The sequence below is a fragment of the Cajanus cajan genome, chromosome 1, assembly GCF_000230855.2.
Source record: "Cajanus cajan strain Asha chromosome 1, NIPB_CcT2T_4, whole genome shotgun sequence".
NCBI lineage: Eukaryota > Viridiplantae > Streptophyta > Magnoliopsida > Fabales > Fabaceae > Cajanus > Cajanus cajan.
Window position 1 is genome coordinate 30,932,467 of NC_138517.1, and position 72,089 is coordinate 31,004,555.

General features: G+C 35.0%; 2 protein-coding genes and 1 long non-coding RNA gene across 6 annotated transcripts in view; 2 read left to right on the forward strand and 1 right to left on the reverse strand.

Annotated features, from left to right (window-relative positions):
- The first annotated feature begins 9,577 nt into the window (after positions 1–9,577).
- On the forward strand, positions 9,578–31,840 carry LOC109806005 (naringenin 8-dimethylallyltransferase 1, chloroplastic-like). Of its 2 annotated transcripts, XM_083077731.1 has the most exons (12): positions 9,578–9,707; positions 20,275–20,552; positions 20,744–20,827; positions 20,932–21,006; positions 27,149–27,232; positions 27,885–27,974; positions 28,253–28,354; positions 28,886–28,981; positions 29,071–29,142; positions 29,231–29,329; positions 29,799–29,903; positions 31,648–31,840. In XM_083077731.1, exons 1-12 carry the CDS (start codon positions 9,656–9,658, stop codon positions 31,687–31,689), a joined length of 1,179 nt encoding a protein of 392 aa, XP_082933857.1. In that variant the 5' UTR covers positions 9,578–9,655; the 3' UTR covers positions 31,690–31,840. The 2 variants fall into 2 exon arrangements, with proteins under 2 accessions (XP_082933857.1, XP_082933858.1); XM_083077732.1 differs by lacking the exon at positions 29,231–29,329.
- LOC109793896 (uncharacterized) lies at positions 11,153–16,281 on the forward strand. The gene is made up of 4 exons (XM_083077728.1): positions 11,153–14,519; positions 14,596–14,915; positions 14,996–15,097; positions 15,180–16,281. The coding sequence occupies exons 1-4, from the start codon at positions 13,658–13,660 to the stop codon at positions 15,258–15,260; spliced, it is 1,365 nt and encodes a 454-aa protein (XP_082933854.1). The 5' UTR covers positions 11,153–13,657; the 3' UTR covers positions 15,261–16,281.
- A 30,782-nt stretch (positions 31,841–62,622) lies between the features above and the next one.
- LOC109792921 (uncharacterized) overlaps positions 62,623–72,089 on the reverse strand; it is a 9,473-nt gene continuing 6 nt past the window's right edge. The window contains exons 1-6 of one of the 3 annotated variants that reach the window (XR_014434913.1): positions 71,791–72,089; positions 71,476–71,715; positions 70,677–71,086; positions 70,062–70,241; positions 69,906–69,987; positions 62,623–62,867 (exon numbers count right to left, since the gene is read on the reverse strand). The exon at positions 71,791–72,089 is cut by the window's right edge and continues 5 nt beyond it. This is a non-coding gene — a long non-coding RNA (uncharacterized LOC109792921). Of the gene's footprint in view, positions 62,868–69,039; positions 69,492–69,905; positions 69,988–70,061; positions 70,242–70,676; positions 71,087–71,475; positions 71,716–71,790 lie in introns of those variants that run through there. The other 2 variants (XR_014434915.1, XR_014434914.1) reach the window with 2 other exon arrangements.

Sequence of the window (72,089 nt, forward strand, 5' to 3'; positions counted from 1 at the left end):
TTAAAAATACTAATAAAAATACTTATTTAATACGTACAAAATAATTGTCCAAAATAATAATTATTTAAAACGTACAAAATAATATTTCTATATAATTATTAAAATAATTATGATCAAATACCATATAATAATAATAATAACAATAACCTTTTTGAAAACTGGGGTGTTACAATAAGAACTAATTGCCACACACAAATCTTGTAATTAACACTATGCCATGCTCACGCCACCACTATAGCATATCTCTTGCCCAAGGTCGTGCCACGCTGACATACGTGATAATTGCCTCACACATCCCACACTATGCCATGCTCACGCCACCCTTGTAGCATCTCTTGCCCAAGAACGTGCCACACTGACATAAGTGTGAGGAACCACAATGACATTTCATCCATAATCATCACAAATCTTGCAATTAACAAGATGTCATGCTCACGCCACCCCTGTAGCATCTCTTGCCCAAGGTCGTGTCACGCCGACATACGTGTTAATTGCCTCACACATCCCACACTATGACATGCTCACGCCACCCATGCAACATCTATTGCCCAAGGTCGTGTTACGTCGACATAAGTGTGAGGAACCATAATCACATTTCATTCATAATCATAAAAAATATTACAATTAACACTATGTCGTGCTCACACCACCCCTTTAGCATCTCTTGCCCAAGATCGTGCCACGTCGACATAAGTGTGAGGAACCACAATCACATCACATTCACATTCAACATAACATCTCATTTCATGCCAACATACTCACATCATAATTAATTGAACAATTAAGCCATAACATACCATTCTCCACATAATGCTATCAATTCAATACTAAAATGGTAGATACAATATGTATACATTTGTGCCAAGACATCACACCACAGTCCATAACTCAGTTCCACATCACATGCACAATATAGATAAGTCCACACAAAACAATGTTTCACATACCCTTTAAGCAATTCACCATGAATCCACATCTCATCATTATACATATATGAACTAACCTCGCATGGCTGTTAACATGAAACTTAATCTTTCGTTCACTAGAATGGAGACTGAACTTATAACTCGCATAACTCCAGCAATTCTTAACATTTTTACACGATTTAAGAGTATAAATTATAGTCCCAAGTGTTTACTTTCTAACCCAACAAACGAAAATTGATTTGGATAATCACCCAAAAAGATACCACAAAAATACTAAGGTATGTCTACAAGGAAAAATCTTCCAATTACTAATCAATTCATATAATTAAGGGTACTCATTAATTTACAAGAACCCTAACTTATAGAGCACATTCCAATGAATCCAATTATCATCTAAATCATCAATTTTACTAAATAATATTACAACCAAATTTATAAATCAATATGAAACCCAATTGAATAATCAATTTAATAGAATCTTAACTCAATCTGTAAAACCCCTATTTTTTCCAGAACCTAACTCACATGTACTTTTCTACAATTTCGTTCTCTCTCCTAGATCATCATTTTTACAAATTGTTTGCATATTCCTAATCCTCAATACATGCAAAATTTAATGGGATGATCAATTCCTCAAATAGAAATAATTATAAAATTGCTCATAATCCTACAGGATTCCACCTTTACCCAATTCTCTCATGTAACTTTGCATACAAATAATTCCTTTTTCCCCCGTACTTGATTGTGTTAATCAGAATACTCTTGATGCAATTTGAGATTCTTCTTGAGCACCTCCTAAGAACTCTTCCTTAAAGCTTTCTATTTCTCCTCTCTTTCTTTCCTAACCCTTCAGAACACAAATGAGGCAGATAGTGTTAACTCTACCTGACCCCTTTCGTAAAATTAATTCATTGGGTTGGGTTAACTTAACCCATTTTCCTTTTCTTCTGACCCGCTTTTCTTTTTCCCAAAATAATAAAATAACATAAATACATGTATATTATAAAATATTTTCCTCTATAATAATAATAATAATAATATATTTCTGACCCAAAATATATTAATATAATTTCAATATTAAAATATCATATAAAATCAACCTTTTAGATCTTATAATAAAATATACAATTTATCAACTCCCAAATTATCCCTTAAAACATATAAATAATTATTTAAAATGTTAATAAAAATAGTTATTTAATACGTATAAAATAATTATCCAAAATAATGATTATTTAAAACGTACAAAATAATATTCCTCTATAATTATAAAAATAACTCTGACCAAATACCATATAATAATAATAATAATAATAATAATAATAATAACCTTTTATGAAAAATGGGATGTTACTCCGAAATGAGCAATTCCTTCAATTCAACCATTGATCTCAAAACTCATGCACCAATTGAGTTTCTAAACTCACGTGCAACTAAACAACCTACATTCTAGCTTCCCTCACCTGAAGGTTAGCTTAGAACAGCCAAGAAGAGGAAGAAGATGAAGATTCTCCCCCCCTCCCCCGAAGCTCGACCCGTGGACTTCAATCCTCCAAAACAAGCTTCCTAGCTTGAATTCCAAGAAAAGATAGAAGGAATTAGTGATCTAGAGAAAAAAAATGAATCAAACAGAGAAATTTGGGAGAGAAAGGGAGCTCACGGACCTAGAGCCCTTCTCTCCAAAACTTTATTTGAGATTGAGCTTATGAGGCTCTATTCTCAGAGAAAGCCTTATATACTCTTCTTTCTAGCATCCACTAAACTCTGAACCAACTTACTACATTACATATATGAACTAAACAATGAATTTTCTCTCTTCTCTTTAATTTTTTTTTCTTGTGTTTTGCTATTGTTATCTCTCAATAATGAGTCACTCTTTTCTCTTTGGAGCATAAAAACATGAAATTTAAATATGAAATGTGTGAGGCAACCCAAGCTTACTATTTTATATATAGGAAACTCTAAAAATCCTTACCTATGTTTAACCTATTGGTAAAAACAATTTTAACTATAGTTAATTACTCCCTTCTTGTAATTAAATAATAATACATAACAATTATTTAATTTCAAAATATTTACTTTTAGATAAGAAAATAAAATATTCTCAATTACCCTCCCCCTAAATCTTATATATTCCGATTATATAATTATTAAAAACCTAGATTAATTTATTCTAAAAATTTTAGGATGTTACAAATTCTAATTTTGTATATTGCCTTATCGTGTATGGTAAACCTGTTATATCTTACACCGATAGTCAGAGTGAAATGTTTCTCACTCCTCTTTTGTTTATCTTGTGTTATTGATATGTTTTGCATGTTAGAATCATCTTGTTGACAATACTAGAGATGAAGCTTAGGTCTTATGAGTTGGTGATGTGTTGAGTTCTAATAGGATGTAACATTGTAACAATAGTTAGGATTTCTTGATTTCCTTAGTTTCCACCATAAGTGTGATTGATGTTAGTTCTAGTTGTAATGACTTTGTTGAACCCATGTTTAGTTGTTTCTTGGTTTTTGGTTATGTTCTTTATGTGATACTCCTATTCAGTGAAATTTGTGAACCTTGTTTATTGAGTAAATTTTATTTTTGAACTCTTATTCCATTTTGTTATTTTACATGTTTATGTTGGTATATGGGGTAAAGGATATCACACAATATTTGAATAAAAATGGAAAAGTATAGATAAAAATTAAAAGAGTAATTAATAGGTGTTAAGGACTTAATTACAATATTAACAATTTAATAACATTAAATGGAATATTAAATGACATATCAATTAAATACATGATTTTATACACTAATGGACAATAGTAGAGTGGGCACCGAAACATATCATTTATAACATGCACTGAAGTAATGACCAAAATTTGAAAAATGAACTTAAATAAGAGTATATTTGGATGAGAAGTTTTAATGGACTACAAGAAAAATGCAAATTTTTTACAAACATAATCTGTCAGTAAAAAGGAATATCCATCGAAAAAAGAGAATTTTCGACGGATGCAAATTTGTAAAAAAAAAAAAAGGGGTGTTGGAAAAAAAAAACCCATTGGAAATTTTCTGTTTAATTTTAATAAATTTATTAATGTAGCACCTCTCATATTTGACCTCTTAAGGACTTCATTTCACGACACTTTACTTTTCAGTGTGCTTTGTCCTTACTAGCACACTTTCTAGGAAACTTCCTAGAAGGTCATCCTCAAATATACAATCTCATACTTGTACTATCTCTAGATCCCTCTCACTTCGATGTGTCCGGACTGTTATAAAAATACAATAATTATATTATATTTCATTATATTAACCAATAATAATAATTATATTATATTTAATTAATCTTTATTTGTATATATACTTACTTTTATAATTAACAATCTACTTATTTCTATTTAAAATTAATATTACGATACAATTTAAATTATTTATTATAAATTTTAAACTTTAAATAATAATTTATATATTTTAAAATATTATTTTGTAATTTATAATGATAATATAATTTATAGAAATATAAATATTTATTTATTACATATTTATATATTAAATTTTAATATTTTAAATAAATATTAATTAACTTAATATATTTATTTATCTTAAATCTAAGATATTAAACCAAAAAATGTATTTATCCATATTTTATTTTCTAATTATCAACCATTAATAAAATACTAATTTAAAATCTTATCTAATTATATCATAATATTTTCATATCAAATTTAAAACTAGATATTAGTTATACAAAAATATCTAGATCATATAGTAAATTGTCAATAAGATTCTAGTTAAATAATTTAAAATAATTAATTTTTCAACTATATTTTTAGCAAATAATTTATTCTAAAGCTAATCAATTTTTCTCTGTATTAATTATCAGTAAAATTTAATAACTTTTAATTTAACAGTTGGATTGATGAAATTCAACATACACCATGAATTATTGAGCGAAGTAACTTTACCAAAAGTTACTTTGTGAGTTACTTTGTGAGTTAATTGATTTCTCCTCTTTCTGTCTCTCTCTCTCTCTCTCTATATATATATATATGTATATATAGATAGATATTTAAAATTTTATTGATTTTTTTTAATATATGATTGTCAATTTTAATCATCTTTATTTTTACCAAACGGAATATTAAACATTTTCGATGAATTTAATATCCAATAGAATATTAAACATTTTTGACAAATTAAATTTTTGACAAACCATTATCCATTAGTACATTCCATCGAAAAATTTTGACTTAAGCATCTACTAAAAATTTTTGTCAGAAATTCTTACATTTTCGACAAATATAAATTTGTCAGAAATATTTCGTTGATAATATAACTTTTCTTATGATTTTTTTCCATCGAAAATATAAATTTTCTGAAAAATTTATATTCGTCGAAAATATAAATTTTCCTATAGATTTATATCTGTAAGAAATTACCGACAAATATATCTGTCAGAAATAAATGTTTTTTGACAGATTTGTATCCGTTAAAATTTATCCATCGAAAATATAAATTTGTTTGACAAACTTGTATCTGTAAAAAATTATCCGTCGGTAAAAACAATCGAAAATATAAAGAATTTGAAATTCAAACATTTGAGAAATTTCTTAAAATTAAAGAATTTTAATTTCTTCCAAGAAAGTAAATTTTTTTAAATTCTTCTTTCTCTTTTTTCTCCTACCTCCCTATTCTCTCTTTAAAAATTGACATAAAAAAATAGAAAAAGTTTTTTTTTATATAATTATTGAATATTCAAAATTATTTTTTAAATTATGTAATATTCTGTAATATTATTTTTAAAAATAATAGTAAATATTTATAAATTGTCTAATATTTAATTTTGTAAAATTAAATCTTAAAATTTCAATACACACATTGTTTAAATTTAATTTTACTCATTGTGAAAATTAAATTGGCTTATCCAAGCTAAGAATTTAAATTTTAAAACATTTGAATTGACTAGTTCAAACAAGACATTTAAAAAATTATGAAAATTAAAATCAAAATAATTTAAATTCTAAGAATTTCATGTTCTATGAATTTTTAAAATTTTTCATCCAAACACATGGTACAGATGCATAATTTAAAATTCTCCAAAAAAAAAATGTAAAAATTTAAAATTCTTCTTTCTCTTTTATTCTCTTATATTCATCTTCACTCATTCAAAGTTGGCATAGAAAATATTTATTAGTTTTTAAAATAATAAATATTATGCAATAGTAATTTTTAAAATTATTAGCTTTATAAAATTAATGTTTATAAAAATTTACTAATGTTTAGTTTTATAAAATTTAATTTTAAGGATTTAGTTTTATCCATAATGAAAATTAAATTATTCTATCCAAACTTAAAATTTAATATTTTAAAATTTTTACTTGACTTATTCAAATAAAATATTTTTAAAAAGATGAAAATTAAAATTAAAATAATTTAAATTATAAAATTTTTAATTTCTAAAATTATTTATCCAAACATAAAAATGGAATTGTGCCGGAATTTTCTTTTAGCTTTTGTATTAAATAATAGTGGCTACTATTAATACGTAATATATGGAATCATTCACAAATAATATGTTGCCAGCCTAGAATAATAAATACCCTAGTACTTTACAGAAATTACGTATTCACAAATAATTGCTTTTTAATTACGTATTAATGGCTGCAGAAGATTCTTTAATGAAAATTACTTTAAATGTATATTATATTAACGTGAATTCGTCTTTTAATTCACATATTTATCTCTACTTATATAAAGTAGGGTTCTTGTGGGGAGTTTTTCTCGGAAAAAAAAATGTTTAAATCATGTTTTATTTATTTATTTTATCAACTAAATAAAAATACATAATTATGCTAGATAAGATAAATATAACAATTATATATCATAGTATATATAAAAGTATGGTGCTACAGTAATTTTTCCGGCCGACTGAAAATAAGGGTAGGTGAGTCATTAAAATTTGTAGGCTATTCAATGTATTTTTTTTATTATTAATGAAGAAAGAGATATATTAAATTAGTAAGTACAAAAACTCATTCAATTCATAAGTCAAAAAGGGTAAAAATAAGGGTAGGTGAGTCTATCTAACTAGGTATAGCATTGTAACTTAGCCCCGTAGGTACTCGTTCGAATTACATCAATTTGGATAGGAAAAATTTATATTGATTCAGTTTGGATTCGGGTTCAGATTTTTTTTTATTGGTAAAATTGGAGATCGGAATGTTAATATCTGTCCCGTCTCCATACCCACCCCGTTCCTGCCTCGCTTAATAATATAATTAAAAAAGTATCCATATATATATATATATATATATATCAGAATTAGAAATCTTTATATGCAAAAAATTTGTATTATTTTTTTAAATTTTTTTTCATATTTATTAGAAATAAAAAAAAAAAAAAAAAAAGTTCAGAAGTGAGAATGAGAGTGAAGTGAGAAAACCTGAACCTGTCAAAAATGAGAAAGAGTATCTTGATTTTATCCCCAACAAATTTCAGGGACGAACCATACCTATATATATATCTAACAATATGGTAAGTGAGAAGAAAAAGGAAGACAAAAGAAAATGTGTGAAAGTGAATTATGATAAAATGTTTGGTAAAAGAGAAAGTAAACATAATAATTAAAATGGGAACAATCAAAATTAAACTTCCCCTTTTATGTCAGGGAAAGTGCATGGAAATTGCACAAAATATTTATGTATTTGCTTTTTTTCAACTACGCAGCAACGACTGTTGATATGGTTTATGCCTTTTTTTCATTTCTTTTTCTTTCATAGTTTTAAATTGACTTAAATATGTTTTTAGTCTTTCAAATTTAAAGTAAATTTTTTTTTATCTCTCAAATTTAATTGTTGTTTTTAGTCCCTGTAATTTCAAAAAATCTTATTTTAGTCCTTATATTCAAATTTTGTTAAGAAATTTATCAAATATTATTGCATAAAATCTACCTATTGATGTTTTTATTAGTGAAAATATCACATTTAATCAGGTTGATATTGCATAACCGTCTTAATTAGTCACTTTCAAATATGTTATTGGTGACCTAAATGACTAAAATAAAATTTTTGAAAATTATAGAGACTAAAAACAACAATTTTAAATTTGAGGGACCAAAAACAAATTTGTCTTAAATTTGAGGGACTAAAAGCATAAGCCTTTTAAATTTTATACTTTTTCTCGATGTTTTTCATATTTTATTTTTATTTTTTGTTAAAAATTTTAATTTATTATTTTTAGTTGTATTTGGAACTTTTTATTATTATTTTTATGTATAATAATAATAATAAATAATGAATATAATTTTTATTTATTATATATATAACATTAATCTATAACTACCTAATATATTTATATGATTTTTATCAATTTAAAATAAATAATTTAAATATAAAGCTAAACAATGTAAATATAATAATAATAGATAAACAAAATAATAATAATAAAATATTAAATATTTTAAAATTTATTAATTTAGTATTTTATTTTATTTAATATAAATTAATTTAAAAAATATTTTAACTCTATTTCTCACATAATTCTATTTTACCAAACAATTACAAATTTTACTTTATTCTATTTTATTTCTTACATATTTCTTATTAAACCAATTCTCATCTATTCTCATTCCTTCTATTCCTCCCCCTCCTAAACAAAGCTTAACTAATTACATGCTTTTTCTTGATTTATGTATAGAATCAAAAGGAATAACCAAAATTTGTGTAGAATTACAAGAGAAGGTGTTAAAATAAAAGAAAATGATATTAATTTATATTTGATTGTACTTATTGTTTTAATTACGTATTAACGATTAATATATATATATATATATATATATATATATATATATAATATTTAATGATTAGTCTTGATAGTAGTTTACATTACACTAGTATTTTTAGTAAGTGCAATACACAAATTAAATATTTATTATACATAACTAAAATTTAAATTAAATTATGTATATAAATAAATATTATATATAAATATATAAATTACAATTAGATTTAAATAAATAAATATTTTAAATATATAAATAGTATTTATATTTATAATAAATAAATTATATTGTAACACAAATTTATTTTTGAATTTTGATCATTATTTTAAAATATTAAAATTTATTTCATAATTAATGATGATAAACAAAAATTAAATTAGATATAAAGTTAAAAAATTCTTAAAAACTTTCTCGCGCAAAATAATAGTTCATGTTTTACATGGACAAGTTGATTGTGAATTGGATGATTATTATGTTTGAATGATTTTTTATGTTTTTAATTACATATTAAAGAGTATCATTAAATTTTAAATTAATCAACTCATATATTAAACAATAATTATTATCTTACCAGAAAGTAATTTTAGAAACTTTCCTTTAACAAGAGAGTTTGTTGAGATTCTTTCAACAACTTATCTAATTTGATTTTTTTTTATCATAATTATTTATAAATTAAATATTAATATTTTAAAACCAATTATTAATAAAATAAATAATTTTATACTACAATGAAAATTATTTATCATAAATTTACATGACTATTATATAGAAATGTAGGTTGTAATTAAATAGAAGGTATAATTGTGTTTTGGTGACTGTCTACAACTATAATATTAATTAGCATTTGACTTTCAAATTCAGATATTTAAAAGGTTCACGTTACATAGTTTCTTTATATATATATATTTGGCGAAACTGAGTGACACACAAGCTCGGTGAAAAGTTAGCGTGGATAATGGCTTCTATGCTTCTTGGCTCTTTCTCTTTAGCTTCTTCCCTCACCGCTGGTAAGCCTTCCAAATTCGTCCATTTTATTTCAGCAATATTACTGCAAATTTATGTTGTTTATGCATTTTTCTAAAAAAAAATTGATGTGAAAAATGCTATATTATTTTATGGCTTCATGGTGTGCATGCTGATAATTTTATTGTTGAGGAACCTTGTGATCTGAGAAAAAGCATATAAATGGGTGTATTGAAGGGAAGGGTGTGGGGGTTCAAGCCAGGTTGTGTTGAATCGAGTTTGAATTGAATTGAGTTTGAATGAATCTGATATTTGATTTAATTAAAGTTTAATAGATTAAATTGAGTCAAGTTTGTGTAATATTTTTTTTTGAAATTTAGCTTAATTCAACTTGATTGTGAGTGGGTTGGATTGTATTGAATCAATTAAGTGTATATAATTAAATTTATTTAGTCTTATTGCAAATGTAATGTTAACAAGGTATAAAATAAATAATGATAGAAATTAAATTCTAAAATAAGTTTATTTATTTCGCTACATTATTATCAACTCAAACAACTAACATTAATATATATAAAAAATCAAATAAGTATATTATATTGTTACAATGCTTTTAACCCAAAAACACAAAACTCATTATTGAACAAGATTAACAAAGAGTATTATCCTAAGCAATGATCATCCAAATACTATATTATTATTATTACTATATTATTATATTTATTATATTATTATTATTACTATTATTATTATTATTATTATTATTATTATTATTATTATTATTATTATTATTATTATTATTATTATTACTACTACTACTACTACTACTACTTCTACTACTAGTAGCATACAAAAGACACTCCATACTTTCGTGAATTATTTTTTTTAAAATTATATAATAGTGGGTAGTTATTAAAAATTTTGGCAGTTATAGAATGAAATTTATAAAAAATAGTAATAATAATTTTGTAATTTATAAAAGTTTAGGGTAAAATTGTCCAAAAATATATGAATACCAAATGGAGCAATCCTCTTAAGTAATAGTATAGATTATATATGATTAGATTGGGACACGTGTCAAAAGTACAAAATTCGTAACCTAATATGTATGGTGTCTTATTTTGATTGGGTAGAATCTAATCTAAACACTAAAAAACTCTATTCTAAATCATTGAATCAATTTGGATCAATTTGGGTTTGTGAATTACCGTGATCACTTATACCTTTAGAAGGGTGAATAGAAAATACATCAAAGTTTTTTTTTTTTTTTTTTTTTTTCCATTATGTGTGTGTTAGTTGTTGCTTTTGTAAAAAATAATAAATAAAATGAAAATTTGCTCTTAGAATTTATTTTTATTTTATGAAGTATTGATAACTATTTAGTTTATACTTTTTAAAATGTTATTGATGGAGTATTTTTCCTTATTTTTATTATATTTCATATTTTATAAAAAAAATTATAATGTTATATGTAAATATGTATTGTTATTTTATTTTTAGATTCCTTTTTCATTATTAATATTTTTTAGCATGTCAATATATCAAACTAACATTTTTATTTTATTTTTCTATATTCATAGATTGAAAATTAAATTCAAAATTGCATGTAAAAGAAATATTGACTCTGTTGCACCACATTTGGCCCTAACTCAAGTAGGGGTGGCAAAAAGTGCCAGCTCGGCCCGTTTTAGTTCAGCCCGCCAATGGCATGCCCAAAACGGGCCGGGCTGCCAATAGAAAACGTGTTGGGATAGCTAGCCCGCCCCGCCTAAGGACGGGCTAGCGGGTCAGCGAGCTAGCCTGCATACCACAAAAAAATTACAAAAGAATAAAAAAGAAATATTTTATGTTCAAATAAAAAAAAACTGTTATAAATAAATAAATATAACCATATGAAATTAAAAATGCATACATATTATACATAATATATATTCAACAAAAGAAAATTACAAATTTATAACAAAATCAACATAAGTCAATGTATAAGTTAAATTTTTTTAAAACACTAATATGAAAGAATTTTTAAAGATTAGTTTATCCATAATTTTAATTTATGGAAAAAATTATTTTATATTTTCTTCTCTTATAAATGATTATAAAAATACTTATTGGAAAAAGACTCTTAATTAATTGTCTCATACTTGTCAATGTATTGCAAACAAGATTTGTATATATAAATAAGCAATTAGTGATTTTGTTTGTGCTCTTTCCAAGAATATGAACAATAGAAATCATTTAAATGTTATAATAATTTTCTTACTAAATTTTGCTACATATGTTTTATTTTTTAATAAACTATTAAATTTGTCCTCCAAATATTGTTCTCTTTTCTAAATGGTTGTTAATATAAAGAAACTATCATTTTAATTCCTAACATAATGTAATTTGGAAAGAAAAAAAATTAGAGATTGTTCTTACCGGAAATCTGCTGTAGAGCTGATTTGCCAGGTAAGATCGGTGAGCCTCCTTTGTTGGTACGCTTGATGCTCCAAGATGGGGGTGGTACCTGCAAAAGAGACTCTGATGCTAAAGTTAGTCTTTGTGTGAGTATTAGTCTCGTATATGTAATGCACGTACGTTGGTGTGATTTAGGGTTGCTTTGGGCCTTGGGCCTGAGATGAGATGTAATATGATTAGATAACGGACCTCGTCTGGGGCGAGATCCTCGGGAATCAGTTATGATTCACTTAAATGCCGAGCTGATCTCACGCGGTGCGCGTCCGAGGTCGGCTTGCGTTATGGTGCCGAGCTCAGAGCTCGGTTATGCAGTACAGATAGTACACTAGCCCCCCGAGCTCCGAAGACCGCAGGTCGAGGAGTTAAGACCGAGCTCGTCAAGGAGCAATGGCCTTTCGCGCATGCTTGCCTATCAATATGCCATATGTTGCAACTGCCGCCTCGTTCTCGGGAACGTGCAAGCGGCGTGGTAACAAAATTGTATTTTTATCTGATTGATGACGTGGCCTCTTTGGGCCGATGTCGCATTCCGATGTCCATATTTCATGGCCGAGCTAAGGGGCTCGGTAATGGTGAATTTACTGCTCGGTCAGGCTGGTAAACCTTTGATTGAGTCAATAGATTGGTGAAGGACAAGTCGGCAACTTGGCTGGCCGGTACACTTGCCCCCCAAGCACCGAGTGATGTAAGAGCGAAGGGGCTTCTGAGGAGCTCCCAAATTTTTTGTTTGAGGCTTCGAGCTTGACCTTGGTTAAGAAAATGTGATCTCAAGGTTCGGACTCGACCTTGGCATATCAAGGTTCGGACTCGACCTTGGTTAAGAAAATGTGATCTCAAGGTTCAGACTCGACCTTGGCATATCAAGGTTTGGACTCGACCTTGGCATATCAAGGTTCGGACTCGACCTTGGTTAAGAAAATGTGATCTCAAGGTTCGGACTCGACCTTGGTGTATCAAGGTTCGGACTCGACCTTGGTTAAGAAAATGTGATCTCCAGGTTCGGACTCGACCTTGGCATATCAAGGTTCGAGTAGTGCACTAGCCCCCCGAGCTCCGAAGACCGTAGGTCGAGGAGTTAAGGCCGAGCTCGCTGGGAGGAGGTGACCTCTCGCGTACGTTTGCTCGTTGTGGTGACATGTGTCGCGACTGTTCATTTCCCGGAAACGTGCGAGTGGCGTGTCATGGGAAATGACGGTTACATAATGATGAATTTGTGATTAATTGCGTTGTCAGGCGTGCCCTTAGGTTGACACGTGGCATGGCCGTTTAGAATTTTGGGAGAAAACTTTTCTTTTCTCTCGTATGCGCCTCTTCGCTTCTCACTTTGCTCACTTTTCACTTTTTCAGCTTCTTGCGTACGCTGTTCCTCTCGTTTTTATGCTCATCTTCCGTCTCCGTTTTCTCCGTTTTCGCCGTCGTTTCCGCTAACCCAGTCACTGTTAGGGTTAATTTCTGAGGGAGAGTACCAGGTACTTCCTTTCTACAGTCTTCTTTTTCCTTCTTCCCCAACCTTCTTCAAGTTTTTCTTGTCTTTTTCATGGTTGGGGGAAGTAGCGCCGGTTCTTCTGCGCCTTCTCGGGGCAAGGCGCGTGGTAAGGCGGTGGCTACCGGGAAAGCCACCGCCGAAAAAAGGGATCCGCCCCGGGGCCCGGAGCCGGGCATTCTTGGCTATGACTGGGTCAAGTGCGAGGTGGGGGGCATCCAAAGTGTCTTTCGGACCTTTCTTGAGGTCAATAGGATCGCCAGGTCATGCAGGGTTTGCGACCCTTCTATCTCCCGAATGATCCGGCTTGAACCCTGTCAGGCTGGTGAGGGTGTGTACATGGGGAAATCTACCGATTCTCCCCATTTCTATATGTACTATTGTTTCTTTAGGGATTTAGGCGTCTGTCTTCCTTTCACTCAGTTTGAGTGTGATTTTTTGAACCATGTCAACGCGGCTCCTTGCCAGTTGCACCCCAATAGTTGGGGTTTCTTGAGGGCTTTTCAAGTCCTGTGTACAGTTTTAGGGATAGAGGTATCCCTTCCCGTCTTTCTTCATTTTTATCAGTTGAAGTTAGGCGTTCCGCCATATGGCATTCTGTCCTTGAATAGGAGTAGGGATGGGGGTTTGTTTACCCTCTACTCCCAGTCATATAAAAATTTCAAGCAAGAGTTTTTCCGGGTTGCTCTTGTGAATGTTGACCCTTTGGAGGATGGGGCGTTTTATTTCGGCGGGCTGCCAAAATTTCCTTTTTACTGGTGCCCCAAACCGTCTAGGTTTCATGGGGTAGGCCAGGTGAAACTGACGGCCTCGGAGGTGGCCGCTATCGACAACCTCGCTGCACTTCCTCGCCCACTGGATTGCAAGCTCGTTCTGTCGCTTGCGAACTCGGCATACAGGGAGAGGGGTTTGGAGAGTGAGTATTTTATTTTTCGGTGGCTTAGGGTTTGTGTAGCTTTCTTTTGCTGATGTGTTTTGCTTCTTGTCTGTAGGTATCATGGGGAAGAATTTGTGGCGCGAGCTCAAACATCGCTACAATGTCACAGAACTCGAGGTCCCCGAGCCTCAAGAGGAGGATGTTCCCCCTCTAAAGGTCATCCGAAAGAGGAAAAGGGGAGCGAAGGAGGTCGGGGGGACCTCTGACCCTGCGGACGCCGAGGAGGTGACCTCCACGGCCGCTGATGCGAGTGCGGTGGACCTTACTGAGAGTCCACCTCCCAAGGAGGCCCCTCAGGTGGCTTTTGAGGAGGTGGTTCGGGCTGCCAAGGTGGCTATTCCGGCCACTGAGCAGGTCACCCAGGCTTCCGAGGTGGTGAGAAACCTGTTACTGTTGCTTTTGTAACGTAACCTATTGTGTTTTTCTGTGTTCTGACCTGGGGCCGTCTGTCGCAGGAGGGAGATACCACTGAGGCGGCAACGGAGGTTGCTGGGCGGGTCGTCCCAGCTGCCGAGGTGGCGGTTCCGGCCACCGAGCAGGTTGCTCCTACTGCTGAGGTAAGTCATATTCCCTGACTTTCGTGGTTTCCTATTTGTCATCTTATCCCTTTTTTTTTTGACATGGGGCTGGTTTCCGCAGGCGAGGTCGGAGGTTCCCTCGTCCCCCGCTGCGGCTTCGGCACCGCCGTCTGGCTCGTCACAGGGGGTTTCCCGGAGCTGATACTTGGCCCATCGCTTCGGGGGGGCCCTCTCAAAGGTGCGGCTCGACCATGTGAGCGCTTCGGCCGACCTGGACTCCCTGTGGAGCGCGGGGGTGACCGCTGAGAAGTTCTTCCCTTAGGGTTCGTTGAGCTCCGAGGACCAGGGGCTGATAGAGGAGGTCGGCCCCGAAGATAGTTTCGATGCTGCTTAGGTCCTGCTGTAGAGAGCTGTGGGCATCCTAGGCCACTGGAAGCCGAGGTGGGTCAAGCAGCAGGAGGACCTGGCCAAGCAGCAAGAGGAGCTGGCTAAGCTGAGGGGCCGACTTCAACCCTGGAAGGATGCGAATAAGATCCTGAGGGAGGAGAACAAGGATCTCAGTGTTGCTGTAGGTGAGGCGAGGCGGCAGGAGGTGGAGCTTCGGTCTGCGCGGAGCGATCTTACAAGGGTGCAGAAGTCTCTTGAGATCGCTTTACGATCCAACGAGGCTTATGCTTCCCAAGTGGGGGAGTTGCAAGAGCTCGTCGCCTTCTCTCGGGGTCGCGCTCGCTCTTTGGAGGATGAGGTGACGTCTTCTCGCAACCAAGTGCGGGCTTTGGAGGACGTTGTGACCTCTCTTAAGGGGGAGTTGGCGGCGGCGGCTGAGGAGCGCCTCCGTAGCGAGGTCATTCTTGGTGGCCGTGAGGATGAGATTGCCACCTTGAAGGCGGAGCTCGCGGAGCTAGCGGCGGGGAAAGCGGCCACGAAGAAGAGGCTCGCGGAGGTCGAACGCTCCATTGTGATGGAGCACAAGAGGGGCTTTCAAAAGGCTACTCGTCAGGCACGTCTCCTGGCTCCCGGGTTCGACTTCTCCTCCTTGCATGTGGAAAAGGTCGTCCGCTTTGGGAGGCTGGTCCAGGAGGATGATGTCGATGACAGTTCGAGTGGAAATGCCTCAGCCTAGGCCATTCTTGTTTTCTTTTTTGCTTTATGTTTTCCTTTTCTTGACTTGATGTATTGAACCTTGGAAACTTTGCTTCTATGGATGTATGTGTTTTTCTTCATCTGCGACTTCGTCTGATTTTCGATACTTGCGTGCTTTGAGACATATGTTTGATGTCCCTCGGTCTAAGTTTGAGTGACCCATTGAGAGTTCGCACTCGTCGTTAGATTAATATGTTAGGTTTGTATCCGATCATAGGTGGGGGTTTTGGGGGTGGAACTCGACCTCAACTTTGAGGGAAAACGATTGAGTTGCGCTTGTGCTCGATTTCCGTTGTGTATGCATTCTGATGTTTGTTTTCTGAAACTTTCATGAGGGTGCGGATTTGACCTTGGTAGTGCGAGGTTCGAACTCGACTTTAGATTTTCGTGAAGGTTCAAGTTTGACCTCCAATTTGAAACGATTGAGCTGAGGTGCGTACTCGACCTAAATTTTGAGTGAAATGATTTGATTAAGGTTCGAACTCGACCGTTAACGAGAGTGCCGAAATTCGTATTCGACCTCGGATTATGTGGTTCGGATTCGACTTTAGATTTTAATGAAGGTTCAGACTTGACCTTAATAAACCGAGGTTCGAATTTGACCTTAGATTTTAATGAAGGTTCAGACTTGGCCTTAATAAATCGAGGTTCGAATTCGACCTTAGATTTTCGTGAAGGTTCATACTTGACCTTAATAAACCGAGGTTCGAATTCGACCGTAGATTTTAATGAAGGTTCGGACTTGACCTTAATAAGCCGAGGTTCGAATTCGACCATAGATTTTAATGAAGGTTCAAACTTGACCTTAATAAGCCGAGGTTCGAATTCGACCTTTAGATTTTCGTGAAGGTTTATACTTGACCTTAATAAACCGAGGTTCGAATTCGACTGTAGATTTTAATGAAGGTTCATACTTGACCTTAATAAACCGAGGTTCGAATTCGACCTTAGATTTTAGATGGACTATTTAATTACGGGTCGAACTCGACCTTTAGCGAGAGTGTTGAGGTTTGTATTCGACCTCGGAATTTGCATTTGCGCGTTTAAGGTTCGTTTTCGTCCTTTATATAAGCAGAAAGATAAGAGTATGGGTTGAGCAAAATGAGTAATTTTATTTATTATGCCTGTGTGCCTCGTTAAAAACCCTCACAGTCAACGACTGGGGTGGGAAAAGAGTGCACAACTTTGTTCAATACTGAAAAAAGAAACGAAACTTAAGAAGCTGCGGTGGAGGGATCCTCCTTGCTTTGCTTGCTGGACGAGGAGACCTTCAGACTCTCGGCATAGCATTGCCGAGCCGTTTTCTGATTAGCCTTGACGGAGATGATTTTACCGTCCTTGCCCGGGAACTTCATGGTGAGGTGTGGGGTTGACACTACCGCTCCGAGTTGGTTTAAGGTGGGCCTTCCGATGATGATGTTGTAGGAAGTGTTGGCTTCCACGAGGAGGTATCGTACCATGACCCGCCTTGTATCCGGTGGTGTTCCGAAAGTTGTCAGTAAGTCTACGTACCCTCGAGTGTGAACTCGCTCTCCTGCGAAGCCGACTAGGGGCTCAGTGTGAGGTTGTATGAGAGAGTGGGGGACGTCTAGCTTTAGGAACGTTGGCCAGTACAGGACGTCGGCCGAGCTCCCTTGGTCGATGAGTGCTTTTTGCACCTCCCAGTTGGCTATTTCTATGACGATGACCATGGGGTCATCTTGGTTAGGGCTGACACCAGCGTAGTCCTCGTCAGAAAAAGAGATCGGCGGTGAGCTTTGGTGCGGGGCCGAGGTGGTGGAGTGGACGCAGTTGATGCTTCGTAGGTGTCTTCTTCGAACCGAGCTGCTGGCGCCTCCCCCCGCAAAGCCACCCGCAATTGTGTTGATTACTCCCCGTAAGGGAGCCGACTCTGTCTCTTGGCTTATCTCGGCTTGCACTACGCCGCTAGTATTTTGTTGGGGACCCGGGTGTGGGTCAGTGCGAGCTCCCGAACCACGGCCTCTACCTCGTCCCCGGCCGCTGTAGCCGCCTCGGTTACCCTGCTGTCGCTGGACGTACTGGCCGAGGTGGCCTGCCTGAATGAGTTCTTCGACACGATCCCTGAGTGTGCGACACTCCTCCGTGGTGTGACCATGGTTCCTGTGGTACCGGTAGTGCTTGGACTTGTCGGCGCTGTTGGGAGTGTGGCCTGGTGGTGGAAGGGCGAGCAGGTTGCTATTGCTGGCTTCCTCCAGGATGTGGACTCTAGGTGCGTTTAGGGGAGTGTAGAAGTCGTATCTCCCTCCTCTGTTTGCCCTAGTTGACTTTTTGAACTGGCTGTCGTTGTTGACTTTTATTTTGTCCTTATGCCCTTGTTCTGATTTTGCTGGACCTTTTTCGCGAACCTGGTCACGGAAAGCGGAGTGTTCCTCCATCTGGATGTACCCGGCCGCGCGAGCGCGGAGCTCGTCCATATCACGGGGGGGGGGGGGGAGGGGTTCGGCATAGGCTGTCGACGAAGGGGCCAGCTTTTAGGGCCATGAGCATGGAGTGCAGGGCGACCTCAAGGTTCAAGTTTTGGATCCGCACCGAGATGCTAGAGAAGCGTTCCATGAAGGTTCGTAGAGGTTCATCGTCATTCTGCCTGAGGTTGGCCAAAGCGGTCGAGGTTGTGTGATGAGGTCGGCTTGTGGCGTATTGCGCCATGAATCGCCAGACCAGGGTGCTGAAACTGTCGATGGATCCGGCGAGTAGCTGAGTGTACCAGTGGAGTGCGGTCCTTTGAGCGAGGTCGGAAAAACCCTACACAGGATAGCGTCACTGTTAGTGTAGAGGTTTACCTGGGTTGTGTACAGGTCAATGTGCTCATCGGGGCCGTCGTGCCGTCATAGCGGTCGAGGTGGAGAGGTTTCCATCCACGGGGGAGTGGGGTCTCCATGATGCCGTCCACGAAAGGATGTCGACGGAAGGTTTCTTGGCCTTCTGTGGCATGAGTGGGTGCCCTGCTGGCGTCTGGGCCCGACTTGTGCGTCGATACGTGAGATCGGTGCGTGGCAGGTCGTGAGGTCGGTGCCCTAGTCGCGGTCCGGGATTGAGAGGCCGAGTGTGCCTCGTCTTCATGGATGTTGCTCTCGTGAGGAGAGTGATCAGAGGGGCGTCGAGGGAGTTGGGCGCGAATGCGCTCGTTCTCGGCGCGTAATGCCGCTAGGTCCGCTTCATTGACGGTTCTCATCGCCGCTAGGTCAGTTTCGTGCTGAGCACGCATATTGCGCAGGTCAGCATCGTGTTGTTGCCGCATCTGTTCGACCTGATCGATTAGTCTCCTCAACGCTGCTTCGTTATCCATGGTGGTTGCGTGGTTTGCGTCGTCTGTTGTGCGTCTACTATGGCTTCTAGTGAAAACCATACAGGTGGCCGATAAGAGCTGTCTTTATCGGCCCCGCGGTGGGCGCCAAATGTTCTTACCGGAAATCTGCTGTAGAGCTGATCTGCCAGGTAAGATCGACGAGCCTTCTTTGTTGGTACGCTTGATGCTCCAAGATGGGGGTGGTACCTGCAAAAGAGACTCCGATGCTAAAGTTAGTCTTTGTGTGAGTATTAGTCTCGTATATGTAATGCACGTACCTTGGTGTGATTTAGGGTTGTTTTGGGCCTTGGGCCTGAGATGAGATGTAATATGATTAGATAACGGACCTCGTCTAGGGCGAGATCCTCAGGAATCAGTTATGATTCACTTAAATGCCGAGTTGATGTCACGCGGTGCGCGTCCGAGGTCGGCTTGCGTTATGGTGCCGAGCTCGGAGCTCGGTTACGTAGTACGGATAGTACAGAGATCAATTTGAAGACCTTTTTTTCTTCATTTTTTTAAATATTTAGGAATTATTTAATATATGATTTCTGATAGTTCTAGAAATACTTATATATATATATATATATATATATATATATATATATTAAAAAAAATTAGTTCAGAAATCATTTGGAAAATAGAATGATACTACTTCAAGAATGAAATTGATGGTTTACTCTTTATATTTATCCTAAAAGTAAATAATAATAAAAAATCTCTTTCCAATCTCACTGCTACTAACGTTCCTTATTTGATATTATAGGTTGTTACGTAACTAAAGCTTCATGGTGTAAAACTCAGAAAATCCATAATGAATATAACATTGAGAGGCGTCAACAACAACATCATATGAAACATCATTATAGATGCATTGAGGTAGGATCCTCAAGTCAAGAATGTGCTAGAAGTTTTGTTGTGAATGCAGGAGAATCATTTGAATCTGAACCTCAAATTGCCAATCCAAAAAGCTTTTGGGGCTCTACCAAAGATTTCTTGTATGCTTTTTACAAATTTAGTAGGCCGTACGCAACGATTTTTACAGTTAAGTCAAACCTTGTTTCTTGCATTAATCTTTTATATAATATTAATCTAATTCTTTTGTATGAACCTATACCTAATTTTAGGGGAAAAAATTAGAACTATTTACTTATTCCGATTTTAGGGGGAAAAAAAAAACTGTTACATTCTGAATCTTTTAGAATGATTTACTTAATTATTTTTCGTGTGTACAGGTACTGAACATAACTTCTGTATCTCTCCTTGCAGTCGAGAAATTATCAGATATTTCTCCAATATTTTTTATTGGTTTGTTGAAGGTGGGGACTCAAATTTGTTGGTTATTTGAAAATGTCCAGCATAAGCCATTTGCCTCTACCTAACATCATTAATTAATATTTGTGAATCATTAATTCTATTTCAGGCCTTGGCAGTTTTCTATCCCATGCACGTATACAAAGTAAGCGTGAATCAGTTGTCTGACTTTGAAATAGACAAGGTATTAAACTTACTAGAAATGAATAACATGCTTATAGTTCATGATTTTTTTTTCCTCTTTTGGACTTTTGTATATAGGTATACTTAACTCAGACCAATTTTGAGTTTTGAAGATTAAACTTGGTGTATTTTTATATTGAAATTAGTTCACATTCAAAATTGAGCTTATACTACTCACTTTTGCTTAATATTTTGAAACCTGTAATTTCTTTTATAAATTTTATTTATTGCTTAATATTTTTAAACCTGAAATAATAAATAAATTTTATTTATTGTTTAATATTTTTAAAATATAAATATGAGTCAATTATAGCATTACCTAACTACAAATCTTCAATTTATCTAATTTGTGTGTTTAGTTTTTGAAATAATATATAAAAAATTAACCATTGGGTCATTAAAGTTTAATATATTAAAAGAGTTATTGAGACAAGTAATTTTTTTTATATTGATATGATTTATTTTGAAAATGTAAATTTCAAAATATTTTTGGTTTCATTTTTGAATACTGTGTAATTTCATTTGAATATTTTATCTAACTTTATGTTAATTAAATCCCAACTTGGTCACCAGACGAACCTTGGGTGGAAAAAAAAAATGTTCGTGTACAGATAAAATCCGTAATATATAGATTCGATTTAGATAGTTAAATAGGTAGCTATGAGTAATTTAAATGGATTTTCCTTGGTGATCACGATCATCCCCTGGTTCTTTCTTGTTGAAGCTAACGCTGCCCAACAAATTTCTTGGCCTTCATCGAGTATATGAGGATAAAATTTGTAGAGTTACTTTAGTGGGTGTTGGAGTCGATATGAATGACACTTCACTTGCATCTACTGTGAGAACAGGCACAGAATAAGGATGAGTAACCAAAATTCACTTTTGTTCTATCTAAGTATCAAGAAAAGATGCTTAGGCTAACTAAAAATGCAGCGACGATAGCAGTTCATCAACCCTAAACCCGTGCTCGGGCAGAAAAAGGCAGTTTTGCGTTTGATGAGAGCCAACTCATTTTTCTTATGCATATTTATGCCAAACTCAAACCTAACCTCTTGTTTATTGGAGAGCATTGGGTGAATCAGAATGTTATCTCACCTCGTTTTAGAAGGTCTTTGGGATTCAAATTGTTTGCAACAAATGAAAGGGGAGATAAAGTTCCTAATATGTGGCCTTGTTGCATGAATTTTTTGAAGAAGTTGGGATGGAAGTAAAATCCTACATCATTTAAATAATAGGATGAATATGAGGATAATAGTTTATATACATACGATTGTCTCTATTGGTAGAGAGACATTTTGGGTATCCAAAAGCAAAACCGTGAGGGCTGAGGCCAAAGCGGATAATATATATCTTAGCAATGTGGAGACATGTGTATATGTGTGGTAATCCTCGGACCACAACAAGTGGTATCAGAGTCTATGGTCTGATCAAGTATAATGGTTGGATGGTGGATTCAAGTTTGGAATTCCTTGTGTTGAAAGTCTTATTAACGGTGTGTCCATGTGGAAGAAAGTATTTCTGGTAACATAGAGGCTTAGGAGGTGTGTCTCGCTATCATGAGGTCATGATGGAGCGACAGTGCAGGCACTTAGAGCATGAATGAGCTCTATGGAACCATCTGATAATACTCGTGAATCAATAGTTTTCGTTGTAGGAGTTAAACCGTGGTCCTTTGTTTGAAGGGAGAATTGTTGGGATGCAAGCAAAGTCTCACATCATTCAAACAATAGGATGGACATAGGGATATGAGTTTATATACACACGATTGTCTTCATTGGTAGAGAGGAATTTTAGGTGATATTTAAAAGCAAAATCGGAGGGTTGGGTGCAAAGCAGGCAATATCTTACTAATATGGAAACATGTGTATGTGTGTGGTAACTTCTGAATCACAACAAATTTGATATAAGGATGGAAAAAAGCGAACTGATTTTGATCTCCCTTTACATATAAGGTGGAGTGGGTATGAGTTCGAATTTTATACTGACAAATTTATATTTTTAAAATTCATCTCTATTTTCACTTGGTTTTTGGGGGGTTGGGTAAACCTACGAGGAACCAATCACATTTTTTTTTTATAAATTTAATATACTTATATTTTAAATGAATTAATTTTTAAGTTAATAACTATATTATAACATAAATTTATACCTATATATAAAAAATATTTCCTATTTTTTTTACACAATTTTTGAATTATTTTATTCTTAAAATTTTAAATAATAAAAAATAATATTAAAAATTAACTATTCTTACAAATTCGAGACTTGAACTTGAAATCTCAAGGTTTGAAGGCTAAATATAACACTAATTGATTCAATAAACATTAATAATTCTTAAACATTTTTTTATAAAAAATATAGAGGTACAGAGTACCTTGACCCCACTAGTAATATATAAGAAATTTAAATATATTTTTAGTTAATGTAAGATAAACATGTTTTGATTTTAGTTTCTATAAAATAAATTCTTTGTTTTTCAACCTCTAAAATTTTGAATGTTGTTTTTGGTCCTTAAAAAATGAACAAATTTAGATTTTGATTCCTATAATGTCTTTTGACTTTCATCTTTCTAAAATCTGAAGTCATTATTTTTAAGAGTTAATTACTTATACATTACCAGTATAAAATTTTTTTTACACTGACAACCAATTATATCTTTTAATTGTGTCATGTCACTATAAACACATTTACTTTTAACAGTAACATGACACAATTAAAATATATAATTGGTTGCCAGTGTAAAAAAACTTTACACTGGCAATGTATAGGTGATTAACTCTATTTTTAATCCTAAAGTAAATTATAAAGTAGATAAATAACATTTATCTTATGAATTTATAATCTTTTAGAGGTGTCGCATATATTATTATATTGTTTGGTGGACATGGTTGTTCCTTCCTTAGTTCTCTAGAAGATATTGTCATGTTGTCTAATGTTTCTAATAAGGAAGAGGTTCAGTTGGTTGTTTCCAGTAGGAATGTAGATAGGGTTGTTGGCCCCGATGGATTTGGAGGCTTTTTCTTCTAGAGATATTGGGATGTTGTTGAAAATGATGTTTTCTTGTTTGTCCATTTGTTTTTTTATGGAGAACTGGATTCTTCCAAATACAAACTCTAATTTGATTACTCTTGTACCAAATACAAACTCTAATTTGATTACTCTTGCACCAAAAGTCTCAGAAGTGGATACCATTGAGAATTTTAGCCAATTGCCTCAACTAATTTCCAATTTAAGATTATTACCAAAGTATAGTAGATAGATATGCCCTTGTGGCTCCCAATATTATTTTGCCTCTACATAGGGGTTTCATTAAGTAGTGTAGCATTAAGAATTGTGTTTGTGTAGCTTCTAAAGCCATCAACATATAACCTTGTCATTCTTTTGGAAGAATCTTGTTATTAAATTTGATATTCAGAAGGACTTTGAAACTATAGGATTTTCTTCTTGTAAGAGGGTTGTTCATCAAGGAGATTCACTCTCTCCATTTTTGTTTTGCTTAGCTGAGGATGTGTTGAGGGATAACTTCAATTATTTCAGGGTCTGAGAGGTTCCTTGGGTTCTAACCATGTACTTTTTGCTGATGACATTATGTTTTTTTGTAGTAAAACCAAGCATTTTCTTCTTTCTTTGATGTCTCTTTTTCAAGAATATGGTGAGGCTTTTGGGAAATGTTTTAGTCTCTCCAAAATGTCATTTTTATTCTGGTCATTTATCTTTAACTTGAGCCACTGCTATTAAAATCTATTCGGGGTTCTCTTCATGGAGCTTTCCCTTTACATATCTTGGGGTTCCTTTGCTTTAGGGTCGTCCCAAGTGTTCACACTTTCTACCTATTGTGGATAAAATCAAGATTAAATTGACCAAGTGAAAAGTTAAATCTACTATTCAGGGGATGCTATTAAGCTTTTTTCATGTTTATTGGTGGTCTATCTCTTTGTTGAAACGAGTAACCAAATGGGTGCGTAATTTTATATGGACATGATGATCAGAAGCTTGTTACTATGGGTTGGAAGAAGATTTGTTTGCCCATCTTTCAGGGTGGTATTTGCATTAAAGATTTTCATTCTATTAATGAAGCATGTATGCTTAAATTAACTTGGGATTTCACTACTTTTGATGGTGATTGTGTTTCCATGTTCCGTCATAGATGCTTTCGCAATGGACAACCTATAATTTCCTACATTCTTTCCTCTATTTGTCTTACAAAAGTTGTTCTTCTCTATCACATGTTGATTACAATTCTATGTTGTAGCTTGGGGATGGTTATTCTATTAATTTTTGGATTGAAAAATGGTTCTCTTAGCCCATTATTTACCTTATTGGCTTTCCTGTTCGTTTTCATTCTAAGCTTCATGCAAGTGTTTTGGATTCTATACCTCAATCTTTTCTTAGGATTTTCCAAATGTTGCTCGTTTAATCCAAGATATTGTTATTGCTTTTTTATTAGAAAGAGGATGGTGCAGTTTGGCATCCATATGTTTTAAGTAATCTATCTTTTAGGGATGTTTAGGCCGAGATCCAATATTGTGGCTTAGCATAACCTATATGGCCTTCTTGCATTCCTCTGCCTCGCTCTTTCTTGGTTTGGTGGCTTTTCTATGGAAAATTTCCTTTTGATGATAACTTAATGAACAATTAATGATTGCATTTTTGTCTGAGTTTGTTCCCAGTGTGGGATGGCTTGGGAGACTTTCACTCATCTATTTATAAAGTGCTCTTTTGCGAGGACACTTTGGACTTGGCTTGAAGACTTGTTAAAGTGCCAATTAAATTTTATATATTTCCCTTTGTTGGTCCAGGCTTGTATTTCTGTCAAAGCAAGCAGGTTGATGTCATTGCCTCTTTGACAGTTAATCTACTATGGTTCATTTGGAAAAGTCAAAATAAAGCTAGATATAAATGACTCTTTGACCATTCTCTCTGTCCACCATAATATAAACAACACAATGTTCAATTCCATGAATGATTTTGATATTCTCCAAGTTTTTCATGTTCTTTGTCACCCATCTTGGGCTCCTTAAGAAGTAATTTTTTGGGTTGATCAAATGAAATACCGATGGAGTTGCTAGGGGCTTTCCTAGTTTGGCTTCGTTTGTGCAAGTATCTTTATAAAAAACCTAGGTTTGTTAATTGGAAGCTTTACCTTACCTCTTGCTAATTTGCACTCTCTCAATTTGAAATTGTTGGTTGATATTACTACAATAGAGATCATTGCCCAAAAGGGTTGGACCACGATTTGGTTATTAGAAAGTGATTCTCTATTAATGGTTTGTGCTTTCAATTCCATGGTTGGCGTGCCCCAGTCCTTCAGAATAGGTTTGGTGTTCCTAACTATAGATTCTCAGAGTTTTCTTTTTCATGGCCTTCGATTTTGTCCTTCTCATGTTTTTGTTATTTGTTTTATTCTATTTTTATCAATAATACTTTGTTGGACATGTAATTTTTCGGGTGCTAACCTAATTGGGATGTTATAAGTTATAAGAATGATAAATTGATAACTTATATATATAGAGGAGAGATCCACTTACTCTAAGAGTAAATCTAACTAAAATTATTTTACTCAATAACTCATATTTTATATAAAATTTTAATAATCAAACTATTAAATTAAAAAAATTTAATGCATATATTTAATCAACAAAATTTTAATATATTTGAAAATTATTTGGTACACCATTTCATTAATTTAAATCAATGTATAAAATATTTTTATGATTATCCGTTAATTTAAAATACTACATTAAATAAGTCTTAAATAAGAATGTTTTGCAAAAGAAATAAAGTATATCTTAACTAAGTCTTTTAAGCTATTTATAGTAATTACTAAAAAGAAATGGATGTTTTGAGTTGAGTTGAGCATCCTTCGCATGTATTCTTTGTAGAGGTAAACTGGTTGTTGGTTGTTGAGACATTTAATACAATATTTAATATCTTTCAACTCATGAACTTGTTGAGAAAATTAAAATATAAAATTGACATAAAATTACTGATAAATCTTATTACTTAGTATATCAAGCATACCCAAAAAATTCTGCCATGTAATATATATAATAAAAAAACAAGTAACTTTTTTCTTTAATTGTGTACTAATCTATTTGTTGAGGAAATAATATATTTATTTGTGCCACATGTACTAATTGCAGATAAACAAGCCGCATCTTCCACTGGCATCAGGGGAGTTTGCTCGTCGAACTGTTTCCATTATTGGTGCATCAAGTTTGATTTTGGTATTACATTTATATTTGTCCTTTCTAGAAACTTTGATGTAATTCATGTTTCATTCTTGATTTTCATTGTTATTAACATAAATTATTTTATACTAATTTTAAGAAATCAATTCGTTATTCTATTGTTGCCCAATCACTTGGTATAAATTTAGACATGCAAATACGAATAATTATTTACATTTATTCCTTTTAAATTCTTTTTAATATCTGAAATTGTATGTGAATTTAAAATTTTTCATAAAAAATATTGTTTCTTTCTCTATGTTTAGGCTTTGGTGATATTACAAGAGTTTCCCTAGCTAGAGATCGCTACAAACTGAGAATTCAAAGCAATTTCATTTAATCATCTTCCTTATTTTTAGAAAAGATATCCCATTTTTTATAGTTGACTAATGTAATGACTATCAAATCATCTAATATCTTTACAGGGAATCTTGTCCCAAAAACATTCCATCAAAATAATAATTTTCTTATTTCAATGTCCTAGAAATTAAACTAGCACAACATGGTTTGAGTGGTGAATATAATAATTAATGACAAAGTATGATAGTAATAATTTTAGTTTTTATGTACTTTTTCAAGTTACATATTGTTCAAGATAAGCTTCATTAACAAGGTTTAATAAGGTTTATGATTTTATTCTCCTTATCAGAGTTATGTGCTTGGATGGATTGCAGGCTCACCACCATTAATTTGGATTATTACCTCTCATCTTATTTTTGGAACTGCTTATTCAATGAATGTAAGTTCATTTTGATGGCATTTAAACCTTTTCCCCTTAATATAATTTAAGGCATGATTATTAGGATTCATTATACAATTTGTTCATTTCAATATCAAAAGAGTTACGTTGGGCATTATCAAATTGTGTATGTTAGAGGAAGGGTTAGAGAATTCAAACTACGTGACACTAGTTTTCTTTTTCAAATATTTGACTTGAATTTTAACTTTTTGGATTTCTTAGTTTTGAAATGTTATTTGATAATGATTACATTTATTTGTGTTTATGAAATTTCTCAGTTGCCTCTATTAAGATGGAAGAGATCTTCAATACTTACAGCCATGAACTTTGTAATTGATCGAGGAATAATATCTCCCCTTGGATTATTTATTCACATGCAGGTGATATTATCCATAAATTATAGTTGGAATACATAATTGCAACAACAAATCTTTCATCCAAGTTTATTCATGGATTTTTAGGCTTTTGGCTAAAGAGTACTCCTCAATTTCGAATATAAACAGAAAACGTTTGTTGATCTCAAATAAAAAAAAAAATCTCAACTAATTTCACTCTATTTAATGTTACCATCTCCAAAATATCTTTTCATTTATTTGATATTGTATTTCCAATTATTTTTTTATTCTTAATACCAAGTTCCAAAGGATTTTAGAAAATAGGCTATTTTTTTAATTGATATTATTGAAATTAAATGATGATAACTAATATTCTTAATTAGTTAGTGTGAATTAATTTAGTTTTTTCTTTGCTCATATTCAAAACGAAAGGAAGTATTAGTTTACATAACTTATTTCCTAGAAGATATATCTTAGTATTCTATATAATAGAGCTACCTTGACTACTAAGTCAAATGTTCCTTTTTTTTTCTTTCTAATATATATATATATATATATGTAAAATTAAATGTGCAGACCTATATATTCAAGAGGCCAACTACGTATCCAACATCATTGATCTTTACTATAGTATTCCTGAGCATCTCATCAGTAGTTGTAGCACTTTTCAAGGTAAAAAGAATAAAATCTTATGTTTTCTAAAAATAAGCATGTGTCCATATTGTGAAAGTAAAATATACCTTTTGGGGACTTTCATCAAGGATATACCTGACGTTGAAGGAGATGAAAAGTTTGGCATTCGATCTTTAGCAGTACTTTTGGGTCAAAAACAGGTGTGTTCTTCTCATATATATAGCATCTTTTAGGATTTAGTTGTGACCTCCTATATCTAGGTTTCCCCTAAATATGTTTATTTTTCAGGTATTCTGGATTTGTGTTTCACTACTTGAAATGACTTATGGAGCTGCCATTTTATTTATGGCAACGACATCCTTTTGCCTCTGGAGCAAACTTATCCTGGTGGTGTTTTAATTACTTTTATAGATTATCCATATTATGGTGTTGGAATATTCTTTGTAGTATCTTACCAATTTCTATAAGTGTCATGTTTAAAGGACTTAAATGTGATTTAGATTAAGTTTATGAAATATTAAGTTCAATTATATAGGTCAATTATCAAAATTTAGAAATTGTCTACTTTTATGCAATTGTCATTTAAAGTCTAAAAGAGTACTCACACACAATATGTAGTGTAATATAATAAGAAAATTGTCAACCTTTGTTGCATATAGTATCTTGCCTTTATATCAATATGGTCATGATAATTGGTGTCAAATTTGTTGTTTGAAGGTGGCATTATATGAGAAAGCTTGAGCAAATCCATAAATTTTCAAATTATATTACATTGTTACATAGATGGATAGTGAATGTGACATGTTTTGGTTATTTCAATAAAATTTAAAATTTGTTCTCATTTTCAATGTGTTAGGGTTTGGGACATGCTTTTATGGCATCAATCCTTTGGTATCATGCCAAGTCCGTGGATGTCAAAAACAAAGCAGAAACACAATCCTTTTATATGTTTATTTGGAAGGTAATAATTAATAACCTTATAAGTTGTTTATCCTTATATAGGAATGAATTTTCAAATCTAATATATTTAGCTTGATAAAGAACTTTATATGATAATTCTTGAAAGTGAATAATCATCTCATTACTTTGGCTTTCTATTGAGAATCTATATACATATACATATATATGATGAGAGATTCGTTTACTCTAAAAGTAAGTTTATTTAGACTTACTTTGTTTAATAGCTTATGTTCTACATCAAATTTTAATAATTCAACTGTTGAATTTAAAGTTCTTAATGCATAAATCAAGTTTGCAAATTTTTAAAAAATTTAAAAACCATATGATAATTCCTTTCATTAACTCAAATCAACGTATAAAATGATTTTATGATTATCTGTTAATTTAAATTAATGAATTGAAGTACTAAATCATTTTCATTTAAAAAAAAAAATTGGAGACTTGATCTATGTATTAAAAACTTTAAATTTAATAGTTGGATTCTTGAAATTTGACGTAAAATATGAGATATTGAATGAAATAAATGTATGTAAACTTATTCTTGAAGTAAATTAATCCCAATATATATATATATATTAAAATTAACGATAAATGTCACTTCTGTAGTCAATTTTCTTTTTGGTACTTTAGCCACACATTTGTGTGGCCTATTTCTCCTCAGTATGTCATGTTACTACCTTCATCTAAAGTTTTTGGTACAAAAATTAAGAATGTAGTTATTATTTTAAATTTATATAATATATCATTTAAGAATATAATCGAAAAACTATTTAATACACTATTAATATTTTTAAATAACAATCAAAATGGTTCAATTTATTTTTACTAAAATGTTAAACAAAATGGGACCAAGAGAGAGATTCCCCGTCTTATTGAGAAGCAAGATAAAAAGGAAAGATGATAGAATTGCATACTTTATCTTGGTAAATTAAAGTTCTTGGGACACTTAAATTATATTACGTACCCTCCTCTGTAGTTTGAAAATTACATGTTCTTTCTCTAAAAGATGAAAATGTGTACACTTAATTTTGTTTTAATGAAAGTTAATCTATAATGGTGAGTGTTGAGCAACTTTGAATTCATGGGGCATTTTCTTTTCTTTAGACTGCCAATGTTATCAATGTACAACTAATTTTGAATATCATATCACTAATAAAATATCCTATTACTGATTTTAGGACTTTATAGAATGAAATATATTGGGTTTGGAACTTCCCTCAAAGTCTTCATCACGTCAAATAAGGTTCTTAACAAATTGTAGGAGTTCAAAATTGGCTAATGACAATAATAAAAGTTAAGGAGATGGAATAAAAAAACTACACTTTAAAGTACTGTTCATATAGAAGTGGAATATTTGTCCATATTAAGAGATAAATAACTTTCATTAGCTATAGTGAAATTTATTTTAGTAGAAAACCAACTCATTTCCTTTGGACAAGCTCCACTTGGGTGCTAGACTGATTAAAAGTAAAATATTTGGTGGACATGGAGTGAAGGAAAAGAAGATAGAGGAGTGTGAAAATCTATATCAATTATTACTTTTAGTATTTTGATCATTAAAATAAGAGTTAAGAACCACTGAGATTAACGATTAGGACAAAACCTATAGTCACTTACTGACCTCTTCACAATAGTCATTTAAAAGAAAATATTTTATGGTAAAATTAAGTTAATTTTTTTTTTAATTTACTTCCTTAATTAGCTTTTGTTATTGATGCTTTGTTTCCATTGTTTTCTTCTTCCAGTTATTTTGCGCGGAGTGCTTCATCGTACCTCTAATTAGATAAGTAGCGGTGACATTTTATACTTCCTTTGTCAGATGTCTGACCTACTACTTTAATTTTCATGATTGTAAAGAACTATGAATGTTCAATGACAGTTTGTTTGTTATGAATTATTGATGTTAAATTTTTAATTAGATGATGTTGTAATATCAAAGTTAATTGTGTCAATTTCTTGTTTTTAATAATAAGGGAACAATAAATTTCAATGGCAGGTCGGGTGGCCAGTGGGATGAATAGACTCCACTATATAATAAGAGACTAATCACTTATGATATCACCAAACATATCATAAAAATATTTCTTAATATTATATTTTTTTCAATATTAACGAACTTTAATATAAAATTTCATGTAAAAAAAATTCGGTTTATTGTATTTAGAAAAACACGTTACTTCTTAAATACTAAAAATCAGTAAACATAAAAATGATTTTTTTTAAGACTAGATTTTTTATTATTATTAATAGAGTCCTTAATAATGACATGTTTGAGATGTATTCTCATTTCTCTTGATATGTTGTTCTTTTTTTGGTTGGACTAAACATCACTTTCAAGTTTTTTTTTTGAAACAACAAAATTCAATTAATTTTATGGCAGACTAGGGGTGCCACAACTCATATTTACAATGCGGTGGATATTTTACTATAAAAAAGATCTTTAACAACATTTAAATAAGGTCTTTAACAATACTTTTTATGAGTTGTGAATACTTGTGCTATTAAAAGGGGTCTACCTTTAACAACACACTAAAATTGCTATCGTAGGACATAAATAGATAACATCTGTAATAAACAAATGTTATTGTACGACTCTTTTAGACAACACTTATTTTACAACGTGTTATCATAAGCCCTTTTTTAAATAACACTTGTTTTAAATAAATGTTGTCGTATGACCCATTTAGATAACACTTGAAATAAATAAATGTTGTCATAGAATCCCTTGTTGGTTAGAACTCTTCATTGGTCAGAACCTTCCGTGGATAACCCTTTTTGAGATGTCCGTCCGCTTTTAGAATCAACGGCTGACCCCACAAATCAAAACAAGATTTTTCAACATACTTTGTCCTCACTCGCACACTTTTTGGGAAACTTTCCAGAAGGTCACCTATCTCTAAACTACTCCAAATTAAGTACACTTAATTGTGGAGTTCTTATGATATAAGATATCGAAAAGTAGATGTATCTTATTGATATAGGTAGTAAAAATTAATTCTTTTAAGTCATTCTCAACTATACAAATCTTATACTTTGTAGAATCTCTGGATAAATAATTCTAATTAACTTTTTTCTAATATATTAAGTTATGGATAACATATGCCTATAACAATAATAATATGTATAAATTTTATTTATTTAGTAATGAAAATTATATATCATTTGACATGAATGAAAATTATAATATATGTTACACCCCAATTTTCATATCTTATATTAATATTATTTTAGAAATTATTTCAGTATGTTAATGTATTAATTTTTGGATTTTCGGTACTATATATTTAAGTCTTCATATGAGCATTATTTTTTTATAAAGCATGATTTGTAATTATTATTTTGATATTTAATGTAATTACTTTAGAGTTTTGATAATATTTAAATAATTATATGAGAATTATTTTATTTATGAGACGTGATTTATAATTATTATTTTGATTAGTGATATATAGGTAACTTTTATGAAATGTATTTTATTAATAATTGTGCTTATGTTATTTGATTAAAAGGAAGAGGTATGTTTTAATTAATATATTATTTTATGAGAAGGGAAGGGAGGACATAGTAGTCTTTTTTTAATTTTATTATTATTATTATTATTATTATTATTTTATTAATTGAAAAAAGGGAGTTAAGGAAAGTTATCAAAAGTTATAGAGTCATTTTTCACGTATTCACCTTGTGCTCATTTCACTACTAGAAAAGTGTCATTTTCATGCAAATTTTCTTGCAAAAAAATATTCACAGAATTTTTTTGCGAATTTTCTTGCAAAAAAATATTCCTAGAATTTTTTTGCAAATTTATTTGTAAAAAATAATTTACAGATATTTCTTACAAATTTTGCTACAATTTTAATGATCATAGAAATTTTTTTCTATGGTAAAAATTTGCAGAAAATATTTTAAGAATTTTATTTTGTTTCTTGCAGATTTTCTTGCAAAAATAAATTCACTAGTAATATTTACTAAATGTTAGAAAAATTTTGGAGAAAACTTTTCTTGCGGATTTTCCTGTAAATTTTACCTACTCAAAGCATCGGTCACCAGATTGACTTTACCTAGATAACAACTAAGATTAAAATCCTAGTTCTTAAGAAATTTCAACTATCTCCTTTGGTCAAAAGATATTTAAGGCTCTAACGATTACTAAATACCTCAGCTTAGAATCATATAGGTAGTGTTTCCAAACCTTAGTATAAATATTACAATCGCTAACTTAAAGTCATGGTTAAGGTAATTCCTCTAATGAATTTTTAATTGCTTAGAAACATAAGCTACTACCCTTCCTTCTTGCATCAACACTCCATCAAACTCATCTTAGAAGCATCACTATATACCACATAAGACTTACTAAAATCTGGTAATATTAACACTAGCCAATCTTTCCTTAAGAGTGTGACACCCTTACTACCACCAACACATACATCGTAATAATGTAATTAAATTAAGAAAATAAAATTTTTTAACGTCGATAAAAGGGTTCACATAAAACTTCATAACTGTTCTTTCTTCAATATCCAAAATAACTGGAAATAAAACTTGGAAGGTAAAATTTAAGAGTTTACAAATTATTTTCAAAAGACAAGGTATAACTCAAAATAAATATAAAAATCTATATCCTAGGATTTTCTGCCCCGATGTCACAATATCAGAGCACACCCTCAATTCAACTGTTAGCATCCTAGATGCCACTCAAAGCCGGATCTTCCTCACCTAAAACATCCACAAATTGTACGGTGAGAAAAGAAAACATCTATATATAAAGCACATAAGGAAAACGCAACATATCGTCTCATTATGAATCTATACTTAATAAAATATTCATAAACATTTCAACATATCACAACTCGATCAATCATACATCATCATCACGTCATAATTCGCAATCACACTAATCTTCAAAAATCTTGCACTTCACACTATGCCAAGGTCACGCTACCCATTTAACAATTCAAGGTCGTGCTCACCCTAATATAACACTATGCCAAGGTCACGATTCTCCTATAGCATATCTAGCCCAGGGTCGTGCTCACCCCCGACATGTTATTCAAGGTCACGATACCCACGTAACAATCCAAGGTCGTGCTCACCCCTGATAAAACATTGTGCCAAGGTCACGTTACCCCTAACCCAGGGCCGTGCTCACCCCTGACATGTTAACCAAGGTCACGATACCCATGTAACAATCCTGGGTCGTGCTCACCCCTGGTCATAGGTGTGAAGAACCACAATCACATCACAATCCACACAATTCTTACAATTAACACTATGCCAAGGCGACGCCACAACTGACATAAGTGATACGTGTTAATTGTCTCTAGGCATGGCAATCTAACCCGCCCCCGTGGATACCCGCCCGAACCCGCCCCGATTTGGATGGGGAAAACCCGTGTTTATCGGGTTCGGGTTCGGGTTCGGGTTTTCCCCGATTGATAAAATCGGGGGCGGGGGCGGGGGCGGGGATGTTAATACCCACCCCGCCCCCGCCCCCCGCCCCCGCCCCGCTTAATAATATAATTAAAAAATTATTTTTACATATATATAAACCAAAATTATAAATATTTATATGTAAAAATTTATAGTATTTTACTTTTCTTTTTGTTTTTTTTAAATTGTTAATATTTATTTAAAAGAAAAAAGAAAAAAAAAAATAGGAGCGGGGGCGGGGGGCGGGGCGGGGAAACCCGAACCCCGCCGGGGGTGGGGATGGGGCCCAGATTTTATCCCCGACGGGTATCGGGGGCGGTGGCGGGGGCGGTTTAAATTTGCGGGGGCGGGGGCGGGGAACGTAAAACCCGCCCCTGCCCCGCCCCGTTGCCATGCCTAATTGTCTCACTCATCCCACACCATGCCAGGGTCACTCCCTTGCTGTAGCATCACTTACCCAGGGGTCGTGCCATCCCTGGTCATTGATGTGAGGAACCACAATCACAATCATAATCACATCCATACAACATCTCATATCTCAATTCCATATCACATACACAATTTCATATACACAACAGATAAGTCCAACAAAGTAATGGTTTCATACACCTCAAGCAATTCACATCTAAATCATCAATTTTTATCAAGTAATATAACAACAACATTCATAAATTAATATAATAATCAATAGAATATGCAATTTAATATAATCTTAACATAAACGGTAAAATCCCCAATTATTCCAAAACCTAACTCACAGACACTTTTCTACAGTTTCGTTCTCCCTCTTAGATCGTCATTCTTTCAAATTAAATATATATTTCTAATCCTCAAAACATACAGAATGTAATGGGATCATCAATTTCTCAAAAACAAAAATAATTCAATTTTTCCAAAACCTAACTAACAAACACTTTTCTATAATTTCGTTCTCTCTTCCAAATCATCATTCTTACAAATTAAATATATATTCATAATTCTAAATATATACAGAATCACATAAGACCAATAATTCTCCAAACAGAAATAATTATAAAATTACTCATAATCCTACGAGCTTCCTCTTCTACCCAATTCCCTCATGTAACTTTGCATACAAATAATCCCTTTTTCCCCTGTACCTTGATATGTAGAAGCTGAACAAGATCTGGTTGGTCTCCCTCGCTGGGTTCCCCTCGGTCTGAAGTAGAAAGTAGAGGGAAAGAAGAGAGAGCAGAAGAAAAGAAATCAGAAAATGAGAGTTGTGCTTTTTGGAAGTGGCAGAACGCTCTATTTATAGGCATCAGGCTTCGCCAGAACGGCCCGTTCCAAATCCGGAACGGCCCGTTCTGGACCCTTAAATCAAGACTAAAAAAACACATCCAGAATGGCCCGTTATCAAACCAGAATGGCCCGTTCTCAACCAGAACGGCCCGTTCTGGGCTGCATTCAATACTCACAACGGTCATGTTTTTGAACGGCTCGTTCTCAACTCTAGAACGCCCCGTTCCAATTTGGGAACGCCCCGTTCCCATCTAAAATTTGTAGACAAATTGTGCATTTTTGAACAGCCCGTTCCAGTTTGGGAACGACCCGTTCTGGGATACAAAATCACTCTCGTTTTAGTCATTTGGAACGACCCGTTCCGATTTGGGAACGACCCGTTCTGGGCTACTAAATAAGCCTTATTAGGCCTTTGGGCCCTCAAACAATCTGTGAAAATCGGGCTGTTACAAAGAGTTTGGAACTTACTCTCACATTTACTATCCCACATAAAGGCAAATCTCTCTTCCTGGTCAATCCAGTCAAAGGTAATATTATCTTAGAAAATTCCTCAATAACTCTCCTATAATAATAAGCTAATCTAAGAAAACTCTTAACCTCTCTAACTGACTTTGATATCTCCCACTTAAGTAGAACTTCTACCTTAGATAGATCTACATTATACCTCCACTAAAATTTAAAAGACCTAGAAAACTCACTTCATACAACAAAAAATCATACTTAGATAACTTAGCCTAAAGCAGTCTTGGATAAGTCCTCACTCTAAACTTCAATCTGATGATATCACACCTTGAGGTCAACCTTACTAAACACACAAATATCCACTAATTAATCCATAAGGTCATCTATCATCGTATCAACATACACACATAACAAATCATATTAGAATACCTACTTCAAACATTCAATATATATCATCCCTAAGCATGTACAAATCAATCACCATTTACTCAATATAGTATGTACATGAACCAACTTTACCACCTAGCATCATACAACCTTAAACAACCTCTCAACCCACATGACAACATCTCAGAACATCATGAAAAAATCAATTTTTATCCTTGCATTGCCTAACAACTCAAAATATCATGACGCCAAACATATATCACTTCAACAACTGTCAAAGAAAATTATATCTAGAGATTTATACTCATCCAAATGATCACAAACCTATCACAAAAGAAAGCTAAGAGAATAAGCTACAACTTTTGTGAAGACCATAAAATCTAAATCTGTCAATACGGTACTCATACGGGCACAACAACTGCAGTGCAAACATCCCCTACGTACACCAGACAGCAATAGCGAATCAACATCTAAGGCCACAAAAATACCTCAACCTTTCCAAACCCACTCATTTCCACATCAAACTCATATCCAACCTTCTCACTACAATCCTAAACCAAAACAACTCACATATTTAGTACAAAAGACTTAGAAAATAAAACTCACATGCTACCTAAACCATAAAAGGTTAACATCCAATCACCAAAACTCAAGGAAATCACTAACATTTCAACCTTTCATTAAGAACACTCAACTCCAATTCTCATAACCTCCTTAGATTCAATCGCTACAACTATAGATTTCAAAAACTCCATCAACCATAAACTCTTAATACACTCGATAAATCAATATCTCACCCACATCCAAGGTTCCAATAGTTTATAGTTCAATAGAAAGATGCTTCCTCCACTACTACTTGCACATATGCTCGCAACACGAGCGATACCACCCAACCACTACTTCTTACGTAAGCAAGAAGTATCAAAACAAATAAGCAATCATATATAGCATCATCTAAGCTATATCATGTTTATAAGCCAAATTCTGAGAAAATGGTACACACAATTAAATAAACAATAAACATAATCAATCATCGCACTAACATATCAATAAGTTCCACAATCAATTCATTCCATCATTCATCTACCAACAAGCATAGTAGACTCATAACTCATGGATGATTGGATCAACCAGGCTTTGATACCACTAAATGTTACATCCTCTACCCCAACATACATATACATTAATAATTATAAAAAAATAAAATTCTTCATCATTAAAAACCAAATCTCTAACCACATAAGGTAAAAAGTTCACATTCATAAACTTAATCCAAATAACATGTTAATGAAATTACAAGAAATAAAACTGAGTTTTCAAATAGTTAATGGAAATAACATCCTAAACTAAGCCTAGTTATTCCCCGATGTCACATATCCTATCAGAGCATGCCCAACTGAAGCCTAAGCCTCATCACCAACATCCTCATGCTGATGATCACTTGCAACACAATTTAAACACAGAAAAATAGCAACAAGGAAGTGAGAAACACCTCACTCAGGTTTAGGTGCAGAAATAATGGTTAGATAGCACACACACACACAACAAACATATTACAAGTCATAAACACCAATCACATATAAACAACACACGTACATAATCAGTATCACATGTACACTCATTTATCATGCAATGATATCATGGACTCGACTCATAAATGCATGTGGCGCGAATCACGTGTCTCATGACATATCTTATCATTTCATCATTGGTGACCCAAGGTACACCTTGCTAGCCTGTTACATCACCGGTGACCCTAAGGTACACCTTGTTAGCCTGTTACATCACCAGTGACCCTAAGGTACACCTTGTTAGCTCATATATGCACATGATGCATGTCACACATTCACGATTTCATTGACTCAACATTTCACTTGTCATGAAATTTCAAGTCTTATCACATTCATCACATTTCACATTCTCATAGTCATAGCTTATCTCATTTCATCACATTTCACATTCTCATAGCTTATCTCATTACATCACGTTTCAAAATAGCACATTTCATTCACATCATGTCTCATGTCATTTGTTCATATTTCACATAGTGATACTCATAATTGTTCCTCATAGGGTTCCGTACAGGAACTTACAAAGCACTCTAATTCATATCAAAACATATCTACTTTTGAAATCAAATACATATTTGCACTCTACATCACATAAAGAATGCAACAGAGCATTCAGAAAGCAAAACAGAACACATTTATATTTTGCCTTTTTCTCATAGGGTTCTCTCAAGAACCCACAGAGCACTATAATTCATATCAAAACATATTTATTCTCAAAATTAATTACATATTCACACATTACATCCAACATGGAACACAACAAAACAATTAGAAGACAAAATAGAAAACATTCATATTTTGCCTGTTCCTAGAAGCATGCATTAGGCAAGGGATTGAGGGCCAATCCAACTACCCAACAATTATTCTCACACCCCCGAGTGAGGTTTCTCACTCCCCCCCTTACCTAGATAAGTAGAAGATGAAGATAGAGTAGAATCTAGCTGATCTCCTTCTCTTGGTTCTCCTTGGTCTCCAGGGAGTGTGTCCAGAAACAGTGCCAAAGTGCTCTATTTATAGATTTCAGGAGTCTCCAGAACGGCCCGTTTCAAATCCAGAACGGCCCGTTCTAGACTCGTTTTTCATACGTAAATTTGACATTCAGAATGACCTGTTCCAAAACTAGAACGACCCGTTCTGAAATCACATTTTACCTATAACGACCATATCTGGAACGACCTGATCCTAAATCGGAACAGATCGTTCTGGCTTCACATTTTACTCATAGAATCATGTGCTGGAATGACCCGTTCCAGTCTAGTCTTTATAGGCCATTTTAGTAGTCTGGAACGACCCGTTCTAGTTTGAGAACGGCCCGTTCTGGGCTACTAAAAGTCAAAATATTATCCAAAAATAATTTTCATAAATATTTATTAAAATACTAATAATTACTAAAAACCTTTAAAACATCCTATAAAACCCATTAAAATAACTATAAGAAAATAATCTCCATAAATATCAAAATAAATAATAATTAACCATTATACTAGTAGAAAATTCAGAATGTTACAAAAATAAAAATATATATATTTAAATTTATAAGTTTAATATTTTAAAAAAAATTCAAGTCCCACATCGATTGAAAATAAAATAATTAAAGAGTATATAAGTTTAGGCAACACTTACCTTACAAGTTGATTTGTATGGTTGAGTGTTAGGCTTATAATCTACAATCTTAGAATTTAAAAGATTATGTATCACATGTTGGAGGCATGGAAACAAATGCTTCAAATGAATTCATTGCGAGCATTTAAAAGTTGAAGAATTATTGATAGAATTTATAGTAATTTATTTAATTTTTTCTGTAAAAATTACTGCAGAATTTATTGCGAAAAAATTTGCAAGAAACTTTCCTGCAATTTTTTTTTGCAAGAAACTTTCCTACAAATTTTTTTTGCAGGAAACTTTCCTGCGAATTTTTTTCACAAGGAATTTCACAGGAAAATTTCCTGAGAATTTTAAAATTCGCAAAAATATATTTTCCATGAAGGTATTACCTGCAGATAAAATTTCGCAGAAAAATTTGTAGAAACAACGTTTCCTGCAAATTTTTCATAAAAATTCGCAAGAAAAGTCGCATGTAATAAGAGAAATTCTAGTAGTATTTCCTTCTTATGCCTTCTGAAGAACAAGGAGAACCTAGAGAAGAGGAACAACCAGATTCCGCTTGTGCCTCATCTTCTACTCATCAAGGTAAGGGAGACTGAGAAACTTCACTCGGGGGTGTGGAAATAATTGTTCGGTAGCAGGATTGACACTCAATCCCTTGCCTCATGCATGCTTTAGGAACAGGAAAATTATGCAAGTTTTATGTTTTAATATCTGAGTTTTTTGTTGGGTTCCTGGTTGGATATGATGTGTGAATATGTGTTTGATTTCGAAATTAGATAAGTTTTGATATGAATTAGAGTTCTTTGTAGATTCCTGTGGGAAACCCTATGAGAAATAATTAAGGGTATGATCTTTTGACAAGATTTGAGGTAGTTTACGTAAAATTGAGTATGGATTCATGTTCTAGGTGTTATTTGAAGTGTTTTTACCAATTGAATGTTATAATTACGTGTTTGGTTGTGAAATATGCAAGATTTCGCGAAGTTAAGTAATGCAAGTTTGCGTTGAGGCACAAGGCGCAGTTCTTAGCGCCAGACACAGTTTTTAAGTCGGGCTTAATTTTTTAAGCCCAAATTAACAATTATGTTGGGTGGAATTTTTTTAAGCCGGGCTTAACAGTTAAGCCGGGCGCAATTCATTTTAAGCCAGGTGTAGGAAAGTTTCGCTGGGTGAATTTCTCCGCTTTAGGCGCGACATTTAATTCTTCGAGCATGCTCAAGGCGTGTTGGGCGTGATGCTCCGCTTTTGGTGAGACATTTAATGCGTCAAGCGTGAGTTGGGGCACGCTGGGCATGATCCTATGATGTTTTACATGTTTTATGTCTTGTTTGAAGGTGCAAATTGTGTGGAAATTGCCTTATTACTGTGTTAACGTAAGTGATGTGTTTTATTTGCATAATGAGGACAAGAACCTCCAAATGATGATCTTATGAGTATGATTATGAGAAATGTGAAATGTGAACAAGTGGCATGAGACATGATGTGATATGATAAGTGAAATATTGAGTATACGAGTTTGTGAATGTGTGACATACATCATATGTATTTATGTGACGGGGTACGATATGGAGTACACCGTTAGGGAAGGTGTTCCAAGTGTAAAACATCTTGGAGGAGTCCTAGGGACTAACGTAGTTTGGAATGTGACACCCTCTATCCCAACATACATATACAATCATTTAAAAAAAATACTTTAATTAAAATCTTTCATAAATAAAACCAAATTTTCAAATATCTTACCTAGAGGATTCACATTCATAAACTCATAAACAATACACATACATAATCAATATCACATGTACACTCATTTATCATGCAATGATATCATGGACTCGACTCATAAATGCATGTGGCGCCAGTCACGTGTCTCATCACATATCTCATCATTTCATCACCAGTGACCCTAAGGTACACCTTGATAGCTTGTTACATCACCAGTGACCCTAAGGTACACCTTGTTAGCTTGCTATATCACTAATGACACTAAGGTACACCTTGTTAGCTTGTTACATCACTTGGTGACCAAAAGGTACACCTGACTAGCTTGTTATATCACTTGGTGACCAAAAGGTACACCTGGTTAGCTTGTTACATCACTTAGTGACCAAAAGGTACACCTGGTTAGCTTATATATGCACATGATGCATGTCACACGTTCACAACCTCATGGACTCATCACTTCACTTGTCATGGAATTTCATGTCTTATCAAATTTCACATTCTCATAGTCATGGCTTATCTCATCTCATCACATTTCACATCCTCATAGTCATAGTGTTCACATTAGCACATTCTCTTTCACATCATGAATCATGTCATTTGTTCATATTTCACGTAGTCATACTCACAATTTTTCCTCATAAGGTTTCGCATAGGAACCCATAGAGCACTCTAATTTATATTAAAACATATTTAATTTTGAAATCAAATACATATTTACTCTCTACATCACACAAGGAACGCAACAAAACATTCAGAAAATAAAACAGAAAACATTCATATTTTGCCTGTTTTCTCATAGAGTTTCCCGTAGGAACCCACAGAGCACTCTAATTCATATCAAAACATATTCATTTTCAAAATTAATCACATACTCATACATCACATCCAAAAAGGAACACAATAGAACAATCAGAAGGCAAAACAGAAAATATTCATATTTTTCCCGTTTTCTCATACGGTTTCCCGTAGGAACCCATAGAGCACTCTAATTCATATAAAAACATATTCATTTTCAAAATTAACCACATACTCATGCATCACATCCAATCAGGAACACAACAAAGCAATCAGAAGGCAAAATAGAAATATTCATACTTTGCATGTTCCTAGAAGAATGCATCAGGCAAGAGATTGGTGTGGCCAATTTGACTACCCAACAAATATTCCCACACCCCGAGTAGGCATGGCAATCTAACCCGCCCTCGTGGGTACCCGCCCGAACCCGTCCCGATTTGGATGGGGAAAACCCGTGTTTATCGGGTTCGGGTTCGGGTTTTCCCCAATTGATAAAATCGGGGGCGGGGGCGGGGGCGGGGATGCTAATACCCACCCCGCCCCTGCCCCCATACTCGCCCCCGCCCCCGCCCCGCTTAATAATATAATTAAAAAATTATTTTTATATATATATAAACCAAAATTATAAATATTTATATGTAAAAATTTATATTATTTTACTTTTCTTTTATTTTTTTTAAATTGTTCATATTTATTTAAAAAGAAAAAAAAATAGGAGCGGGGGCGGGGGCAGGGCGGGGAAACCCGAACCCCACCGGGGGCGGGGATGGGGACTCAGATTTTATCCCCGGCAGGTATCGGGGGCGGGGGCGGGGGCAGTTTAAATTTGCGGGGGCGGGGGCGGGTAACGTAAAACCCGCCCCCGCCCCGCCCCGTTGCCATGCCTAACCCCGAGCAAGGTTTCTCACTCCCCCCTTACCTGGATGAGCAGAAGACGAATGCTCTTGGTGTGATCTAAGATCGTTCCTTCCTGAGTACTCTTCCTTAGAGCTATTTGTTTCTCCTCTTTTTTTTTCCTAACCCTTCAGAACGCAAATGAGGCAAATAGGGTTTAACGCTACCTGACTCCTTTCTTAAAATTAATCCATTGGGCTGAGTCAACCCAACCCATTTTCCTTCTCTTCTAACCCACTTCTCTTTTTCCTCAAAATAATTAAATAAAATAAATACATGTATATTATAAAATATTTTTCCTCTATAATAATAATATATTTCTGACCCAAAATATAATAATATAATTTCAATAACAAAATATCATATAAAATCAACCTTCTCTTAAAACATATAAATATTTATTTAAAAATGCTAATAAAAATACTTATTTAATATGTACAAAATAATTGTCCAAAACAATAATTATTTAAAACGTACAAAATAATATTCCTCTATAATTATTAAAATAATTATGACCAAATACCACCTTCTAAAACTGGGGTGTTACAATACTTACCACCTTTTAAGAAATTCGTCCTCGAATTTCTGAAATGAAGAGGTTTGACTATGACTCCTTCATTAAACTCAAGATTCTTCCTAAACGTCCTAGGCAAAGAGACAACAAAGTCTAGACGCATTATCTCACCTCCAAACAGGGACATCTAAAGGCTACAAAAGTCCTAAAAGGCTACAAAAGTCCTAAAAGGCTTCTGATGTTTTGTCTTAGACTTATACCATACTAAACATGAGTACACAAACTTCCTCTACTCCTCTCTTCACCTTAGGCCACCACGCTTCCGCTACGCCACTCTGATACATCTTAGTAGCTCCTAAATGGATGCTAAGAGTACTCTTTTGTCCTTCCTCTAAGATCATCTCTTACTTCGGGATTACTAGGCACCAAAATTTTGTTCTTGCACCTCAAAACAACGTCGATTCCTACTCAGAAAAGGTTACCTATACTCCTACCAATCTTTTTCACTTGGTTCACTAAGAAAGGATCTGACTCCTGGGCTTTTCTAATCTCATCCATTAATTCACTAGTCACTTTCAACATAATTGATTCAATGCTCCTGAGGTAATCTCACACACCAAGCTTAAGTCTCTAAACCCTTTAATCAAATCCAACTCTTAAATCATTAAAGACGATAGATGAAAGATCATCCTACTCAAGGTATCTTCCAGAATAATAGCTTTATTTCTATGGGCTACGACCGTCTCTGTAGACCCCTAAAATTGTCCGGGTCGGAAATAAAGCTTGAAGACTCTCGAAGACTGAAGGATAATCAGCCAGAAGGACTCCTCGAAGGCCCTAGGAGGGTTCTCTGTAGGTCTAGAGGTCTTAGAATAGCTCAAAATAAAGAAGTGGAGGGAAAAAGCCCAATACGGCCGTACTGAACCCCAATACGGCCGTATTGAAGCTTCAATATGGCCACAGTGAACTCAATACGGCGTATTGAAGTTTCTGAAACTTCAATACGGCCGTACTGAAATCAATACGGCCGTATTGAAGCTTCAATACAGCCGTATTGAATTCAATACGGCCGTATTGAAATTTCTGAACTTCAATACGGCCGTATTGAACTTCAATACGACCGTATTGAAGTTCAAAAATTTCAATACGGCCGTATTGCCCCTGTAGGCCGTATTGAGGCCCATTCCTATAAATAGGAGGCCATTTGGACGTCCTACCACACTTTTTCACTCAGTTTGGACTCCCTCCTTGAGTATTCTGGGGTTTTTGAGCAGTGTTCTGCCCTAGAAATCTCTCTGGGAGTCGATCCGACGAAGTTCTGGAATTCCGAGCACTTAGCTTGGAGATTCGAACCTAGTCGAAGGGAAATCCTCCGGATTTCCATAGTCAAAAGTTTTTAGGAAGGAGCGAGCGAGCTTGTAGAGCGAGGGAACGCCAAAAAGCTTCCCAGTTTTACTCAATATATAAAAGCACGCTTCAAGAGGTTTCTTCTTAAATCCTTCCTTTTACTGCTTTCTGTGTGCATATTTAAACTGTCATCATGTAGATAGTTAATTTATAATCGCTTATAATAAATAGGGGTAATTTAGTAATTTTACGCTATTATTTTGAAATAATCTGTCATAGGGAACCCAAAAGGGGCGCTGTGGGGTGCTAACACCTTCCCCACGCGTAACCGACTCCCTTACCCAACTCTGGTTGTAGTGGCCGAAGTTGATTTTTAAATCAATTGCCTTATCCCTTTTTCCAATGTTTTGAGTAAAACATTGGTGGCGACTCCACGAACCCTCCTTTTGCGAAAACCACTAATCCATGGAGGGTCCCGCTTGGGATTAATATGGATTAGTGAGCCTTTTAATAAAATTGCTCGTTTGACGAGGTCTCAGTTTGAGAATAAGTCATTCTAGCAATCCACTATTTTTAAACAATTAAACGAGTCCAACCATCCTTCGCGAATGCCGAAAGCCCGTTTCGGGCCGGTGGCGACAGATGGCGACTCTGCTGGGGAAGCCTCGAGAGTCAGTCCCATTTAGTGACAGATTATTTTTAACAAATAATAGTTAAAATTACTTCATTACCCCTTGCTTGTATTATAATATGTTTTATTATATGGCTTTAAATAACTGTTGTATGTTTAAATTCCGCAATTGTTTGAAATAAAAACTGCACACGAACCTTTGCACACAACAGTTCCCTCTATACCCGGGGGCATGAGTGATTAACCATAGGGAGTGGATGTTAGTACGGCCGGTTGTCGAATGGGTCTATAGGTGCCCGTAGACCGTTGTCGGAAAACATCACTCAGGGTGATAACCATGAACTTGAGTCCGACGGTGCGTTGGAACTTTCCATCGACCTACGACGAGAGGAATTGGGTCCCTATAATGGGGGCACCTTGGGGGCCTTGGACTGGTGAGAACAGTTAGAACCTACCTTGAATATGCACCATTTCTGCAGGAGACCCCTACCTCGTGATTCGCTCGTGACTGTTCGTGGATGAGTGAATTGTTTGTGTAAATGTTTACGTGCAATTGTTTGTGCATTAATAAATAACCTCGTGATAAGGTCTAAAAATTCCCCATGCATAAAAAACCATGACATGAGAGGAAAGACCATGTGTGAAAATATAATAAAAGTGAGAAGCATGTACATCATTACCAATAAGACATCATGCATCCTCATAAAAACATACATTTTAGGATCACCAATACCTCTTGACATGAGTGAAAGAGACCCATGACTATAGAGATTCTCCGTTGGGGAGAAATCATAGATAAAGAAGGGTGGTAAACTTCCGTCTTAAAAAGGCAGTGCCTTAAAGATGGAGGTTTATCAAGCTCATGTTAAAAAGTGTATTCATTCCATAAAATAAACTAACTAAACATTCATTTTAGAAAGTGGCTGGTCATCTCTCTGTCCTTACGCGCGCACGGAAAATCAAGAAAATGGAAGCATTGGAGGAGCAAAACAAAAAGCTCACAACCGAGCTTTCACAGCTCAAAGAGCAGATGGCGCAAATGTTGGAACTCATGCGTCACCATAACATTCATGGATCTCATCACAATGACCATGGGTCCCATCATGAGGAGGAGGAGCATGAAGAAGATCCTCCACATGCCATACCTCTTGGGGCTGGAATTATGATCAAAGAGCCCGAGGTTTCAAAAGAACAATTCCACGCCCTAGAGGATCGGCTAAGGGCTATGGAGGGGCATGATTTTGATATCAAAGATGCCGCCGACATGTGCTTAGTGAGGGATATTCAATTCCCTCCCAAATTTAAAGTGCCAGATTTCCCGAGATACGTGGGATCGACTTGCCCCAAGAGTCATCTCACCATGTACTGCCGAAAGATGGCTGCATATGCCACAAACGAAAAGCTCTTGATTCATTGCTTTCAAGAGAGCTTGGCTGAAACTGCACTCAACTGGTATATGCAGCTAGATGGAAATCAAGTATGTACATGGAGGCAGTTGGCCGACGCCTTTCTCAAGCGCTACAAATACAACATCGACCTAACACCTGATAGGTCAGATCTTCAAGCCTTGAGTAAGACAAATGATGAATCCTTCAAGACGTACGCCCAACGATGGAGGGAGTTGGCGGCACAGATAGAGCCCCCGCTGTCAAATAAGGAGATGGTGTCCTTATTCATCAACTCGTTGACTGGTCCCTATTACGATAAAATGATAGGGAACACAACGACACTCTTCTCGGACATCATCACTATTGGGGAGAGAGTGGAACAAGGATTGAAAAGTGGGAAGCTAGCTAAGCCTTCCCAATCATTCGAGGCTAAGAAGACCTTCAGGAAGAAGAATGAGGGAGGAGTCAATGCTATAACCATATCCTCGGCTTCTTCCACTTCGAAGTCAGGAAGATCGCAATTCATCCCTGTGAAGAAGTTTGATAAACTTCCGACCACTTATAGCGATCTCCTTCCGAAGCTAGTAGAAGCCAAACTTCTAGCTCATGTTCCACCAAGGAAGATCGACCCACCTTACCCCGATTGGTACAAGCCACAAGACAAATGTTTATACCATTCGGGGGCACCAGGGCATTCAACAGAGAGATGCCTAGCTCTCAAATACAAGGTCCAAAACCTTATTGATGCTGGGTGGGTCACCTTCGATTCGACAGCGCCCGACGTGAGCAAGAATCCTCTACCAAAGCAGGAGTAGAGAATGGCAAGCCACAATAGGGCCCCTTCATATTTTTCTTCTCTTTTAGGGACTCATGATCAGTACCCGAGATCATGAGAACCTTTTCATGTAAATAAGGGTTTTTGTACATTTTACATATATCAATAAAGAGGCATTTCACACATCACTCTCTTTTGTTCTTTTCTCTCTTTCCTCATCAATATTAATAAATTCTAAACCTAAACAGAACCAATAAAATAATTGTGTCTGTAATTGTTCGCTCTAACCGGGATCCGAAGGTGAAAGGGTTGAGTTGGACAGTGATGAGGAGACCATTTCTCCGGATCTGCAAAGATTGCTAGATCAAGAAGCTCGTCAAGAGAAATTCGAAACCGTGAATTTGGGGCATGGCCGAAAGATAAAAGAGGTCAACATTGGGACCCATATCGGTGATGAAATAAGGACACATGCTTCCACTATGATTATAATAAAATCATTCTTTCTCATTGCTTCTTTTCTTGCTTATAATAAAATTCTAAACCACATTTTTTTTTTAACCCTGTTTGAATAAACATGAATGAGGTTAAAATCATCTTAATAATAATAAACCCACATCATTTTTATGTGGAAGTGTGTGTGTCAACTTGGAGCACCTTTTCTTGGCCTCAATAAGTGCCATCATGGATAAAGAAATCCTAAAGATAAAAAGACCCGCTAGGAATCCCACAAAAGGGTGACCTAGGCAAAAGTTAGGGTTACAATAATAAACAAAAACAAAGGTCCGCTAAAACGCCACAAAAGGGTGTTTTAGGCAAAAATAAGGACAATCAAAAAACAAAAGAAATCCATGATGGTAACATGAACCGAATTCAAAAAGAAAGGTTCAAGAGCAGCTATCCAAGTTGTCAAAATCACAACGTCAATAAACAAAGATTTTCTTAACTTCATAAGTGTTTAATCAAGCAAGCCTAAACACATAAGCCTACCTTGGCCATCCATTCTTACAAAAACCATTTTTGAAAAATAATCCCCTCTAAAATACAAACTTCAAAACAAAAATATCTTTCCCTTCTTTTCTCTCTTGTCCCAAAAGATTTTAGAATAATCTAGTGGAAGCATGGAGAAATAAATCATCACTGATAATGGATCTAATCTGAACAACAAAATGGTGGAAGAACTGTGCCAAGAATTCAAGATCCAACACCACAACTCTTCCCCATATCGGCCAAAGATGAATGGGGCAGTCGAGGCAACCAATAAGAACATCAAAAAAATAGTGCAAAAGACGGTTGTCTCATTTAAAGACTGACACGAGATGTTACCCTTCGCTCCTCATGGCTATAGGACTTCAGTACGTCCATGGGGTGGAGGCAGTTCTACCCATCGAAGTCGAGATATTCTATCTAAGGGTAATCATGGAAACAAAACTTTCCGAGGCAGAATGGGTTCAAAGCCAATATGACCAGTTGAACCCTATCAAAAAGAAACGGCTGAACGCCATATGCCATGGTCAAGCCTATCAGAGGAAGATCAAAAAGGCTTTTGACAAGAAAGTCCACCCTCGAGTCTACCATGAGGGAGAGTTGGTAATGAAGAAATTACTACCAACTCAAAAGGACAAAATCGGAAAGTATGCCCCAAATCACGGAGGACCATACGTGGGAAAACGAGCCTTCTCAGGAGGAGCATTGATCCTCACAAACATGGATGGAGAAGAACTTCGATACTTAGTCAACACTGACGTGGTAAAGAAGTACTATGCTTGAAGACGTTGCTTGCATAGGCCCGCTAGGATGAAAACCCAAAAAGGGCGTCCTAGGCAAAAGTTAGGGCAAAATAAAAAGCCTGCCAGTACAAGGGTACTAGGCAAAACAAAGGCAAATTTACCCCGTTAGGATACGTCCTAAGCAAAAGTTAGGGGCAAAAGAATAAGATGTAAAAGCAAAGCAAGCAACGATCGCTTAAACCGAAAACCGAAAGGCGGTTCAAGTGATTATCTTCTAGAAGCAAGCATCTTGCAGCATCTACACTCCTGGCTCAGGCCGAAGCAATTAGGGGAACGTAAAGAGCAACAATTACAGATATAATTGTTAAGCCCAATGTATATAGCCTACCCTGGCCAGCCATTCTTCAGAAATTTCCTTCTGTATATCTTTCTGTAAAAACACTTGTGAATATCAATAAAAATATCCATTTGTTTCTTTTCTTTCTTGACCATGTGATTATGCCTCTGAATTGGTTTTTCATAAAATTGTACGAAATTCCATTAATAATCGGTCAATAAAAGAAAATTGGAGGGGTTCCTGTAAAATCCATAATCTCCTGCATAAAGGCTCACAAAAATACTCCCTCGCGTCAATGACAGAAAGTCCTCCAAGAAGAAGAGGATAGGGAGAGCCACTCACTTTTCTAAATAAATGAACAAAAGTAAAAAATTGTATTGCATTTGTGCATCACACACACATTAGTTGCACATTCAAAGACCTTATCATGAGGCAACCGCATAAAATAGAAAAATAGAAAATTGCTTGTGTATGACAGCAGCAAGCAAAATACAAAGATTCAGAAAATCAACAGCATCATACAGAATAACTGAGCCTGGAGAGGCTTGCCGAAAGAATACTCTCAAAATAACTGAGCCTGGAGAGGCTCGCCGAAATAATACTCTCTCAAAATAACTGAGCCTGGAGAGGCTCGCCGAAATAATACTCTCAGAATAATTGAGCCTGGAGAGGCTTGCCGAAATAATACTCGTACAGAATAATTGAGCCTGGAGAGGCTTGCCGAAACAATACTCCCACAGAATAATTGAGCCTGGAGAGGCTTGCCGAAATAATACTCGTACAGAATAATTGAGCCTGGAGAGGCTTGCCGAAACAATACTCCCACAGAATAATTGAGCCTGGAGAGGCTTGCCGAAATAATACTCCTACAAAATAACTGAGCCTGGAGAGGCTTGCCGAAATAATACTCTCTCATAAATCTAATTTCTTTAACACTTTTAATTTCTGTACAGCAAAAGCCAAAAACATAAAAAAGGCAAAATACAGAAAAAGCCAAAATCAGAAGAAAAGGCAAAATACAGAAAAAGCCGAAAATAAAAAAGGCAAGGATATAGAAAATCCAACAAACAATCTGTACCAAATAACTAAGCCTGGAGAGGCTTACCAAAATAATACTCCATATCCTCCACAGTATGCAGAATAACTGAGCCTGGAGAGGCTCGCAGAAATAATACTCCCCAGAGGGAACCTCAGCTCAAGCTCACGGAAAAATCCCCAGCGAGAGCTATCAAAGCAAAATCGACGCAATCCCCAATGGAAGTGCGATCATCCAAACAGTATATACAAGTCAAAGGACTTAACACTTCCTCGGTGGAAGATAGCTCTCCGACTCAAAGCACTGAGCGAGGCTAAGCCTGTAGAGGCTTCCTAAATAATACTCTGGGACACAATAAGATCCCCAAATCCCCAATCGCCTACTCAAGAGGCATCCCTGCAAAAAGGAGAAGAAAATCAAAAATATCAATAAGTATTCCCCAAGTGGAATCCGGCTCTTAGCCAAACATCGAACGTCAAGCCGATACGCCTAACAGAAGAGGCTAATCAAAATCAACGACAAAATCCCCCAGTGGATAACAGCCTACACAGAGGCAACACAATCAGAAAATCAAAGAGAGACACCCGAATAAGGATAACCGGGATACTCCACTCACGTCAAAAGGACGTCAGCCAAACATAAGGCATCGCTCAACTCAGAGAGCATCTGTGTCTACACCCCAAGGAGTCAAAAATTCCCATGGGTACCAACTAAGCAATGCAAGTTGGGACACAAGAACCTATGAATGACTGCACATCCCCTAGACGGATCCCTGCGTTATCCAGCCCTCAGCGGCACAAAATCAGAAAAACAAACCGTCGAAGCAGCATTGTGGACTGTGGAGACAAACTATACTCAAACAAAGTCTGGAGAGACAATACTCAAACAAGGTCTGGAGAGACAATACTCAAACAAGGTCTGGAGAGACAATACTCAAACAAGGTCTGGAGAGACAGTACTCAAACAAAGTCTGGAGAGACAGTACTCGAAGTCTGGAGAGACAGTACTCGAAGTCTGGAGAGACAGTACTCAGAGTCTGGAGAGACGATACTCAAATAAAGTCTGGAGAGACAATACTCAAACAAAGTCTGGAGAGACAGTACTCGAGGTCTGGAGAGACAATACTCAAGGTCTGGAGAGACAATACTCAGCCATCAGCGTCGTCAGAGGCACGTTGGTGTTAAACTTAGCTACCGAGGTTGTCAGAAGCGCCAAGGTATGCAACAACCTGGAGAGGCTACTCAACAATTTTCCACCGGAAGACATTACAAGTCAGAAGGTCGGCACATCACCCGGACAATTGGGTCAACTCCTTTACTTGTCAGCCGGTACACCAAAAGACCGTTTGACTAAGTAAAGGGGGGGCAGCTGTAGACCCCTAAAATTGTCCGGGTCGGAAATAAAGCTTGAAGACTCTCGAAGACTGAAGGATAATCAGCCAGAAGGACTCCTCGAAGGCCCTAGGAGGGTTCTCTGTAGGTCTAGAGGTCTTAGAATAGCTCAAAATAAAGAAGTGGAGGGAAAAAGCCCAATACGGCCGTACTGAACCCCAATACGGCCGTATTGAAGCTTCAATATGGCCACAGTGAACTCAATACGGCGTATTGAAGTTTCTGAAACTTCAATACGGCCGTACTGAAATCAATACGGCCGTATTGAAGCTTCAATACAGCCGTATTGAATTCAATACGGCCGTATTGAAATTTCTGAACTTCAATACGGCCGTATTGAACTTCAATACGACCGTATTGAAGTTCAAAAATTTCAATACGGCCGTATTGCCCCTGTAGGCCGTATTGAGGCCCATTCCTATAAATAGGAGGCCATTTGGACGTCCTACCACACTTTTTCACTCAGTTTGGACTCCCTCCTTGAGTATTCTGGGGTTTTTGAGCAGTGTTCTGCCCTAGAAATCTCTCTGGGAGTCGATCCGACGAAGTTCTGGAATTCCGAGCACTTAGCTTGGAGATTCGAACCTAGTCGAAGGGAAATCCTCCGGATTTCCATAGTCAAAAGTTTTTAGGAAGGAGCGAGCGAGCTTGTAGAGCGAGGGAACGCCAAAAAGCTTCCCAGTTTTACTCAATATATAAAAGCACGCTTCAAGAGGTTTCTTCTTAAATCCTTCCTTTTACTGCTTTCTGTGTGCATATTTAAACTGTCATCATGTAGATAGTTAATTTATAATCGCTTATAATAAATAGGGGTAATTTAGTAATTTTACGCTATTATTTTGAAATAATCTGTCATAGGGAACCCAAAAGGGGCGCTGTGGGGTGCTAACACCTTCCCCACGCGTAACCGACTCCCTTACCCAACTCTGGTTGTAGTGGCCGAAGTTGATTTTTAAATCAATTGCCTTATCCCTTTTTCCAATGTTTTGAGTAAAACATTGGTGGCGACTCCACGAACCCTCCTTTTGCGAAAACCACTAATCCATGGAGGGTCCCGCTTGGGATTAATATGGATTAGTGAGCCTTTTAATAAAATTGCTCGTTTGACGAGGTCTCAGTTTGAGAATAAGTCATTCTAGCAATCCACTATTTTTAAACAATTAAACGAGTCCAACCATCCTTCGCGAATGCCGAAAGCCCGTTTCGGGCCGGTGGCGACAGTCTCCAAAGATCAAGCGCCTAGGTGTAAGTTTACTAGGTACATAGAATTGGTCTCCAAGTTTTACCACTTCATCTATACCCAATGAAACTCTTATCCACTACCTTGTCTTATAGCCTCATGTCTTGTCATCAAAATGAATCAACTAATTATGCTTCTCCAATTTCCTTCAACAATCCACTCGTTACTCGAGTCATACCTAGTCTCACACTACTAAGGGTAACCTCATAAGCCAAACTTAAATCCTTAGACCGAGCCAAAAGATCCATCTCTCTAACCATAAGGGAAGATATATCTCTAGGTCTTCTACTCAAAGCATCAGCCACCATACTGGCTTTGCCCAAATGACAACTAAGATCAAAATCTTAGTCCTTAAGAAATTCCAGTTATCTCTTTTGTCTCATATTCAACTCCTTTGGTCAAAAGATATTTAAGGCTCTTATGATCACTAAATACCTCAAGCTTAGAACCGTACAGGTAGTGTCTCCAAATCTTAGTGTAAATATCATAACTACTAACTCAAGGTCATGGGTAAGGTAATTCCTCTCATGAATTTTTCATTGCCTAGAAATAGGCATGGCAACAGGGCGGGGCGGGGGCGGGTTTTACGTTCCCCACCCCCGCCCCCGCAAATTTAAACCGCCCCCCGCCCCCGATACCCGCCGGGGATAAAATCTAGGTCCCCATCCCCACCCCCGGCGGGGTTCGGGTTTCCCCGCCCCGCCCCCCGCCCCCCGCTTTTATTTTTTTTTTTTCTTTTTTTCTTTTAAATAAATATGAACAATTTAAAAAAAATAAAAGAAAAATTAAATAATATAAATTTTTACATATAAATATTTATAATTTTGGTTTATATATATAAAAATAATTTTTTAATTATATTATTAAGCGGGGCGGGGGCGGGGGGCGGGTATGGGGACGGGGGCGGGGTGGGTATTAACATCCCCGCCCCCGCCCCCGCCCCCGATTTTATCAATCGAGGAAAACCCGAACCCGAACCCGAACCCGATAAACACGGGTTTTCCCCATCCAAATCGGGGTGGGTTCAGGCGGGTACCCACGGGGGCGGGTTAGATTGCCATGCCTACCTAGAAACATAAACTACTACCTTTCCTTCTTACATCAACAATCCACCCAAACCCATCTTAGAAGCACAACTATTTACCACAAAAGACTTACTAAATCTAGTAGTATTAACACTAATCAATCTTTCCTTAAGAGTTTGGAACTACTCTCACACTTACTATCCCACACAAAGACAACACTCTCACTAGTCGACCTAGTCAAAAGTAATGCTATCTTAGAAATTTACTAAATAAATCTTTAATAATTATGAGCTAACCCAAGGAAATCCTAACCTCACTAATTGATCCCTAAGGTCATCTATCCACATATCAACATACATGCATATCAAATAATATTAAGATACCTACTTTAAACCTTCATATATACCATCCCTAAGCATGTACGAATCAATCACCATTTACTCCCTATAGCAGATACATGAACCAACTTTACCACACAACATCATACAACCTTAAACAACCTTTCAATCCATATGACAACACCTCAGAGCATCATGACAAGATCAGTTCTTATCCTTGCATTGCCTAATAACTCAAAAACATCATAATCACATATATATCCCTTCCAAAACCGCTCCTTTCCACCTCAAATTCATATCCAAGCTTCCTACTACAATCCTAAATCAAAATAACTCACATATTCAGCACAAAAGACATAGAAAAATAAAACTCACATGCTACCTAAACCGTAAAAGGTTAACATGCAAGCACCAACACTCAAGGAAATTACCAATCATCTCAATCTCTCATCAAGAATACCAAAACTTCAATCCTCAACATACAACCTCCTTGGATTCAATCACTACAACTATAGATTTCAGAACTCCATCAACCATAAACTCTGAGTACACTCGACAAATCAAGGTCTCTCCCACATCCAAGGTTCCAATAGATCTAGTTGGTTAGCACGATACTTAGTCCACTACTACTTGCACCTATGCTCGCAACACAAGCGATACCACCCAACCACTACTTCTTACGTAAGCAAGAAGTATCAACACAAGTAAGCAATCATAAGAATGAAAAAGAGCAATCATAATGATATTAGCTAACACTATCTATCATTTCTCTAATTACAACATAATCTAACAGTGTCAAAATCAACAATATCAACACAAGGAGAACATCATCATCATCATCATCATCATTATCAAAGCATCATCCAAGTACACAACAAACAAAACACTGTCAGAGTACACAACAGAATCATCATAAGTACATAACTCACGGCCAATTGGATCGACCTGCTCTGATACCACTTAATGTGACACCCTCTGCCCCAAAATACATATACAATCATTTAAAAAAAATTCTTTAATTAAAATCTTTCAAAAATAAAACCAAATTCTCAAATATCTTACGTAGAGGATTCACATTCATAAACTCATAAAAAATACACATACATAATCAATATCACATGTACACTCATTTATCATGCAATGATATCATGGACTCGACTCATAAATGCATGTGGCGCCAGCCACGTGTCTCATCACATATCTCATCATTTCATCACCAGTGACCCTAAGGTACACATGGCTAGCTTGTTACATCACCAATGATCCTAAGGTACACCTTGTTAGCTTGTTACATCACTTGGTGACCAAAAGGTACACTTGATTAGCTTGTTACATCACTTGGTGACCAAAAGGTACACCTGGTTAGCTTGTTACATCACTTGGTGACCAAAAGGTACACCTGGTTAGCTCATATATGCACATGATGCATATCACACGTTCACAACCTCATGGACTCATCACTTCACTTGTCATGGAATTTCATGTCTTATCACATTTCACATTCTCATAGTCATGGCTTATCTCATCTCATCACATTTCACATCCTCATAGTCATAGTGTTCACATTAGCACATTCTCTTTCACATCATGAATCATGTCATTTGTTCATATTTCACGTAGTCATACTCACAATTTTTCCTCATAAGGTTTCGCATAGGAACCCATAGAGCACTCTAATTTATATTAAAACATATTTAATTTTGAAATCAAATACATATTTACTCTCTACATCACACAAGGAACGCAACAAAACATTTAGAAAATAAAACAGAAAACATTCATATTTTTCCTGTTTTCTCATAGGGTTTCCCGTAGAAACCCACAGAGCACTCTAATTCATATCAAAACATATTCATTTTAAAAATTAATCACATACTCATACATCACATCCAACAAGGAACACAACAAAACAATCAGAAGGCAAAATAGAAAACATTCATATTTTTCCCGTTTTCTCATAGGATTTTCGTAGGAACCCACAGAACACTCTAATTTATATAAAAACATATTCATTTTCAAAATTAACCACATACTCATGCATCACATCCAACAAGGAACACAACAAAGCAATCAGAAGGCAAAACAGAAATATTCACACTTTGCATGTTCCTATAAGCATGCATCAGGCAAGGGATTGGGGGTCAACCCGAGTACCCAACAATTATTCCCACATCCCGAGCGAGGTTTCTCACTCCCCCTTTCCTAGATGAGCAGAAGATGAATGGTATTGGTGTGATCTAAGATTATTCCTGAGTGCTCTTCCTTAGAGCTATTTGTTTCTCCTTTTTTTTCCTAACCCTTCAGAACGCAAATGAGGCAGATAGGGTTAACGCTACCTGACTCCTTTCTTAAAATTAATCCATTGGGCTAGGTCAACCCAACCCATTTTCCTTTTCTTCTAACCCACTTCTCTTTTTCCTCAAAATAATTAAATAAAATAAATACATGTATATTATAAAATAGTTTTCCTCTATAATAATAATAATATATTTCTGACCCAAAATATAATAATATAATTTCAATAACAAAATATCATATAAAATCAACCTTCTCTTAAAACATATAAATATTTATTTAAAAATTCTAATAAAAATACTTATTTAATATGTACAAAATAATTGTCCAAAACAATAATTATTTAAAACATACAAAATAATATTCCTCTATAATTATTAAAATAATTATGACCAAATACCATATAATAATAATAATAATAATAATAATAATAATAATAATAATATTAACATTTTTGAAAACTAGGGTGTTACATGGAAGGCCCAGTTCTGCCCATTTGTGTGGATGGGACGTATCTTGCGTGACTTTGTTATCCTGACGAGACCCTAACAGTACATCATTCTAATTGAGAGTGCGTACTTGAGTCGGCATGTACTCCTACATTACTCCAGGTATGTTGTTTCGGCAACATGCCACGTGATATGTGATTATGAGACATGTGACTAATGCGACATGCATGCATTTATGAGTCGAATCCATGATATCATTACATGATAAATGAATGTGCATGTGATACTGATTGTATATGCGTATTGTTTATATGTGATTTGTTCTTGTGACTTGTATTATGTTTGTCGTGTGTGTGTTGTCTAGCATTTATTTCTACACCTGAACCTGAGTGAGATGTTTCTCACTCCCCTGTTGCTCTTTGTATGTGTTTAAATTGTATTGCAGGTGATTATTAAAATGAGGATGTTGGTGATGAGACTTAGGCTTCAGTTGGGTATACTCTAATAGGATATGTGACATCGGAACATAACTAGGCTTAGTTTAGGATTTCATTATTGTTATTTTGTTTTGGAAAAACCCATGTTTCATTTTCTTGTAAATTTTGCATTTGACCATGATTTACATTTACGAATGTGAATTCTCTACTCTTATATTAGTGGAATCATTGTTTTAATTCAAATGATTTTATTTACTTCGAGAATATGTTTTATAATTATTGTTATTTTTTTTTGGAAAAACCCATGTTTCATTTTCTTGTAAATATTTCTCATTTGACCATGATTTACCATTATGAATGTGAAATCTCTACTCTTATGTTAGTGGAATCATTATTTTAATTCAAATGATTTTATTTACTCTGAGAATATGTTTTATAATTATTGTATATGTATGTTGGGTTAGAGGGTGTTATTACAATATTTTAATATAAATATGTCAACAATTGAATAATTTCAAATCATTATATATATATATATATAATAATTTTTAAATTATTAGAATTTTAATCGGAGTTGGAGACTTAAATCTTACAATTTCAATATTTGATGTATTGAAATTTTTGATTAAAATTTAGGGAAACCAAATCATAGAAGTGCAATACTTTAAGAACTAAAATTGCTCAATTAAAACGTTGGTCATTAAAATTGAATAATCGCAATATTTAAGGTAACAAAAATTTAATTAAACCTTTTTCAAAATTGGACACTACTTATTATTAAAAATAATATAAAAGACTCATACTATATCACCACTTTTTTATTGATGTTTATTATTTTTTTTAAAAAAAGGTGGGCAACTTTTTATTAAAAGAATTATCAAATATCAGTTTTATAACACCACTTTTTAGTGAAGGTGTTGCCTATTATTATTTTAAAAAAGTGGACATCACTTGTTTTTAAAAGTGTTATCAAATACTTATTCTATAACACCATTTTATATTGATGGTGTTGTCTATTATTATTTTAAAAAAGTGGACAAAAAACTTATTTTAAAAAGTGTTATCAAATACTCATTCTATAATACCACTTTCTATTGAAGGTGTTGTCTATTATCATTTTAAAAAAGTGGACAACACTTATTTTTAAAAGTGATATTAAATACTTATTCTATAACACCATTTTTTATTGATGGTGCTATCTTGTATTATTTTTAAAAAGTGGAAGCCACTTATTTTAAAAAGTGTTATCAAAGACTCATTCTATAACACCACTTTTTATTGAAGGTGCTATCTATTGTTATTTTAACAAAGTGGACAACACTTATTTTTAAAATGTTGTTAAATATAGTCCAAACCATAATAATAACATTTCTATCTTAATAGTTCTATTTAATGTATGTTGTTATATGTCTATTTTGTAGTAGTGATATAAGTGTAATTTAGCTCGTACAACCCAAATTACATTTTAACCAAACCAATATACATTCTTTCCATCCCTTCTATTTGACCCCATCATGTGAGGTCCGAAACAAAAAGATAGCCTACCAGCCCATTTCCTTATTAATACCCTGACATCAACCTTGTCATTAATGCACATAGGTAGTTGGTAGAAAATTGTTGAAATCTTCAATTCAACAAGCCACCTAGTGTGTGCCCCACCCTCAAATGAAGTTGAGATGTGCTTCAATTTGGCACCTTAAAATGATTGATAAATAAAACCCGCCATTGCAAGAATGTGCACAAGAGATGTCTTTGGCTACTCCAAGTAATATCAATTAATGACTCCCCACCCTCCTCCATCACTAAAGACAAACTCCCCCAACCTCCAACTGAGTCAACATATTATTCCATAATTTCTCAAGCTTGCATTCAATTTCACTCCATCAGCACTGCTAAACCAAGATTAATGATCCATAAAGCAAAAGGCACCTTAAAATGATTGGTAAATGAAACCTGCCATTGCCAGAATGTGCATAAGATGTCTTTGGCTATAAATAAGGAGTCCATAAATAGTGTAGAGGAGTAGTCTTTGGCTGATTGAGGTCCTAAAATTTTAGTCTCTAAGAGTTTCTATAGATTCCATATACTTCTTATCTTATTTTTCTCTTTATATTTCTTAAGTTTGAGGTAATTGTAGTGCGAAAGGCTGCCAAAAAATGCCTAGATTCCATCATTGAAGATCTAATAAAGCTTGGTCTAGAGGTATTTCATAGAAATCCTTCCTTTAATCTATTATTCTTATTTTACAATATTGCTAATCAATAAAAACAACCATGTAGATATCTTAACAGAGATCGTACAATTTTAAATTCCAATGTAAATAATTTGTTAATAAAAGGAGAATAAATATTTGAATTATTATTCCATATTATGCTAATTTCATCATGAGGGTACCGATTAAGGGTATTGTGGGGTGCCTAACACCTTCCCCACACATAACTGACCCTCGAGCTCAATTCTGGTTATAAAGGCCAAGTTGGCATATTTTGAAAACGCTTTTCTTTTTTTGATATCTTGAGTAAAACATTGGTGGCGACTCCCACAAACCATTTTTCAAAACCATTGATTAGGGATTAACCTGGTATCCAAGCATTCTTTGATTGATGAGATTTTCAAACGGAGGTCCAAATCATCTATAGATAAAATCAAAATTTTTCGGGTTTCAACAGATGGCGACTCTGTCGGGGAAGCTTAAAGATGGTCAGGTCCAAATAAATGATGAAATTAGCAAAATAAGAATAATAGTTCAAATATTTGTTCCCTTTACCTCGTTTGTTTTCCATGTAAATATTTACTTTTTTGAAAGATTCTAATTATCCTCACTAGTCTTTAAAGGCTCCCAAGGTCCCCCTATTATAGGGACCCGATACCTCTATCACCGTCACCTGGCAAACATCTAAGGTCTGACATAGTATTTTAGGTTAGAGTAACCAGTTATCACCTTAAGTGTGATGTTTAACAAAGCTTGTTGGCTCCAAGGCCATTCTTGGGCTAGTCGTACGTCAACCAGTCCCTATGTTTATAGGCTCATACCCCCACGTATAGAGAGAACTGTTGTGAGCAAAGGTTTGTGTACAAATGTTTATTTCAAACAGGTGCGGAATTTAAACAAACATACAAATATCAAAGCCAAATAAAATAAATACATACAAAGAAACACAAAGTAAAGGGAATAAATATTTAAACTATTATTCTTATTTTGCTAATTTCATCATTTATTTGGACTTGACCCTCTTTAAACTCCTCTAGTGGAGTCGTCATCTGTCGAAACCCAAAAAATTCCGATCTTACCCATAGATTGTTTTGACTTCCATTTTGAAAAGCTTATCGGCTAGAGAATACCTGGAAACCAAACTAATCCCTAATCAATGGTTTTAGAAAAAGAGTTCGAAGAAGTCGCCATCGATATTTTACTCAAAACATCGAAAAAAGAAAAGATTTTTAAAATTACCAAAATGGCCTTCATAGTCAGAATTGGGTTCGGAGGTCGATTACGCATAGGGAAGGTATTAGGCACCCTACAACGCCCTATATTGGTAGCCTATGATTAAATTGGCGTGATAGAGAGTAAAAGTTAAAATATTTGATCCCCTTTCGTGACACCCTTACTACCCCAACACATATATAATATAATTTAATTAAGAAGAATAAACTTTCAAAGGGTTCGTAAAAGGGTTCACATAAAACTTCAAAACTGTTCTTTCTTCAATATAAGAAAATGACAGAAAAATAAAACTTGAAAGGTAAAATTTAAGAGTTTACAATTTTAAAATCATTTATTACAATACCAAATCCATATAAATCTTCTGTCCTAGAAATCTTCTGTCCCGATGTCACACTATCAGAGCATTCCCATAATTTAACTGTTGGCATTCTAGATACCACTCGTAGCCGGATCTTCTTCACCTAAAATATCCACAGTTTATACGATGAGAAAAGAAAATATCTATATGCAAAGTACATACAAACACATCACAATATAATCTCATCATAATTCATTATTTAATAAAATATATATATATATATATATATATATATATCAATCATTCATCATCTTCACATCTTAATTCACATTTAACATATCTCATTTCACATACATATCTCAATCCATCATAATCCACACCAATTATACAATTTACAACATCATTTCCATATTCATGTCAATCTTACAATTAACAATATCATTTCCACATCCATAATTCACACCAATCTTACAATTAACACTATGTCAAGACCTCGCCACATCTGACACAAGTGATACAGGTTAATTGTCTCCCACACCAAACCAGGGTCACGCCCTCCCTGTAGCATCACTTACCCAGGGGTCGTGCCATCCCTAGTCATTAAGGAGTACGCTCGTCCCTGAAGCATCACCTACCCAGGGTTCGTATCATCTTTGATCATCCAGGAGTACGCTCGTCCCTGAAACATCAACTACCAGGGTTCGTATCATCCTTGATCCTTTAGTGTGAGGAACCACAATCAAATTACAATCCATACAGTCTTTTGCAATTAACCCTATGCCAGGGCTGCCATAATCGACATAAGTGGTGTGTGTTAACTGTCTTACTCATCCCACACCATGCTAGGGTCACGCCCTCCCTATAGCACCACTTACCCAGGGGCCGTGCCATCCCTAGTCACTGATGTGAGGCACCACAATCACAATCATAATCACATCCATACAACATCTCATCTCATAATTCAAATTCACATCACGTACACGATTCCACCTCACATACACAACAGATAAACCCAACAAAATAAGGGTTTACACACCCCTCAAGTAATTCACATCAAGATCATTCATTCTTATCAATCAATACAATAATAACATTCATAAATTAATATTATAAACAATGAAATTATCAATTTCATATAACTTTAACATAAATAATAAAACCCCCAATTCTTTCAAAACCTAACTCACAGACACTTTTCTACAGTTTTGTTCTCCCTCTCAGATCATCATTCTTACAAATTAAATATATATTTCTAATCCTCAACACATACAGAATCTAATGGTATCATTAATTCCTCAAACAGAAATATTTCAATTTTTCCAAAACCTAGCCTACAGGCACTTTTCTATAATTTCGTTCTCTCTCCCAGAGCATCATTTTTACAAATAAATCATATATTCATAATCCTAAATTCATATAGAATCAAATAATGCCAATAATTTTTCAAACAGAAATAATTATAAAATTACTCATAATCCTAAGGGCTCTTCTTCTACCCAATTCTCTCATGTAACTCCACATATAAATAATCCCCTTTTCTCCCGTACCTGGATAAACAGCAGTTGAAACTACAACAGGGATCTCTTGGTCTCCTCCTCTAAGTGCCCCATGGTCTTCAGAGAGAAGAAGAGGGGAAGAAAAAAGAACAGAAGAGAATAGGAAGAGAGAATGAGAGATGTGAGAAAATGAGAGGTAAGGCCTCCTATTTATAGGAATCTGCCTTAGCTAATCCGGAACGGCCCGTTCCAAAAGTGGAACGGCCGTTCTGGACCCTCCAGAACCAAGCAAAAATCTCAATTGGAACGGCCCGTTCCAAAACCGGAATGGCCCGTTCCAAAACCCAGCAGAACGGTCCGTTCTACTTTCAGAACAGCCCGTTCTCCAACTGGAACGGCCTGTTCTCAACTACGTTTTTTAGGCAAAATCTTTGTTCCGGAATGGCCCGTTTCACTTTCAAAACGGTCCGTTCCAAGCAACGAATTGGGCCCACGGCCTAGTAAAAATTTGGGCTGTTACAATACTCCCCTCCTTTAAGAAATTTCGTCCCTGAAATTTTTGCAATGGTAGACTCCTCGCTTCTTACTTTCTAATTCTTATGCAACCTCACTACCTTATTGATGTAAAACTCTATCACTTTCACCAAAGGATATCTAAGGATAAAACAAGTAAATTTGGTGAGCCTATCCACTAAAACACAAATAGAATCGATCTCTTAAGCGTCTCAGACAAACCTACAATTAAAGTTTATCCACTCACCATTACAGTTCCAAAATGGGACATCTAAGTACTACACAAATTCCTAAAGACTTCTTGCATACTAAACACGAGCATACAATTTCTCTACTCCTCTCTTCACCTTAGGCCACCATGCTTCCGCTGCACCACTCTGATACGTCCCCTAAGGTCCAAATACATCTCAGTAGCTCCTAAATGAATGTCCTTCCTCTAAAATCATCTTTCTTAATTGAAGGTTACTAAGCACTCAAATTTGTTCTTGCACCTCGAAACAACATCGATTCTACTCAGAAAAGTTATCTATACTCCTACCAATCTTTTCCACTTGGTTCTCTAAGAAAGGCTCTAACTCCTAGGCTTCTCTAATCTCATTCATTAATTCACTAGTCATTTTCAACATAATCAATTCAATGCTCCTAAGGATAATCTCAGACACAAAGCATAAGTCTCTAAATTCTTCAATCAAATCCAACCCTTAAATCATCATAAATGATATACCAGAGGTCATCATAATCAAGGCATCTGCCACAATATTGGTTTTACTTCTATGATCCTCTTTAAAGATTAAGCACCTAAGCGTAAGTTCACTAGGTATACATATCAGATCTCTAATTTCACCACTCCATCTACACCCAAGTCAAACTCTTATCCATCACCTTATCTTATAGCGTCATATCTTGTCACCAAAATTATGCCTCTCCAATTTCCTTCAACAATCCATTCATTACTCAAGTCATACTTAGTCTCACACTACTAAGGGTAACCTTATAAGCCAAACTTAAATCTCTAATTTGAGCCAAAAGGATTCATCTCTCTAATCATAAGGAAAGATAAATATAAAGGTTTCCTACACAAAACATCGGTCACCACAATGACTTTACTCAAATAACAACTAAGTTTGAAATATTAGTCCTCCAGAAAGTTAAACTATCTCTTTTGTCTAATAATTAACTCCTTCAGTCAACCAATAATTAAGGCTCTAATTATCAATAAATACCTCAAGCTTAGATTCATATAGGCAGTATCTCTAAATATTACAACTGCTAACTTAAAAAATCATAGGTAAGGTAATTCCTCTAATGAGTTTTCAATTGCCTAGAATCACAAGCTACTACCTTTCCTTCTTGCATCAACACTCCACCCAAACCTATCTTAGAAACATCAACCCATACCACAAAAGGCTTACAAAGATTGGCCAATGCTCACACTAGTGCACTAGTCAATCTTTCCTTAAGAATTTGGAAACTACTCTCACACTTACTATCTCACACAAAAATAACACTCTTCTTACTCAATCTGTTCAAAGGTAGTGCTATCTTAGAAAGTTACTCAATCAATATCCAACAACAATGAGCTAATCCAAGACACTCATAACCTCGCTAATAGACTCAAGTATCTCTCACTTAAGCACAACTTCTATCTTAGATAGATCTACGTTTTACCTCCACAAGAAATTACATGGCTTAGAAAACTCTTCTTATACAACCAAAATTCATACTTAGATAACTTAGCCTAAAGCTATCTTGGATAAATCCTCACTCTCAATTCCAATTTGATGATAGCACACCTTAAGGTCAACCTTACTGAACACCCGCTAATTGATCCATAAGGTCATATATCCTCATATCAACATACATGCATATCAAATCATATTAGAATACCTATTTAAACCTTCATATATATCATTCCCAATCATATATATGAATCTATCATTATTTTACACCATATAACATGTGCATGAACTTAACTTTACCACATAGCATCATACAACCTTTAACAACCTTACAATCCACATGAAAACACCTTAGAACATCATAACAAAATCATTTTTATCCTTGCATTGCCTAGTAACTCAAAAACATCATGATAACATATACCTCCCTTCAACAATGACAAAGCAAATGACACATAAAGAGTTATACTCATAAAAATGATCTCAAACCTATTTCAAAAGAAATCTAAGGGAATAAGTTATAACTCTTATGAAGTCATAAGACTAAAAAAAATCATCTTCTTAGCTAAAAATTCAAAAATCATAACAAATATATTCAGCACTTACAACTAGACTTTTGATCACCAAAGCAATTATAACTGAAGTTCTAGACCTCTGTTTTATCTTTTTCTAGTTCCATTGGAAAGATAATATCCAAAGTCACATTCTTCATGAAGACCACAAAAACCTAATTCTGTCAATACGATACTCATACTGTCACAACAAAACTACAGCGAAAATATCTTCTACACCAAATAGCAATAGTGTATCAATATATATAATACCACAAAAATACCTCAACTCTTCCAAACTCACACCTCAATTTCCATTCAAGCCTCTCATTACAATCCTAACCAAAACAACTCACATGCTACCTAAACCATAAATGGTTAACATGCCAGTACTAACACTCAAGGGAATTACCGTCATTTCAATCTCTCACCAAGGAGGCAACCACCTTAGATTCAACCGCTACAACTATAGATGTCAGGAACTCCACCAATCGCAAACTCTTAGTACACTCGAAAAATCAATGTATCACTCACATCTAAGGTTCTAATAGTTCTAGTTGGCTTGCAAAAGGCTCCGTCCACTATTACCGGCACATGTGCTCTCAACAGGAGCTATACTATTCAACCACTACTTCTTACATAAGTAAGAAGTATCAAAACCAATGAGTAATCATCAATTAAGCTATATCATGTCTTTCAGTCAAATTCTAAGAAAACAATACATAGGTACGACACTAACAACATAAGAGAACACTATCATCATATCATTATCCTCATCCTAAAGCAAAACATTTAGAGTACACAGAAACAACAAACATAATCAATCATCAATAAGTTTCACAATTCATTTCATCATTCATCTACCAAACAAACATAGTAGACTCATAACTCACGGTCGATTGGATCGACCTGCTCTGATACCACTAAACGTGACACCCTTACTACCCCAACACATATATAATATAATTTAATTAAGAATATAAACTTTCAAAGGGTTCGTAAAAGGGTTCACATAAAACTTCAAAACTGTTCTTTCTTCAATATAAGAAAATGACTGAAAAATAAAACTTGAAAGGTAAAATTTAAGAGTTTACAATTTTAAAATCATTTATTACAATACCAAATCCATATAAATATTCTGTCCTAGAAATCCTCTGCCCCCATGTCACACTATCAGAGCATTCCCATAATTTAACTGTTGGCATTCTAGATGCCACTCGTAGCCGGATCTTCTTCAGCTAAAATATCCACAGTTTATATGGTGAGAAAAGAAAATATCTATATGCAAAGTACATACAAACACATCACAATATAATCTCATCATAATTCATTATTTAATAATATATATATATATATATATATATATATATCAATCATTCATCATCTTCACATCTCAATTCACATTTAACATATCTCATTTCACATACATATCTCAATCCATCATAATCCACACCAATTATACAATTTACAACATCATTTCCATATTCATGTCAATCTTACAATTAACAATATCATTTTCACATCCATAATTCACACCAATCTTACAATTAACACTATGTCAAGACCTCGCCACATCTGACACAAGTGATACAGGTTAATTGCACTACTACAAGATGTATATTCTACATCGGTTCTCTAAAGTCATTTACATCGATTCTAAAATCGATGTAAAATAGAGCGATGTAGAAAATGTATACAATTTTACATTGGTTCTGAAAAACCGATGTAGATTTAAGCATAAATCTACATCGGTTCTCTGGAGAACCGATGTAGATTTATGCTTAAATCTACATCGATTCTCTTGAGAACCGATGTAGATTGCATTTTAAAAATAAAAATAAAAATCATGACCCAGCAGCAAGGTGGCAGCACAAACTAGCAAGGTGGCAGCACAAACAAGAAAAGCCACCGTAAATATCATAAATCCACACCGACACCGCTTCAAATATGAAGGACCACTGTAATGTCTACATGACTACATAAATGAAATACTTGACTACTTAGTCCTTACCTCAAGCCAGTCACACTGTGACCTGATCCATTATTAATCACGATGAACTTGACACAATGGCAGAAGATTACATAAGATCCAAATGAATATCCAAAATCAAAGAAATTGATTATTGATTGGATAATCAAAACAATATTAATTTGACAAAACATAAATTCACCTCTTTTTCTAATATAAGTGCGAGAATATTCACTATCCATTTTATACTCAAAGTTTCCCACGAATATCTAAACAAAATGATCATGTACTCCATAATATAATATTAGGAACAGAATGATCTATGGGATCATAGTTCTATTTATTAAAAGGGAAGAATATTATTGGATATGCATTGGATTGAGGAAGTTTGGAGTGGTCAAGAAAATAATAATGAGAATGTTCTTGTCCTTATGCTCGGGCTGGCTCGAGGAGGAAGGCAAACGGCACGCCTAGCAAAGCACTTTGGATTTTAGTCAAAACTTCAACTTCAAACCAGCAACTTACACCAACTTGTATTTACACACTACAGTATTCGAGTGAAACCATCTTCTTGGGTTGCTAACATGGGATTACAAATAGGTCAAGAACTTATTGCATGCAAAATAAAAAATAAAAACTATCCAGTAAGAATAATTTGTACTTGCATATTATTTTCGATGCAAAAAACATGGAACAAGACCGATAAATAGGAAAACTTTTTTTATGCTTGATTAATTAAGATAAAAACCGTTAAGCATAATTCGTCTCCTGATTTGAAAAATTACAGTCAGAACTTGCGCTGAAACTAATTTAATTTAGAGAATAAGATACTTGAGCTTTAATGATTTTGTCAATCATACCTAGTGAAGGGTTGAGAATAGTATTATATGGCAAACTATTAATGGTTTCCGTTGGCATTGTTGACGACTGGTTGAATACAAGTCATTGTAAACTAACCATAATTCATGGAAAAAAAAAACAGTAATGATGTACCTCAAGTTTTTTTGATCGTGCTTCGGCTTTAGCACTTTGAAGATCTACCCAAGCTTGAATTTTGGCTTCTTCTCTCTGATACCTGCAACACATTACAATTGAGTTCTTGCATACACATTAGGTGAAACAACAATATCAACTACAAGGTTTATTTACCTGAGACAGCCCTTGGTATTTTCCTCTTCTTCCCACGTAGTAACCTTGCATTCTGAATCAGCATTATGTCTTAAGCTCTTTGATATTTCCTCTTCCTCCTCTTCTCTTGTGCTCTAGTGTGGTGTGACCAAATCATATTGTGTTCCTAGTTGCAATTTAGCAAAATGGCACTCCTCCAGCCTAATAAGGTCAATGGTGCAGGTAGTGTATTTCAATTATAAAAATTCAGTCAACATACCTTATTTAAAATCAAAATATTATAATCTATAGTTTTCACAATTTCTTATTCAAAACCAGTAATTAAAAATGACACTGATAAAAAATATCTAATAAATTATAAATAATAACCTCTTGCTATTAAAACACCAAATAAGGACTCGTTTTACATATCAGTACCAATAGCATGGACTGCCAAGCTAGCAAATTCAATAAACAGAGCAGCCACATCAACTCCTGATTGGCTTAATGAACAGCCTAACAAACTCTCCCAGACTTCTTTTTACAACCAGTATATTAGACTCTAAACATAAACATGGCAGAGACAGATTGTATTTACAATAAAAAATAAAAAATAAAACTATAAGATTCACACTGTCAAACAATCTGCATACTTACACCAATACTGTGAAGACCAGGATTCCCACCAAGACAAAGAACAGTGCGATCAGATACTGCAAGTACAATGTCAAGGATGATACAATCCAAAGTTTCTTTCTTTCTTTCTTTATCAGATGCAAACATATTAAAAATAATGTATCTAATAATAATGTATCCAATATACCATGTTAATAATATTTCTGCCACTCATACCAAAATAAAAAATAAAACAAGTTCCTTTGTTACAAAAAAATTGATCCATATTTTACTCCAAACAAAGATAAATGTAAACTAAATTGCGGGACAAAATCATAGAAACCAAAAACAATAAGCTTAATCCCAGCCAGTTGGTTGAACAGATTCAATTCCGGGAGGCGGGATTTGTGGTGGTGGAACAGCTTCACCCCAATCTCCTGCTGCTGCTGCAACTGCAAAAGAAGCTTTTGTTCATCAAATCATGAATACATGGTTCCTAAATACAACTAAAAATTGAATGCAAAGATCACACATCCTGAATTGTTTTCAGATAAAAATGTAACAATAAAGCAACAGTCCAATAAGGAAGAGCCATACAAGAGTCAATCATATCAAAAGATTACAAAATAAGAAAAAATAGCCCAAGAACAACAATCAAAACAATTCAGATTAATCAAAGCACAGAACATCCTTCCAGCAATGGCATGAGCACTAGTGTACTGAGCAAACTTCAGAACCGCTCTCTGACCATAAGGCCTCGCAGATTGAACAATGATATCTTGAGGATTCTCAATTTCAACAATAACCCTAGCAGCAAGTTGAAGCTTCTCCCATGTCTTACCAAGGTTAATGAGGACGCTGTTGTAGGGTTCCACCACGGCGGTTGAAACTTGAGGGGAAGGTTAAATGGTGAAGCCTAGTTTGGATTTTTTACCGTAATCCACGGAGAGACGCTTGAGTAGGAGGGGGCCGAGGCCGGAGCAGTTGTTGGCGTTGAAGACGAGGAAGCCCTAGAGGCCAGTGCAGTTGTCGATGAGCTTGCGGACGCGACCGAGGCACCGATCTACGATCTCCTTGCCGACTAGAAATGAAAATTAGGGTTAGGGTTAGGTTATTGGAAAAAGAAAGGGAAATGTAGAGAGAGGGGGGAGGTTACCTGTGTAGTGGCCTCGGGCGAAGTTATTGGCGGCGTCTTCCTTGCCGGAGATGAGTTGCTCCGGGTGAAAGAGTTGGCGTAGGTGCCGGCGCGGACCTCGTCGATGACGGTGGGGTCGAGATCGACGAAGACGGTGCGTGGTCAATACGAGAGGGGGAGGGGGAAGGGGAGGGGGTTGGTTTTGTTTGGGGGGTTTTGGGGGACGGTGTTTGTTTGGAGGGAGAAGGGGTTTGGGGGCAGAAGAGAGAAGATGAATTTCGGAGGTTGAGGATAGTGTGCACCATGCGCGAGAATATGAG

Bases quoted from the DNA above. Each gene is read 5' to 3' on its own strand.
- LOC109806005 (XM_083077731.1), top strand. From the start codon at position 9,656: ATGGCTTCTATGCTTCTTGGCTCTTTCTCTTTAGCTTCTTCCCTCACC. The intron at 9,708-20,274 runs GTAAGCCTTCCA...TTGATATTATAG, and splicing joins AGCTTCTTCCCTCACCGCTG to GTTGTTACGTAACTAAAGCT. The intron at 29,143-29,230 runs GTGTGTTCTTCT...TTTATTTTTCAG, and splicing joins TACTTTTGGGTCAAAAACAG to GTATTCTGGATTTGTGTTTC.
- LOC109793896 (XM_083077728.1), top strand. From the start codon at position 13,658: ATGGTTGGGGGAAGTAGCGCCGGTTCTTCTGCGCCTTCTCGGGGCAAG. The intron at 14,520-14,595 runs GTGAGTATTTTA...TCTTGTCTGTAG, and splicing joins CAGGGAGAGGGGTTTGGAGA to GTATCATGGGGAAGAATTTG. The intron at 15,098-15,179 runs GTAAGTCATATT...TGGTTTCCGCAG, and splicing joins AGGTTGCTCCTACTGCTGAG to GCGAGGTCGGAGGTTCCCTC.